We start from the raw sequence: 67,496 nt of genomic DNA on the forward strand, positions 1-67,496 counted from the left end.
AGCTCAGTGATGACCACTTCAAATTATCAGTGTCCTTGACAATCAGAAACCTTATGGGACCCAGATGTCGTACCTGCAGGACGCCTTTCTCCGAGCGTGTGAAGAGTGTGTTGCGAGTATCATCTATTGCAATCTGTACAATCGGATCTGCAGAGAAGAGACGAGAAAAAAATGTTCTGGAGTGGTTCAAAAAGATGAATGGCATTTGTTACTTAACATGTGTACCGGTACTTGCTCCTCACCATCTTCAGAAAAGGAGAACGTGAGCGCAGATGGAATGAGGAAGGACAGAGAGCTTTTGGAGTGGTTGATTTTTCTGCAGCGCTGGCTGAGCCAACCTGCCTCGGCCTGGTACGCTACTTCATAGAGGCAGCCATCCTTTCCTGCCATGAAGATTCGTCCCAGGTCTGTGGAGGTGATGGACTGGATGTAGGTGTTATCAGTGGGGATGGAGAACAGAGGATCTGGTAGCAGCTGCATCCCTCCAGACATGCTGTCATTCAATCCTAAAATAAAAGAGAAAAAAAAAATAGGACCATTATTCCCACTTCTTATCCTGATATGAAAGAAGCCATACACTCATTTGCAACAGCCACTGTCTCCATGCATCAACACGTCTGATTTAACTTAATGGTTCTTCTTAGCTTGTCATCAAGGTCTACACACATCTGTTAATGACACAAATGTTTGTATCACGGTGTGCTGAAACAGGGAAACATCTAAAACCTGTAGGAAAGCAGCCCTTAAGGATCAGGGTTCCCAGCCACTGCAATAGGTTAAAATATTTACAGAAAGAATATGCAGTAATTAAGCTGCTTGTATCAAAACTTTCAGTACTGGGCTGCTGGCCTGGATTATTGCCCAAAGACACCATATTCTGTCACTTTGTAAAGAATTTAGAGACTTATGTTACAGTCACTTGTAAGAAAGTCTAAATGCCAAAAAAGAAATGGATGTACAATTTGTATTGGAGACTATAGAAATTGTTTGCTTGCTGTTGCTGCTCTTCTCTTCTGTTTTTTGGAAATCTTAACAACAAAAAAGTATATTAAGAATATAAAAAGGATCTGCAGCAATTATGACCTAAAAGTTTTCTTGGTTGCAACAGAAAGAAAATTAGCAACAAAGAAAGTGAGTGCAATTAAAGACTCGATATGTAACTTGAGGTTGAAACAGTAATGTGCTGCTGGCACTGACAAGCAGTCACCCGCATGCTTTTGGCGCAGTAATTTAACTATGACTAATGTGTTACATGTGCATTAAAGCTTGGAAGACTATATTACAATTCTGTTAATGCTAAAATGTATTTCGTTTTTATTTTCTGACCACTATGGAGTTTTTCCAAAACAACTAAAATGCAACAACAGCAGAGGAAATACTCACCGGCTTGGCTCTTGGGGAAACTGAGCCCGAGGATAACTACATCCACAGAAGTGGCCAACACTAACAGGTACCGAATGTGTGGTTGTAAAATCCCTGAGAGGACAAAAACAACTCATAAACATTGAATTAATTCAAAAGCAAATAAAGTCAATGCTGCACAAATGTGTAATTATACCTTCTTTTGGTTTAACAAGACCCACTGCCAAAATTGTTTCTATCAGGCCATCAAAGTAGGCCACGTCCCCGCTGCAAGAAATATCGCAGAAAAGAAGAATTCAATAAAACTATCTTTACTAATTGTTGAATTAATTAAGTGAAGGTAATTTGTACATTTATTGGACAATGTGGGTTTCTACTGTTATTCAGCGCCACTTGATTTAAAAGTTACACACCCATCTTCGTAATTCCACATGAATATGTCATTGTCGATTGTAAGCCACGCACGGCAGATCTCAGGAAAAACTCCCATCATGCAGTTAAACTGCATATCTATAGAATGGTTAAGAATAAACTCAAATGTCTTAGGCAACAAAATAAAAAACAGTGATAAAAAAAAAAAAATCTGACTGAAAACTGAAAACTCTGGTTTGGTTTTACTATTTCCTTATTGAGCAAAAGGATACGACTGAACTGCTCCACTAGCTCAGCTGGCAGGGGGACTCGTCGAACTGGGCTGAGCTCTGGGAGGTTTGGTACACCGAGCAAACCAGGTCCCTGAAGAGGGTAGTCCATATCTGACACTCCAGAGAGGGACGGTATGTCTGTCAACACACATCAGCAAAGTCTTATTAGGTCATTTCATTTTTCTCACAGCAATCATACTTCACTGCCCTTGTTTGCAAACATACTGTTGACTAAACTGTGTGGAATTTAAAATTAAAGGAGAGGACATTCGTATTACCTTTCTATAATGTTTCTCTAATCACAGCCTATTCTTAAATATTTTGATTGAAATCACAGATGCCGCTATACACCATGCTCCTCTTTTCATCTCCTAAACTTTTTCAGTGCTTTTAAGTAATGTTTGTATTATTGCTCCAAACTGATTTACTAATCCCAATCTGACCAATAATGATATGTTTAGCCGCATGTCATCGTTCCATCACTGGTTGTCTCGGTGGTGTTCAGAAAACAGAGTTGCCTTTATTGACAATTGGAAGACGAGACCAGGAGTGATGTTTTCTGTTTAACAGAAACGTGGCTACAGGATTAGTCTCTCACACCATTGGCTTCCCATAAAACTTAGAATCCAATCCAAAATTGTATTACTTGCTCCGCAATATTTACAAGACCTAATAGTTCCTTATGTTCCTAACAGAGCTCTCTGTTCTCTGAGCGCAGGTTTACCCATAGTTCCTAGAAGATCCAAATGTAGATTTGGAGGATGGGCCTAAAATGGAACCAACTTCCAGTTTGGGTTAAGGAGGCTGACACCACCTCCACCTTTAAAACCAAACTTAAAAGATTAGTTTTTATTAAAGTCTATAGTGTAAACTCTAGAGTATTAGGGCCAGTAGTCATAGCTGCAGCTACAGGAGCAGCTGGTCTTAAACAGGGATTCAACTTAGATAAGCTACTATAGCTGCTATAGACCTACGCTGCAGGGGGACACCAACATGATCCACTGAGCGGTGCCCATCACCCCTCCTTTTCTCCTCTTCCCTTTCTTCAGATCAACCCTCAGTTATTAATTAGAAGTATCTCATAAGCAGCATTGTTCTTTATTGTTTCTGTGGTTGTTCTGCTGGTCTGCCCCCTCCTTTTCTCTTCTGTTCATGTTTGCAGTCCAGAGCTTCAGGAGCTGCATGCTGACCTGCAGTCCAACTCTCTGATCATCCCACTGCTTGTGTCTGTATAGATGTCTGTTGGATAACTGCTGATATCCTATCCTGATAGACGCTATATAAATAAAATTGAATTGAAATTAATGTGTTGTGGATCAGTCAGGTGTCACATGGAGCCTCCTCAGTTGGAGGACTATAAAAAAGTATAACTTGTATTTTTTTCTTGAATTTCTTTTGAACTAAGAGTTCATAGAACTCCACATTGTGTACTAGGGCTGCAACGATTCGTCGACGTTGTCGACAAAAATCGATAATCAAAATTGTCGACAATGAATTCCATTGTCGACAATTGTCGCCAGACATGTTTTTCCAACGGAGCGAGGCATCTCACTTCAATACAATCTCTGTCGAGAGTAGCACATGCACGACTGCGTCTCAGCGCAGCTGCGGGTAATAAAACTTCAAAAGTTTGGGAGCATTTTAGCCTCGATACGGCGAATAAAAAGAGCAAGGTTTGCAAAGCCGACGTTGCTCTTCACGGGAGCACGTCGGTAATGCATTTGAAGAGAAAGCACGTCGGAGTGCTGAACAAAACGGACTTGCCTAGGTAAGTTATTAAGCCTATTTTCATTTGTTAAATTAATTTGTTTTATTCGTTAACTTTGTTTATTTCATGTTATTTATTAGTATTATTTGAGCCACTCACAGCTACTCTCGTTGCTATAACCTCAATCATAATTGATGCGGCGCGAAAGCCGAAAAGGCTTGTGTGATGGTGACAATGATGAATTTGCATCTAACTTTCAGTCAGGTGCCTATGAACTGTAAATTATCCATCAAAGTCCTCAATGATCATGTTAACATTAAATCAGATAGATTTGTCTGGACATTTCTCTTGCGGGACGGGAGAAGACACTAAATCAATGCATCTCTATTATTGTGCGCCGTGCGGCATGAATTCTCAGAGTTTTGCGGATGCGGGCGAGAGCAGGAGGACGAAAACAGTCCCGCAGGGCTCTAGTACCATCTTTCTTGTGTTTATTATCATTTGCCACATAATTAAAGCAACCTCATACTAAATTTAAAAAAAATTACTAATTATCCGATTAGTCGACTAATCGTTTCAATAGTCGGTGACTAGTCGACTATTAAAATAGTCGTTAGTTGCAGCCCTATTGTGTACAATTTTACAAGCATGCTGTACAAGTGCATAATTCCACAGGTGTCAAACTGAATCCCAGAAGGGCCGGTGTCCTGCATGTTTTAGATGTTTCACTGCTTTAACACACCTGATTCTAATTAATCATCGTCACCAAAGTCTGGATAGTTCTGTTAATGAGACAGACAGTCACTTGTATCATGGTGCAATGAAGCAGGGAAACATCTAAAACCTGCAGGGACACCGGCCCTCGAGGACTGGAGTCCGACACCCCTTAAACGAATGCAGATGCTCAAATTTTACAGAACAAAATATTAGTAAATGACACTTGAGATCTGATAATAATAAGTTCCAGCATTTCCAGAAGTGAAGTTGTACATATCAATATTCAGAGTATCTGACAATGCAAAATGTAGTTGTAGCTCAGGAATCAAGGGTTGGATATTTCTCCAAGCTCATTTAATCCGACTGATTTTCACTTCATTTGTAAACAAACCGGTCAGACGGTCATCTGTGGTGGTTTTCTGATATGACTCACTGTGTGAGGGGACGCTGAGCAGCTCGGACAGGTCGGGGAAGAAGCGGTCGTCCTGCAGGTGTCGGTCGATCAGCCGGACGGAGTTGTCCAGCGCCTCGGCCAGCTGAGCCGCGGGGCTGCTGGGACCCACGCTGGACGGCATGACTGCGGTCTGCAGGCACAAAGAGCTGCACCAAACCACCAAGACGGAAAAAATGACAAGACACACCTGAATACAGTTCACACGTCAATATAAAAGACATGTGAAAGTAACGCCTCAACTTTGATGACTGTGTGTGTTCAACACAAGCCGGTTTGTTATAACTATTATAACTATTATCTAGCACGCAGGCTAACAACTAGCTGTGGTGTAACATTAAGTGTTTTAAAAACGGAGTTGTTGTTGTTTTACCCGACTGAAAGGCTTCCGGTTGATGCTGACTAACTCGGTTGGCAAATTGTATTTGTCGCTTTAGCGGCAACTTTTATACAAAATAATCCTCAAGTCACTCAGCTCCAGCAGCGCGCCAACCTCATGCAGGAGTTACTTCCCGTGGACCTACGTCACTCTTCTTCTCAGACGTTTTTGTTTGAATTTCCCTCGATTGGCTCCAGCAGAGCTCTCTGCTGCCACCCCAGACTCTGGAACTCCCTTCCCCTGCACATCTTCTTCTTCTTCAAAAGAAAATCAGTCTATAAATGATTTATGTGAAACCATGTTAGAGTCTCTTGCTCTTTAAGATACAATCTTGCTACGCTTATACATTTTTGTTGAAATGTCAACCCCTGTGATTATTTTATTTTGTGATTATTTAAATTTATTTTATTTATTTTATTTTTTATTTAAATTTAGAAGTTTATCTTGGAAAAATGTATAGTTACATATTCGCTTGTGCAGGGCAGTTGCTAGGAATTCTGGGCCCCCTTAAAGAATATTGCCGTGGGCCCCTTTTTTTATTGCTGTAACAACAACAGATCTAACAAAACTTGTTTTGTTGTTTTTGGATACTCAAATGTCGCACTAACACATCTTTACAAGACCACATTGAACACATCATGATAACGTAACGGACGTTCGTTTGATGCTCATAATTACTGATTAGGCTAAAAAAATAATTACTGATTAGGCTTGAATGTGTCATAATACAATCCACTGCAGACAGAGACAGTCACTGTAGTAGCAACGTTATTAGTAACGTTCAGTTAGTGACTTTTTTTATTCATGACTGGTCCAGTCCTGAGTGTAGATATATATATATATATATATATATATATATATATATATATATATATATATATATATATATATATATATATATATATATATATATATATATATATAATTAAATCTCAGTTAAAGACCCACCTTTTTCCCTTGCTTTTAATTAGTGTCTTTTTATATTGTCTTATTCAGATTTTGTCTCTTAGCTCTTTTCTAGTCCCCCTTTTTATGTCTTCCCTTTTTTAAAGCACTTTCTGTGAAGCACTTTGGTTGCGGCTCAGCCGTTTGTTTATGTGCATAAATAAATAAAATTTGACTTGACTTGACTTGACTCTGCTGCCACCTTTCGGTCAGTGGGAATATGTTCCTAAGACTCGTTATCACACTTTGTATCACACTAACACACTTTTGCCAATAAATGCTACACTTTTCGAGAAAACAAAAAAAAAGTTAGATACATACATATAAAAAAAATGCAGTAATTCTTACATAGCCTATTCTGAGATGCATTGCACAGACAGAATGAACATAGGATATTTTTTTTTTTTTTTTTTTTGCATTGTTCAACCCACTTTGTTTTATTTGTTAGTGTGTCTTGTTCCTTTATGTCCAGCCTGAAACAAACTGAAAAGAAAAAAATGGTCGTATAGACAATGTGTCAATGAGAAAACAAATTACTCCATATATACATGTATAGTGAAGAGAAAATCCGAAGTGCTCAGGGAATTGTTCAGAAAAAATCTTGAAGGTGCTTTTTGGTGTTGGGGAAAAAAAACAATATCTTTTCAAAAAAGGTAGTCCAAGGCACTCTTCTTGTGGAAAAATATTAAAAAGCCGTACATGTATAGTCTTCGTTACTGTTTTTTACCGTGCAATACTTCTCCCGGACTATCTGTGCAATATTCCACTACATGTGTAACTATATACTATCATCTGTAAATAAAATCTCAGGTCTTCACTATTCAAATGCACCTTAACCTTTTTTATATTTTTTACATTATTTATATTTCTTATATTCTTATATTTCTTATTGTTTGCACTATTGTTTCTTATTTATCTTGCACAGGAGATGTGATGCTGCTTTCAATCTCACTGTACCCAGGTACATTGACAATAAAGTATTCTATTCTATTCTAGTAATTTAGAAAGTAATCTAATATTTTTTAAATTTTTTCCTTAACAAGCAGTATTTATGTAATCCCAGGCAATCTTTTCATTTACACACAAACAACAAGCAATGATCTTGTTGTATTTACCTTTCCTTTAACAATTTTAATCTATTGGGCAGATTGACCAACGTTTAGATGAAAAAGGCCTTATTTGTTTAAGTAGAACACCACAGTAAAAATATCTTGATCTACTTTAAAAAAAATTAAGGCAACTTTTTCGCATGAGATTTTTATGTAGATCAAGAAAAACTAGTCTTTGTATAAACTACTTCATTTTTAGTGTGCAACTAAAGTGAACTTAATTTTTGCAATTAAGTTGACTGTACTTGCTAAATGTATTATTTACATTAAAAAAATGTAATAGTTCATACAAAGACTAGTCTTTATTGATCTACATAATAATCTCATGCAAAAAGTTGACTTATTTTTTTCAAGTAGATCAAGCACAATATTTGTATCAGTGTAGCCACATACAAACACCCACACACCTATACAGAAATATACAGTCATACTCATGTCAACAATCCTATTTACACCGTTAGAGACACTGATTATACACAGATTATAATCCCTGTACTTGTTGAAAACAATCAGACACCCATCAGAACCTGCTCAAGACTGTGGAGATGACAGTGGACTTCAGCACACACACACACACACACACACACACACACACACACACACACACACACACACACACACAAGCAGTTTAAGGAGAGAAAAAACAAAAAACAGTAGATGGCAGAGACCCTGAGCAAAGATAGCGCATACACAGACCGGAGATCCTTACCCTCTCCACCCGTTGAGTGCCTGTTTTGGCTTTCCTCCTGAAGTCTATGTTCAGAACAAGTTTATTGTCTGAGCACCACATTGACAGCTACTCCAGTTATAGATAACTAATTAGTGTGGTCTTGGAAAACCTGCCTTATGAACCGTTATGATGGCTCTTTTCTGGAGTGTGCACAACGGTCAGAATGAGGATTTGTAGGTGTTGCCTCAAACTTCCACACAATTAACATATGGCAAAATAAGTGAGTAATATACAATATGTACTGCTTAGTTATTCAATAGATATTTAGCATTACTAAGGACTGAAATATTTCTGGATACTTTAGCTTGAACATGTTAAATGTGACGTTTCCAGCAGATCTTGTGGTCAATGACCACACCCAAAAACTTAATTTCATTAACTCCGTACATAGACACCCTCTATCCCAACTTCTACAGTAAATCACTGTTCCCCTTACAATTTCCAAAAAACATTAACTTTGTTTTGTCCACATTTAATGATAGTGTATTTATATCAAACCCATTTTTAAATGTGTTCAATTCTGCGCATTCCTCCACAAGCTTCTGTAAATTCTCCCCTGCACAGAAATATTTGTATCATCAGAAAAAAGAACAAATAGTAGTACATTTTAGACTTTCATGTCATTTATGTGTAGAATAAAAAGTTTAAGTAACCCCTGAGGGGTACCACAAACAATGTTCAAGCATGGTGACTGAAAGTCACATATTTTCACAAATGTATTAATATAAATAAAATGTTTAAAAACAAGACCCCTTGCATAAATGAAGGAAGGGATTTGAATATTTCCCCTTCCACAGAACATGAACATTTCAGGGAATCTGAAGGCATTTCCGTGTGTTAGTTACTGTTGGAGTTAGTGATTTCCAGTCCTTCAGTAGTCACCGCATCAAGAACAATTATTCAGTGGGTTTTTTTTTACCATATGGCTGACAGGACACTTTGGAAAACTTTTGTTGCACACTATTTTCTGGATTTATAACTTCATAGAACAAAAACAGAAGTTTGTGTTAACCTTGTTCATGTGTAGTGTCAGCAACTCTGGACTCAAGAGGAATCTGGGATGGATATGTTTCACATTGGAAACATGATTTGTGATCAATTGAATCAATAATCAAGGTGTTTTTTTGTGGCATTGTGTTGTTTGCACTCAAAAAGGACCCTTCAGATTGTTATCAGCAACAAATCTTAAAGCCAGGTACAAGGGTTAATCAGTGTCCTTAATAAAGGTTATTTTCATGTCTATAATGGCAGCAATGATGCAGAGGATGTCCATATCCACATATAGATTAGCAAACCCAGTTGACAGAAAGCATTAAGTATATTGCACTCATGCCATCACTCATGCCAGTGACGCTAAAGTGAAAAGTACTTTTATGAGTATTTATTAGGAATGGGCGATATTTTACCGTTCACGATATACCGTCAAAAAAATCCTCACGGTAAGAATTTGTCATCTCGCGGTAAAAACGATAAATTCCCGTTGATGACGTTTTTGTGTAAAGATGATTTATGGTTTTGTGTTAAATCCACGCACTACGTGAAGGAAGGAAGGAAGGAAGGAAGGAAGGAAGGAAGGAAGGAAGGGGGAGAAGGAAGGGAGAAAACAAGGAAAGGAGGAAGGAAGGGAGGGAGAAAAGAGGAAGGGAAGAAGGAAGGAGAGAGCAGGAAGAAAGAAGGAAGGAAGGGAAAAAGGAAGGAAGGAAATGAGCCAGAAAGAAAGAAAGAAAGAAAGAAAGAAAGAAAGAAAGAAAGAAAGAAAGAAAGAAAGAAAGAAAGAAAGAAAGAAAGAAAGAAAGAAAGAAAGAAAGAAAGGGGAGAAGGAAGGGAGAAAACAAGGAAAGGAGGAAGGAAGGGAGAAAAGAGGAAGGGAAGAAGGAAGGAGAGAGCAGGAGGAAAGAAGGAAGGAAGGGAAAAAGGAAGGAAGGAAGGAAATGAGCCAGAAAGAAAGAAAGAAAAAAGGACAAAATCCCGTTGATGACGTTTTTGTGTAACAAACATGGCAGATCTGAGAGCGAGATAGATTTATAGTTGAAAAGGTGGAGTTGAATTGGTATTTTTTTTTATCGTTATCGGGATAAATGCCAGAAATTATCGTGATACATTTTTTAGTCCATACCACCCATCCCTAGTATTTATAAATGTGCCCTATTTGAGGGTTGTATGTAAGACATCTGATGCAGGGGGAAAAAACACAAACAAGTAACAAAGACGTAAGAAAAATTTATTGCAGTATTTGTTCCACCAGAAGAGCAGGCGATAACTTTACTGTGGCCCTCTGTTGTATAACATCAAAATCTATATTTTCAACAATATAGGCACAGATACTGCACTGCTTTCAACATAAATAAATTATATCAAAGGTAGTCTATTACACAGTGAGGGTAAACAACAAAGTGTTTGAAACAAGGAGTTAAAAGTTGTTGAAGCTCAAGTTAAGTGAATAAATCCATCTGGTGCTAGTTATAATTCCAAAAACACTTTATTAAGAACATCATCAATACACTAATTTCCAACATTCAATTCAATTTTTACAGAATTATGTTCAGGTATAAACATGTTTTTAGTTAAACTATGATACAGTGGGAGTAAAAATCAAACAACCAAGTTGCTGCACAACAGCGAAGGAACTCCCGCAACAGTTTTCCCAAACATTTCCTTCTCTGCTTTTCTTGTGTTTACTTTACACATGTCTGTAGTCAAAAAGGTAAATGTTTGCGATATTCCTCCTCCACAAGGGCCTTAATTCTAAAGATGTTTACTTTCTCTGCTTGTAACATAGTACATCTACAGATTTGGGCTGTGAGGGCTGTTTGATAGAGTCATGTGATTACCTCTTAGTCCCCTCCTTGGCAGCGTATAGCGCCCGTAATGTCTGTGCCACTTTGTTCGTGAGCTTTTGTCCGCTTGTCAAGGAAATCTTCTTGTAAATAATGTCTGACTCCTTGATGCTGTCGACCCAAGGAACCTTTTTGCGACCGTCCCGTTTCTTGGCCACAGCCCATGGTCCAGAGTAGGTTCCTGTCATCCAGTGTATGCTGTAGCCACTTCGGGTCTTCTGGATGACCTTGGCAATTTGTGGCCTGTCTTTGTATTTGGGGCGGGAGATGGCCACAACGTCCATGACTTCCACTGTCTCGTTCCTGTGGCCTGAATCCTCGGCAGAATCCTCACCTTTTCTTGGTTTTCTCTGTGGACAGAAGTGACGACGTTAGTCCCCTTTCATACAAACAGCGCATGACAAAAACCTAGGGCTCCAGAGTGACTTTTATAGACGAGTAGCATCACTGGTCCAAACTAAAATGCAACTTTTTCATTCTTGATTGCACTGCCTATAAATAAATCAGTTAATTAAATACATTTTAATGAATAAACTTGTACACTTTTCTTAAAAATGAATATTCAAAAAGAGAGAAAAAAGAAAAAAATGTAATTGACTAAAATGATGCTTTGAGAAAAATGAGAAAGAAGAAAAAATAATTTTAAACTGGACAGCAATTTGGTGGTTCTGAAAGCTAAACTGTATTTGTTATCAAAGTATGTATCATTGATGTAGTTAAGATGCATGATTCTGAATGTGTTTAGTAGTATTCCAATGTAAATTAAATAATAATAATCGATTTTATTTATAGAGTGCTTTTAAAAGATCTCAAAGATGCTTAAAAATTAAAAGAATTACACAGCTGACACATCAGTGTCACTTGCATGTGTAATTTCTGAGTTAATTCTTTACTTTAAAAGGTAGGGTAAGTGAGTCTATGCTTTGTTGCTTTATTTACATTCAGAGATGAACACAAAGTAAACTCATTCTTGTGAGTACAGTGTAAAAGAAAAATCTGTCTTCATACATGTTCTGGATCTCTGGAAAGCGTCTAGAGACAACATCTGTTGTATAAGACGCTATATAAATAAAGTTGAATCGAATTGAATTGAATACACTGCCCTGGATGTCTAAACCAAAAACTAAGTGGGTACCCCAAATCATAATAAATATTTCTTCAATCAATAACAGGGAGAGGATTCATGCACATAAATATCCGTTTCAAATGTTAACAGAAATAACCTGTTCCAGACATCTCTCACCCTCATCTGTCTTCAGCTCTGCTTTTTCTAATGATTAAATGACAACCCACATAGCAACAACTACATGTAGACTCTTTAGACGACAGTTGTTAGTACTGAGTTTTATTGTCATTTCAGTCTCATTTGAGCTTGATTATTCAGAGTCCTGCCATTCAAATGCTGCTAGCACTCCAGTTTACAAGTACATCTCATTCTGGAGTAAATTTAAATGTTTTGTGCAGTTAAGGAAATGTTTGTCCACAAAGACAGCAGTACATTGAATAACGTGGTGGTGGTGTGTGGTTTCTGGTCAGCAGCATAGGCATAAGTGGCGGGTGAGATACTGGCCAGTTCTCAATACCAATTACTCCAAGTTTGGACATTTTCAAATCGGCTCTGTTGTGACAAATCGCCTCAAATTTGACGTTAGAAGGAATATATTCTCCTGCACAAATTTCTTCAAAGTTGTGAGCGTTCTCTTCTACCATTGTTGCCATTCAGTGATGTGAAATGCATTCTGGGATACGCTGTCTTAACAAATCTCATCTGGATGCGTCTTTGGAAAACAGGTGATGCAAGAACACACCAGGGTATTTTGATCATATTTGGGTATTTGTTGACATCAAATTACAATAATACTTGTGACTGACAGTATCTTGTGATGAATAATATTCATCTTTAATTTAAGTGTATTCACATTCAAATGGTAGGAAGTGTTTAGTAATTACAAAACATTAATATGTAAAGCCATCTTTTCCAGAGATTAGAACGTAATTGGGCAATTGATTGCACAGCATGCCACTGACAGACGTTGGATCTTCCTTCATTATTTCTTCATCAGTTATGCAGACAAAAGATCTGGTGTTTATTCCAAGAGTGGCATCATTTGCAACAGTCATAGATATTGCTTTGAATACCAACTTCTCAAATGCAGGTTGAACAAGTCAAAGCAGGCTACAAGAATCAAATAAATCCATCAGTGAGACAGCAAATATTGACTAAATGGCCAAATATGTAATTTAATCAATAAATCATTCTAAATTAATGAAAGCACTGAAACGTGATATTTTGTTATTAGTAATGGCAGGTTTCCAATTTAATCTGAGCCTTTGAAAAAGAGGGTTTTACATTTTACTCTAGGTAATTACTAAACCATTCCTCTAATATGCAGCAAAAATATTGATACTGTATGAAATATTTAAGACTTGTATCTAAAAGGAAGTGTTATAGATAGAATAGTTTAACTAAATTCATTTGGTAGAAGGAGAATCTGTTATGTGAAAAAAAAATCCCCCAAAATGACGGCAATGGCTGATATCTACATATTCATGAACAAAGGAAACCTTTTCTCCTCTGCTAAAGTGGTCCATCAAATAGCGTCTTCTGCTGCAAATATCTGCAAGTAAATGTGCTAAAATCATTACGTTTAAGGAGCCTTAAGGATGTGTCAAACTCTTACCGCAGGAGGATCTTCATCATCACTCTCCTCATTGTCCGTCTCCACTGGAACAGTGTGATTATGGTTCCGAGGTTTTGGGCACTTCAGCAGCGAAGTGATGGCTTTGTTTCTGGCATTGGCGTTTGCTTCACCCTCCTCATCCTCTTCATCGCGATCCAAGTGCTCCATCAGTACCTTGAACTACAGAAAAATACCCTTTTAAAGTGAAATGTCTATGAACCGGTGGAATTCAGGCCAAAGAAAATGTTATCTTCTGTCTTATACGAGTTTGTGTCTCACACAACAGTTACACCATGTGTCACAAAACTATTGCAGGAATTGAGATAATAATAATAATAATAATAATAATAATAATAATAATAATAATAATAATAATAATAATAATAATAATAATAATAATTAAGATACTATATATGTTAAAAAAGTCAGTGCTTACATCTAAATATTGTTTGACAATTTTCCTCTTAGTCTCATAGCTGAGATCGGTGTTGGCCAGGTCGCTCTTCAGGTACGCCAGTGTCTGACGAGGACTGAAGTGCACCTTAGATTTCCTGTTCACTGCTTTGTCGTAGACTTTGGCAGACTCTGTCGGTGAGTACTTCTGGATTTTGCTGGAACACAAACAAGCTACATGTTCACACACAAGAAGAAAGTGTAAAATACTAGGGTTGCAGCATTTTAAATGTTTCTTACCTGTCTGAGAAACCATAAAGGTTTTTCAGATGCTGTTTGAGCACCAGCAGCAGCAGAATTCCCTGTGAAGCGCTAGCAAACTCCTGCAGAGGGACAGTGTTTTCGGGCAGACGCTCCATCACTGCTTCTTCATCTTCCATGTCAGAATCTGAGACCGTGCCTGAGGTTTTCTTCCTGTGGACCACCTCCTCATCTTCATCACTGCTGCTGGAACTGCTGCTGCTGCTACTGCTGCTGCTGCTGCTGTCCTCGTCATCTTCATCCGAACTGTTTTTCCTCCTCCGAGAATGATGCTTCTTTTTCTTTTTTGTCTTCACCTTCTTTACAACCTTTACCGTCCCCTTCTGTAAACACTGCAAACCGAAGAAAATTAGTCACTGATCAAATGTACACTAAGAATCACAAACCAGGACAGCTTTTGATCTGCTAACAAAATATAACAATTATAATTGTTAAGAACTGAAGAGTCCAGTTGTAGTTTTTTTTCATTATTCCTTCAAACTTGATTTCAGGTGTTGCTTAATTGCTTCATCTTTCACTAAAAAGATCTCCATTCTAGATGGAAAGGCACCTGTTTACCACCCAGACTCTTTAACCATAGAGCCTTTTTTTATATAATTTGTTATTATTTTGCTTAAAAGGACATCAACTGGATGCCATTGCGTTATTCCAAAAAGTCTGCATATTTTTTTCAACATTACCCCACCAACAGATATGCATATCTGACATTTTTAAAGGGGGTGAAAATGGTCCATCTTTTGTTTGAAAAAACACAGCAACCATGATTTCCAAATCAAGCTTCAAATTTCAGTTTGTCAGAGCAAAGGATGGTTTTTAACTTCTCCTGGTTAGATTTAGTTAAGTATTTTCAACTTTGCATATTATATTTTTAGCATGCAGTAGATGAGAGATCTTTAATCAGTTAAAGCGATAAACAAACATTCTTACCTCTTTGAACGACTGGAGAAGGTTGCTACCAGAAACAGACAGAGTAATGTCTATGTGGTGCATGATGAAAAGAGGCTCCTCCTGGGTCTGGTAAGGGAAACAGGCCAGGTTGTCTGCGATGAACAGCAGCTTATTCACCTCTGTTTTCTGTAAATATCAAAGCGAAAAAAACATAAATGATCCGTGCAAGTCCAAACTTAATTCGACAAGAACATGTATCTTCATGGACACAAACATCTAAATATCTCTACATAAAAGCCAGTCTAAATCAACGAAATTAACGTACAGAGCTCTCGTCAAACAGGTTGAGCAGGGAGATGAGGAAAGCCCGTCTATGTTGTCGGTTCCCTCGGACCAAAGTGTAGAGATGAGAACAGAGAGCCGAGTCTGCGTCATCCTGTCGGAAACCTCGGATCACGGCCACTTTGGATCCATGTATGGCCTGCTGCACCTGGTAAGACATCTTCAACCCTGCAACTGCCTTCATCTTTGAATACAAAGAAAGAGCTTCATTATTCATCAGATATGCGGATTTAACGAAAACATTTGAAATCATTCCAGATAAATGCATTTGTTTAAAGCCTTTAAAGAGTCACATGAAACATTTCGGATTTGAAATGATGATATGAATGGTCCAATTATAACTTTGTGCTTGTTGCATTTGCAATGGAGAGTTTTGAACACAGCATTCGAATCATGTAATAACTAGTTACGACAAGAAAGGCTGCTGTTTCATCAGGTCTGCATATGCTGCATACTTCAACTTTGATTGATTTTCCAGAAGTCAAAATATTTATGCACCATTTACCGTAACTACTTTTAAGCCCGACCCCCAGAAAAGAAAAACCCTTTCAGAGAACAATTCATGAGCAACCACTCACATGGATGAAGCCTATATATTTTTTGTCAATCTCCACCAGTTGTTGGTCTGCCTTGTTCTTCATGGTTGGCTCTGGATCTGTTCCCATGGCGATCAAATAAGGAACACACTAAACACAAATGGCAAAGAAAGTAAAAATCCCATTCAGATCTTTCTTGTATTATATAATTACTATTTAAGTCTCAGGGGATCTTCTTCCTTGTGTAAGACTGTAAACACACCTGCACCGGATGGATGAGGCCCTGGTTGAGAGTTAGTGAAATAACACTCAAAGCAAAATGCCGAACAGTGGACTGTGAGTGGAAGAAGGACTCCAGGACCTGCTTCAGGTAAATCTGCATTATGGAGCTGCTCATGCCTGATGAGATGTCCCCCATTTCCTTCAGATCCTCCTCCTTGGCTTGTTTCTTCCCTGAACAGAAGAGCACATTACCCTGAGCAGATTGTTGATGACCCACTGAACACGAGACTAATCGATATGCATCAATATAATTGTTAACGGTAAAGTAGGAACAAAGAGAGATTTGTTTTTTTTTTGCTCACATTCACGGTCAGCCTCTTGCATTCGAGAGTCCTCCTCCTGCAGGTACGTCTGCAGGTTTTTGAGCACTTGGATCTTCAGACCAACCACACTGTTGTCATCTGCCATGGTGTTGTTATACAGAACTTTTACATCTTGCACAAACATGAGCTCTGGGTGCATGATGAACTGGAATCCTTTAAAGAGCGGAAATTATATTAAAAAAAAAAACATAGAAATAATTAGAAAACCAAAGCTAAAGTCCCAGACAAAAATCAATTCGTAAATATGTCAGCAGTTAGCGCATTCAAAACAAGTAACTCCATTTATGAGAGTTATGGAAGGACAACAAACTTTCCTGGGCTTTGGTCTATCCATTCATCTCTGTTTTCTTTACCCTTGCAAGGCACTAAGGCTCAGGTCTCAGGTCTTGCAAGGGTTAACGCTTTTAGAAACTAATGTAGAGAACAGCTGTTTATATCTTTTGTTTTTTCTAGTGATAAATTGGAATGTCCAGTTTTATATGTTCAACAAGTCTCTACACACTGTCATAGATTTTATATCTCAAATTTAAAGCTAATACTCTGAAGTAGGAGATTAAAAAAAGGAAAATACATCTTTCAACTGTTTAAAACAGGCGGCATTTTCTGTGATGTGGATTCAAAAAAAAAGAATGCAATGTTCCTCCAGCAGTTATCAGGATTATGAAAGGTCCCTGCGTTCAGGATTATATTCTACGCAAGCATAGATTGAGGTACAACATACCTAGACCTATGATGGCCTTGATCTGGACCTCCTCATCCTCATGTGTAGTGAAATACAGGAGGAGTTCCAATACTTTTTCCTTTATGACAATCTAAGAGACAAAAAGAGTCAGACAGAGACGAAAAGGTTCAGAGTCAAAACAGGTTCTACAGCAGTTCTGAAAACAGCATTTACAAAGAGTACCAGGGTTTACCTTGTTAGCACCCTTGAACTCTTCTTGGTCAAAATCAAAGTGTCGACAGAGAGCCCCCACAGTAAAGAGAGAGCGCAGCAGCGTAGGTTTGTTGGCAGCCAGAGTGGAGCTGCTGGGGTCTTCCTGGTGCTGTGTCTTGAGTTTAGACAGAGCTCCTGTCCCATAAATGAAGTGGAAATAAAATGAAACAATTACTGTTATAACTCTTAAATGTTCATCAATATTTGTTCTGTTGTGATTAAGCACAATGTGTTGTAGATTAAGGCTGCGTCCCAATACTCCCCCTCGCCCTCGTTTTCTTCACTAACCCTAACTTTTGCGCGTTCCCGTGAAGGTAGTGGTGTCCCAATTCCGAGGCATAACGAGGGCTAGGGGCTGAGAATAGCCCCTTCAAATCGAGGGATTTCAGATGCTGACTTGGCGAGCGAGGGGGTAAGAAAATTTCCCAGAATGCTTTTGCCGTAGGCTCTGCGTCGATTTGACTCGCCGACCGGAGCCAAACAGGCAGACTCGTCTCAGAGAAATAGAGAGAAATAATCCTGTGACTCGTCAGATTTGTTTTGGATGTTTCTGATATAATAGTTTTCAGAAACCACAAAGTAATCCAGCTGTTATCTGGGCAATTTACACACTTTCAGATAAAGTTGCGGAAGATCACGGCAGAATAAAGGGATTTATGGTCCGCGTTACACCAACGCAGATCCTACGGCGTAGGTTACGTAATCTACGCCGTAAGGTCTGCGTCGATGTACGCGGCGACGCGCACCGTACGCCGTACCCTACGCCGTAGCTCTGCGTCGATTTAACACGGACCCAAACTCCGGAGCCGGCAGACAGAAATCTCTAAATTTCTGAGCAAATTTCTTAACAGGCGTAGCTACAACTGTTAGATTTCATCTATTAAACCAACATCTTCCTAAATGATTTATTTCAGCCAGCATAATTCTCAACAGAGCTGCGTCCCGGGAGAGAAACTCTCTCCCGGGACGACGGAGCAGCTTGACCCGGCGGACACGTCTCTTCTCGGGCTGTGAGCTGAGGCTGCTCCCCGGGGCCGGCGGCTCTTCTCATCTCCGAAAACATCTGAGTTATTTGGATAAACTGAGCCCCGGTTGCGGATCTTAAGGTTACCTTTATGCCTGAAAAAATATTAAAACTTAATAAAGTGGCATATTAACAGCGCTACAGCTGAAATTAAAACAGCTTTTGGCTCTCTGCTTCCTGATCAGGGATGAAAACGAGGGGGAGTAGGAGAAATGGGACAGGCAACTGGGCCAAGTGCCCTAGATCTCAATTGCCCTAAAATCTCCCCCTTCTTTTTTAGGAGTTAGGGAAGAAAAGAAGTGCGAGTGGAGAAAAGAAGGGCGAGTGAAGGAGAATTGGGATTGGCCCTTAATCTGCAGTTTGAAAGTGAATAAACAACCAAACATGCTGGTACATTTTAGATCTTTTCCTGAGGTTTGCCCTTCTAAGTATGTGACAATTACCTTATACCTAAGTTCTTGGTATTAACTGTAACACAAAGGGAATGACTACAGATGACTTGAATTACAATACATAAACATAATCCTTACCGTAGAACCGATTGAAACAAGCCCAAACAAACTTGTAGTTGTGTGTGACCTTGTTCACAATAGCACCCAGACAGCTCACACAATGTTGTACGACCTGAGATGCAGACATGACAAAGGATGTTACAATTGTCAAATTCTTATGATAATGCTGTTTATGATTTGACCGTTGCCTCTGAAACCTGTGAGCTGTAAATGAAACTAACCGTCATGCCGTATTTGATTATAAGCTTCATCAGGTCTTCCTCTGTGGTTGTCAGGAAAGTCTCACTTGGTTCTTCCATCAGAGGAACAACGAGCTCCAGGATCTTGGCCACATTGCAAATCACCATGAAGTCACTCTGAGTCTAAAATGACATAATGAAAAAAAGAAAAACGGTAACATGTAGCACCTCAACTGAGTTTACCGTATTTTGTGGACCATTAGGCGCACCGCATTATAAGGTACAATATCAATGAACGGATCTATTTTCATACATAAGGCACACTGGGTTATAAGCGCATGATAAAACATATATAAATTGAAACAAAAAAGTCTGCTGAGTTGAACTTTATTCAACTCATTCACAGTAACTCAGAATATCGTTCAGTTGTGACCTATACAGAAAAATACAGTCACAATTTAAATTATTAGTCTTCCACGAATCCAAAAAATAAAAAGTGGAGGAGGTAAGCAACGTCCTGTTCTCTGATTGGTTAATTGTTGCCTGTGATAGCGGACACCGTTAGTGTGAGGTTGGAACAACAACATTTGATTATAATTGGATTATGATACAGATTTGAGAATTGGGTTTGCGCCAAAAACCTAACGTTGGCCTGACATCTAATTACAGTAAGGTAACATGGACTAGATGTTAGATGACGGCTGCTTGTCAGCACTACTGTTGTGGAAAAACCTGCTAAACCTCTTCAACACATGCTTTCCAACTAGGTGAATAACTGGACTGAAAACTGAGTCTCTATGTTACCAGGAATAAGACCTGAGAGATGATTCAGATTTTGGTCCAGTTTTATATGTTCAACAAGTCTCTACACACTTACTGTATGTCATAGATTTTATATCTCAAATTTAAAGCTAATACTCTGAAGTAGGAGATTAAAAAAAGGAAAATACATCTTTCAACTGTTTAAAACAGGCTGCATTTTCTGTGATGTGGATTCAAAAAAAAAGAATGCAATGTTCCTCCAGCAGTTAGCAGTAGATATAAATAAACAGTTGAATGTAAAAGGGTCAGAACATACACCTGGCGTTTCGATGCAAAATGACGATGAAACAGAGGAGTGTACTGATATTAAAGCGCAGAGGATGATACATTCTAATAGACAAAACATTGGTGCTCCCACCGCTAATCTTTGTTTGGACAGAGCACTAGTCTGCCCCTGTAGTCACAAGGCCCATCACAACTACATAATTAGTTATTTAACGTTGCAACTAGGGCTGTTCGATTTTGCCCAAAAATAAAATCTCGATTTTTTTCTTTCAAAATCCGATTTTCGATTACGATTACGATTATTTTGTGAATTGACAAAAGGCAAAGAAATTATTTCAAATATATTGTTTTTTTATTGAACATTTGCCCCATTGGGTTTTAAGTGCAAACTTTGCTCTTATTAAACCAAAAATGAATGAATAAAGTGCAAAGCTCTGTAAAATAAGTTGAAAAAAAGTTTTAAAAAATATAATAAAATATAAAGTTTTATCTCTGAAAAAAAAAATCAGCAAATCAGCACTTGCAAACATACAGTAAGTTATACTTCCAATTAAATAAAACAAGACATTTTCTAATTAAACTAAACTGGGTCTTTGCATGCTAAATAATAATGCAACCCATGAAGGAGGTAGAGGTGTGTAATGTCAGTCATTACATTTGCTGTTCACATTTGCAAGTTTTTTGCAAGGAACACGAGCCGGTCTACCGCATCTGGCTTGAGGGATGCCCGGTGGCATGTTACAACGCCCTCCTACACTAAAGAGCCTCTCCGATGGGGCACTTGTCGCAGGTATTGAGAGGTATTTCCATGAATCATTAATATGGTATCAATCATTAATATGTGTGCAGACAAGGTAAAAAAAAAAAAAGTAAAAAATCGATTTTACGATTTTCACATTTTAACATCGTTCTAATTACATAATCGCGATTACGATTTAAAATAGATTAATCGAACAGCCCTAGTTGCAACCCGTATCCAACCAAGGACTGACTTAAATACAACATCCCTGTTTCAGCTGGGAATGGTCCGACAATCAACCAAGTGGAGCAGCTTTTCACTTACTAAAGTTGCACTAAAACATTTTGACAGATTTTTGAGTGCAGTGTACCATATAAAACTGGCTTGAGGTCAGTAAGCACAACAAAATTCATACATAAGGAACCCCGGATTATAAGGTGCACTGCAGATATTTGAGAAAATGTAAGGCCAAGGACATACCAACCCGACGGCCGACCGTCAGCAGAAAAGGAGTTGGACTGAGAAGTATCTTCATTTTTAAAAAGTATTTAAAAAAAAACAACAAATTAAACAAAATGACATGGTACTTACATTGCACTTGGTGGTCAGGTAGGGCTGCATGGTCATTGCATGTTTGACCATTAACTGTGCTCTGATTTTAGTGAAAAGGTAGAGCGTAGTGATGCTTGCAACTAGACGGCCTGAGTTTACACCTTTATCTTCACACTCTGAAAAATAGACGGAAAAAACGATTTAGCACAACAGTATTATCTCAGTGTGTGTTTTTTTTATATCTTGAATTAATATAATTCAATCATTTACCTGTAAGGGACTCTTCAAATGTTTGTATATGCTCCATCAAATTGTCCACCAGCTGGACACAGGCTTTCTTGGCAGGTTTGTAGGAAGCCTTCTCCTCAGACTTCAGCAGCTTCACAATCACAGCCATAAATATTCATTAGACAAGATCAGAGAGCACATATGGATGTAAACATCTGCTGAGGTATAAAACAATAGGAGAACTCACATTTTGAAGAAGCTGCTCAAACCAGTCATAACCTGAATCCTTACATGCCAGCACCTGGGTTAAAATGATGAGTTAGTTTATGACAATATTCAATTTAAATTAACATGTCTTATTTGAACTATGGTACAATATTTGTTTTAAGTGGTACTCACCACATCTGTGATGTTCAGGATCTTTCTGGTCATAGCATCTTTGTCATGACTGGGCGTGGGAGAGAACCAGAGCTTCTGGAAAGTCTCGTTCACTAGTTTCTACAAAATAAAAAGACATTCAAGTATAAAACTGTGCATAAACAACTAAAAATTGACTCTTTACAAATTACATACACATAAATAAACTCAAACCTTGATCCCTTCTTCATCGTTGACTCTCCGGATCATCTTCACACACATCTCAGTGATCTTGTGGAAGTCTGGCAGCTCCAGGCAAATGTCCCTGAGGATCTTGATGACTCTTTTTCTCACACTGATACCTGTGTCCTATATAAACACGAAAGTAAAGTTGAACATGGCAGGGTGTCTACAGGTTTGACCAAGTTAAATCTAAGACTTTTTAATACAATTTTCAAAGAAAATTTGAGACCAAAAAAACAATCACACACTTTGAACCCAATGTAACAGTGTAATAATGTGAATGCACTTGAAACGTAAGCTCACTTATGTTACTTGACGCACTTGACACAAAATTCTCACACACACACACACACGCACGCACGTACGTACGCACATGCAGAAAATACAATACTCTCACTCACACTTTCCCTCACACATACACAATACTATCTCACTCACAATACAATACTCCGCTTCTCCGTTAGCGGTGTCGGTGCAAAAGATGTTGATTTGAGGCTGGCATAGGCGGCATGTAGCGAAGGCTAATTGTTTACCGCTCTGCATACGAGACTCCAGCGCTCTGATCCCCATTGTGCCCGACTTAAAACATTTACAGCAAACCACACAAACAAAACAAAACAAAACAAACAAAACACAGTAAGCCTCGCTGTCATCTTTGGGCACAACTTTCAGTCACCACGAGAAACTGGAATTTTCAAGCCATTTGTCGCCAAATCTACATTTACTCATATTTGCTTGCCTTGTCTCGAGACTACACCGACTAAGAAATCCAGCGCTGAGGTCAAGGTTGCCAGATCTGGCTGACAGATTCCAGCCCAAGCCCGATATAAAACCGGAAATAATGAAAAACCAGCCCAAATCATACATTCTCTATGTTAAAACGTAAATTATTAAATGCATAATAAACTTCAAGTCAAAAGCAAATGAAGCTTCACAACACCGGTAAATAGCCAAAAAAAGTTCAGGCTCCAAACAAAGACTAAAATTAAATTGAGTAGATTAAAGCAAATAAAATATCAGTGAGTTTATTGTATAAGTTTCTACTTTTTTCTGCCATAATGCCAACTTTTTTGTTCATAATTTCTCCTAAATATTGTGTAAAAACCAGGAAAAGTAGCCCAAATGTTATCAACCCGCCCAGTCCTATATTTTAAATGAAGCCTAATTGGGCAGAAATCCCCTCAATCTGGCTACAGTGACTGAGGTGTTGTCAAGCAAGCCAGTTTCTAACAACTGGTAAACAGATTTAGAACCTCTGCAAGAGATTCTCCTCAAAACTCTTAAATAAACTTTTCCTTTTCAAAGTGTAAGAAAACTTTTTTCTAATTTTTGACAATTTTCTTTAAATGGGGAAAATATAAAATATCCAGAAGAAATGTAAAAAATATAAAACAAAAACAAAGACCAAGGTTGTCAATCAGCAAATGGAAACATGATTAAATGTATATATTTTTTCCATTTCTTCACTTCAACTGCCAAATTCCTGCAGTATTTCATTCAGTATTTAGGTGGCAGTGTTGGAGAACCATGTAACCTCAAGACAAACTTCTGCACTTCAAAATTAACTCTGGTCACAACTAAAGGCTGAATTATTGTTCTGCGTTAAATCAACACAGAGCCTACGTCGTAGGGTATGCGGCTACGCGGCAGTCTCTCCGTAGCCTACACCGTAGCCTGACGTGTACCTCCCAAAGAAATTAACTACGTGTCGAGGCGACGCAGACCCAACGCAGACCGAGAGGGCTGTGATTGGTTCGCTTGGTAGCAACGCATTTCCGCTTCCGGTTCATGAAGCAGTAGTGAACTTTCAGCGCTCTTTTCTTTGTGTGTGTGTGATTTTTTATTTTTTTTGGGTTGTTTTGGTTTTTTGCACAATAGCTGTCCTTATCTCTTTGATTCACTGTGAACGGAAAAGCCGCAAGCTAAACAAAGTATCAACAAGCGCTCTGGGGGGGTACTGCACCGCGGCGAAATGGAGTGACGGAGAAGTCCGAAGGGTTCACTACGGCGTCACGGCGTAGGCTCTGCGTTGGTTTAACGCAGAACCTTAAATCAGGCTTAATTCACGGCAGTGTTCCACTTAAAACTGTGAGATTGGTTTCCCATTACTTTACATACAATTATGTTGAAAAGGAAAATGCAGAGAAGACAACTGTAAAAATTACCAATATCCTTTCAATGAGCATGTCATAGTACTGCTCAATGAGCTCGGGCCGACACAGCACGAAACGTCCAAGGAGCTCAACGGCTGCCTCTCGAACACTGGTGGAGTTATCCATAAGACGACAATGAACCCCACGCTGCATATCCAACTGAAAAATAAATGAGAAGGTTGTTAGATATAGATTAATGCTGAAAAAAGGCCTAGAGCATGTTATGCATGAACCCCACAGCTTCGATAAAACGCAAGCCTTACACTGCCTGTATAGATAGGCACATTGATTAATATAGGAGTGTCTCCTCTGACAAGTATGCATGATACTGACTGCTTAAAAAATGCAGATATGTAGGATCCAAAACAGCAGCGAGTTTCAAACTATGGATCAAACAAAACACATTTCAAAGGTGCTCAGACAGAAAGAGGCAGAAAAACAGAGTAAGAAACAGAGAGAGAAATGGAGGAAGAGCGTCAACTCACCAGGTAGAGGGCTGATTATTTTTCTAACCAAAGACATTTTCTGCCTCTGTGACTTTTTTTTTTTTGCTGTTCCTTTTCTAAACACAAAGTACAGATCCAAACTGAACCTTATTTTGAAAATGTAATATGTCCGGTGGAAAAAGAGCCTCAAAGCAGCTGCAACTGCTGTGATACAGTGAATTGAGTTCCAACAAGGAAACTAATACTGATACTTCTAAATACCAGCACGTGGTTGTTAATTTTGTCGTTTGCAAAGTTTGCACTTCATCGTTTGTATTTTGAAGAGATGCGCAAAGGAAAACAGCGTCATTTCTATCACATTCCTATGATGCTTTTTTTTTTTTTTTGCTAGATTGAACTTTAATGATATTCTTCTAGAACACTGATTGCACCTTTTTCTTGCTATAAGGGATGCGTGGCAGAAAAAGTGAGAACCACGTCAATTTGGATGACTTACCCTTCCCAGAATACTTGGGTCCACAGCCACCACCTCAGACAAACACTTCATGGCTTTAGTTCTGACTGCGATGGCACTCTCACCCAGCACTCTCAGGATCTATATTTTTAAAAGAATGATGAAAGCAAGTGATTTACTACTATTTTTGGGATATTTAGTATGAAGTAGTTATCAGTAGGCAGTGTCTCACCCGCAGCAGAAAGTGGTCATTGTACTCTCGGTTTGATGATTAAAATAAACTTTAGGAAAGCCAGGCTAAGCACTGCTTAGCTCAGGGCCAGGTTTTTTCTATATCTATAACAACTCAGGTCTCAAAAATCTCACTGGGTTTTTGCACCGCCTCTCTTTTACATCATACAGCAATGGCGCTTTTACACTGGTACCTTCTCAGCGCGACTCGCCCCGCCCCGTCCCGGTTTTGCGCTTCTCCACTATGGGTGGAGGCGGTTGGAGGCGTGCCGAGTACCGTAGATGACCATTTAGTAGCCCGGGCGTTTAATATGCTAAATCCACTTGGAACCCAGGCGTTTATAAGAACCAGGCGGGTATTTGCACCAGGCTACAATTTATTTTTGCAATGAGCAGCACCAGACCATTACTTACAAAGAACATATGAGATCACCATAGTACCACTGGAACAAAAATTGTACACACTGTACACAACACAACACCTCACGACGAGCTCCCGATCACGAATCGTGAGGTCGCAAGAAAATCAAGCGTGTTGTAAATCCTGGTTGCTCCTCGTGAAGGAATCACAGTTGAAGCAGCTATGACCCGATTTGCCTCATCCTTTCACAGAGAGCATGCACAATCTCTGATGTTACGTCAAAAACTATTATTTGTAGTTTAAGTTTTGCAAATTCACATTACAAATCATGTTTTAATAGCAAAAAAAAAGAGCGCATTTCCACGTACGGTGCGGGTCGCCGCGTAACATGCGCCGTAGGCTCTGCGTTGGTGTAACGCGGAACCATAAATCAGCCTTCAGTTGTGCGCTGTCTGCTCTTCAGAAAACCTTTTTTCTCTTCTCACTTTGCTGGGACGCCGGGTTCCTCCGCCGAGACACAACTTTTGCAGTACGCGTTCTTTGTTGTGTCTAAAAATGATTCGCAGTGCCCACCCAATCAGAAACGGTACAGATATTTTGGGATTTTAATATATAAAAAAATAAAATGATAAATAATAAAGAATCTCCATAACCTTATTATAACCTAAATTCTCGCCGCTTCACTCCGCTCACATGCTCTGATATACAAAGACAGTTTGTCTGTGTAACGGCGACACACGGAGCTGATCAGAGCAGTATGAACGATACTGTACACAATACAATGCAAATACAGTGTTATTACCAGGTTATTACCGGTAGTCGCCCGGGCGTTTAATTGAACCGGCGTTTATTATGCCAAATTAGAGGCTATTAGAGCACAGGCACGTATTTGCGCGCGGGCGACTATTTGGTCATCTACGGTAGATACTTTTTCTGTATCTACTCTGCCGAGGTTCTAAGCGGGCTAAGTCGGCCCTGGATCTGACGTCATCACACTACAGGCCACCGACTGGTCGGGGGGCCCGTCAGACGTTTGAGTCAGGAGGCGGAAATCAGCGAAAGAGCGACTCGCGGCTTCTTCATTTTATTCAACTGGCAATGGCAGCGCAAAAGTCTGTTTCGTGATCCAACTCTGAGGTGCAGATGTTCATAAACCTGGTGGCTGAGGAGAGAATTAAAAAGGGATGTAGACGGGCGATAAGGAACGACAAGATCCACCAGGAGCTCCAGCGCAGAGACAAAAAAAAAAAGCGTTGCCGCTTGAAGCTTCTTTCACTCTCATTTTTTAACTTGATATCGAACACTAGTCACAGACCCAGCAGCACATATATATCATCTCCTCCAGGTTCTACATCTTTAGTGTTGTTGTCTTCTCCATTTAGATCACACAATTAAATACATCACAGCAGCTTCGCTCCAACCCTCCTACTTCTCATCTGGGTGAAATAAACGAGGACAAGGCGAGTGGAGGTGAAACGAGTCGCGCTGAGTCGAGTCGCGCTGAGTAGGTACTAGTATAAATGCGCCATAACATTGGGAGGTGTGGACACTTTGCAAGTGGAAATTATGGCGTTGAAAGTAAACAGCTGTCTGAAGAGTGGACCTCCTCTAAGCATTCATCAAGTAAAACTCTAACAACTCACAGGTGTTTCACATAACCCCCCTCCAAAGAAAAAAAAGAATATCCTTTTAAATAATCCTCTTACCTGTGACAAATAAATATCAAAGCTCTGTGCCAATGGCCTCATAGAGGCCAAATATCTGACAATCAGACAGGAGTCCTCATAGTCTACGATGTCCGAGTTTATCCTGAAAAAAAGTAATGAGTGCAGTTTAATATCACAATAAATAAAACAGCGCAGCAATATGGTTCGGTTATCCAAAGTGAAGCAGTACTTACCTCTGAGAGATTAAATTTGATGGTGAAGTCTTGATGACCTTGCGGAGAAATTTCTTCCGTGCCTCAGCTCTCTGCATAATCTCCCCTGTTGAGTCAACATTCTTGGAATGATGGTGGCCCTTAGAGTCCTCGTCGCTGTCATTTTGAGACTTCATTGCTTTTTCTGCTTCTGTTGTTGTGTCCCTGAACCACTGTGCAATATAAAATTTCCTGGCAAACTGGATGACACAAATACATGCATATGTGATCGCAGATTTTGAAAAATTACATCATAAGTCACAGTCTACAGAGCAAGAAACCAAGTAGCATAAGTATGAGCAATCAATTTTTGTCTAAAACAATGTGAATTAATGTGTCCATAAATATTAATGAATGACAATTAAACAATCACCACTAAAGCTGGATCTGTATCAATGTTCTCATCTAGGAAGTCCAACAAAGCCTTCTGTAGTGGTTGTATCTCATCACTGCCTGGAGTCTGACAAGAAAAAATACACAGAGAGCACATCAAAAGCAGTTCAACCCAGCCGGTAGTTTCTATGTTTAACTCTAATGTGTAATTCACCTCTTTAAGAATGCGATCAACAGCCCTTTTGTCCGTCTTTGTAGAGACGGCATCTTTACGCAGACGAGAGGCAACAGTCCCGAGGTAGTCCAGCGATGCCACCCTGAGTGCCATTTCTGTCTGCTTATTACTGAACTGGTGCACCTGCATCACAGACATGGTGGAGTGTCACAATGAAAAAGACCTTAACAGTAGCAGACATATAATGGAGAGAAAAATACTACTAACCAGCAGTCGGCCCAGTAAACTGAGCAGCAGTTCAGCTGCAGGCCACTCAGGCTTATTGACTGCAGACAGCAGGTCCTGAACAAAGTTCTCAAACAGAGGCCTGTAGTCCTCCTCGCCCTGCTTACTGCCACATCTGAAACACGCCATATTATGTTGAGACATGTCTTTGAGCTTAGACGTTGTTAATACGGCGGCTCATGTAGTAGCAACAGATTTGTTGTACAAAGAAAATCTGACTCACAATCAACTGATAAAATCAACAGAGGAACAGATTATACTTTCAGGTTAACAAACAAAAAAAATGACAACAGACATACATGTCATTTTATAGTGACTACAAAAATAATAACGTACTTCTTGAGAAACACTGAGAGAAAGTTCTGAGCTGTCCTCATGGCAGTTTCATAAGAGTTCGTAATGAAGACGTCTTTATCCACCTAGGAAGAAGTACCCAATATATCAAGCAGTTTCTGAATCAGAACTTTTTTTCCTGATACATATGACATAAAAATCTGATCATTCCATCTTGGTTACCTTCTTATTCCGTTCCTCTCCTGTCTCTTTCTCAGATGGAAGGTTAACCACACATTGGATGAGCTGAAAAACCAGGGCTGAGACCATCTGGATATACAAAGGCCGTCCATCTGAATCACTGCTGTTGAGCCTGAGGAGTATCAAGTAAGGGTATCCTTGGGTTTACTAAGCCACACAGGTGAGCGACATAATGATTTAACCTAATTTATGTAATCTGACTAAGACAACTTGTACACAGAACAGTTACCTGAAATTCCTGAGGTTTCGTTTATTAGCAGCCATTCTAGCCAGAGAGTTAAAAATCTCCTCAAGAATGAGCTGCCTGTGCTTCTCGTAACGAGCGAACACCTAACAAAAGAGGAAAATGCAAAAGAGTGAATCAAAATTCACCAACAGAATTGTCACACATAATTAGGGTTGCCACCCGTCCCGTAAAATACGGAATTGTCCTTTATTTGAGAAAAAAATGTTGCGTCCCATATTGAACTAATACGGGACACGATTTGTACCGTATTTTCATTAACTTTTACACCATATTCTAGTTGAATTATTGAAATAAATTCACTTTTACACCATATTCTAGTTGAATTATTGAAATAAATTAACTTTTACACCATATTCTAGTTGAATTATTGAAATAAGTTAACTTTTACACCATATTCTAGTTGAATTATTGAAATAAATTAACTTTTACACCATACTCTAGTTGAATTATTGAAATAAATTAACTTTTACACCATATTCTTCACCTGTAGGCTATATTATACATCTGGGCTGATGTGGACGTACACAGCATAGGAGGATATTTCAGTTGCTAGTATGGTTGTCTGTCTCTACAGTCATGCAAGTTCAATGCTATTAAAGCACTTTAAACTTTAAATCAAAGCATTTAGTTTTTTCATATAAAATAAACACATTTTTATTCAGTTTAGAAGTTTTGGGGCTTTTTTTTGGCTCCTGCGCTGCTGAAATCAGGGCGTCCCTTATTTCTATTTCTGAAAGGTGGCAACCCTACACATAATATTAAAAAACCCAATATGGATAAAAAAGAATTGAAGCAACAACAGATAAGCTGACTTACTGCTGTCACTAGTGTGATGGCACATAACTGAAGGTCCCTGATATTCTCCACAAAAAAGGGTGTAATACCAAGGTTGGACACCTAAAGTTTTTATGAAAGAAATAGAAAAAAAAATCAGATACGGCAGAGGCAAACAGTCAGAGCTGATAAGAGCTCAAAAGTTTGAACGACAAAAATTCTAAATTGCACCTGGAGAATTGTGGTGTCAGTTAGCAGCTGTAATTCGAGGAGCTCTGAGATGTTACTGATGATATCACATACTTTGTTGTAGAGAACGACTACCACTTTCTGTTTGTGGGTGGAAAATTTTGCTCTCTTGGACTTTGAACTGCCACCTGGGTTGGGAAGATAAATTGGAAGTAATAACACATTGATCAAAAAACAACAACATTGAAACAGCAATGAAATGTCTTTGCATGCTTGAGACATTCAGTAAACAAGGTATCACAAATATATTTAACCGTCTCTCATTTAAAAAAGTGAAACAGATTTATATGTACTGTCTTTGAGAGCATTCAGGGTTAAGGTCTTTGGTTTTGACTGTGTTTTCTTAAGGTTAGTCCATACTTGTCTTAAGTTAATTGTAGGTATCATCATGAAACATAGTCTTATAATGGCCGTCTGGAGCTACATTTGGAACACCATGAAACAACAAGAGAGCAACTGCCTTGCAGTCTGCTTTTGCTTTCTCAGGAGAAACACTCCAAATTATGTTTGTTGATGGCAGCAAATATAAACACACAAATATTTTTATTGTCCTGTCCACAAGACTAGAACTATGCTGAAATGCTGGGGGACATTGTGGAAATTTTGAATTTTGTGTTTTCCAGTGCAACCATAAAATTATTCAATGTACATCTGAAAAATAAATGGTTGCAATACCAGTGATTTTAAAAAAGATAACACCAACACATGATAAGATTTCTGTTCCTAATGCTTCAAAACACTGTAGCTCTCTTGTCCATGCGCCTCTCGTGCTCATGCACTCTTACACACACAGAGCTCAGTCTGTGTGTCAGAGCTCAACCATGGCACTCTCTTTTTTTGGGGGCTCTAGTGGCCCCTTTATTCAAGTTGCAGACAGGAAGGGGGTAGAGAGAGAATGGGGATGACATGCAGCAAAGGTGCGCAGGCCGAGATTCGAACCTGCGACCGCTGCAGGAAGACTGTAGCCCAGAGGTGGACAGAGTACTCGACCCCAGTACTTGAGTAAGAGTACAAATACTACTGGTCAAAATGTACTCCGTTACAAGTAAAAGTAGCTCAGTCAAAATATTACTCGAGTAAGAGTAGAAAAGTACTTGCTTTTAAAGGTACTTAAGTATCCAAAAGTAAATGCTTTTAAATTTACTTTAAGTAAAAGTAAGAGTAAGAGTAAGAGTAAATTTCTTATTTTCCACATCAGTAAATTACTATCTTTTTTCTAAATTAATTTAAGGATCTTTTAACTCTTGTTTCTGAGAATTAACTCTTTGAAACCAGCTGCACTGATGTGCTGCTTTTAGAACCACAATGTTATATAAAACTTGCAGAAACACCAAAAACAAATCAAATGAATGGGATCATAAGCGGACAGCAGATGATGCAGAGTTTATTAACAATCATGAACTGAAACCAAATGAACCTGCACCATCCAACTAAGTCTGGATCCCCCTCAAAGACCACTGCTTTACAAAAAACTGTGCCCTCGTTTTTTACTCGGTCGAACTCAAACATTGAGTTAAGATACGGCCAAGGATTTTGTGAAAGTCCCTGCTCCGAGTCCGGCTCATTATCAGACTCAGACGACTCAGCGGATTGTCTTTCTTCTCCTGACGCAGGCGTAGCCATTGTTGCGGCTCTGTCTTGACAAACGCAGGCTACTTTGGCGGTATCGTTTTGAGGAGGCTTGACGTATTTCCGCTTTACGTACATCCCAGTGGAGAGCGTGCACTGTGATAGGTCTCCTCCTTTGACAAAAACAGCTTGTGTCCAATAGGATTTTAGGGAAGAAGAAAAAAGAGCAGACCTGAAAGTAACGAGTACTTTTTCAGCCTTCCTAGAAATTTACTCGAGTAAAAGTAAAAATATTTGTCTTGGAAATGTATTCAAGTAAGAGTAATAAGTAGAAAAGAAATCTAATACTCAAGTAAAGTACAAATCCTCTGGATATGTACTTAAGTACAGTACTCAAGTAAATTTACTCCGTTACTGTCCACCACTGCTGTAGCCTCAGTATATTAGCCGCTTGCTCAACCCACTTTCCACTTTCCAACCCACAACCCATATTGTTTTGATTTACCGGTGCGTACATCAAACAAATTCACGTAATCACATAAAACGCACACGCGTTTCACGCAGACGTCAAGTTGCGCTTTGTTTCTGGAATACTGGTGTTGTGTGTGTACGGTCATGCGTTTGTGGGATTTTTCTGCCTTGTTTGGCTCAGTATATAAAGGCAATTAAGTAAAATTCGTGGGTCCCTTTACCGTCAATGTTAAAGAATGCCAGTATGTAAGTGCCAAAAGACAGAATAATACTGTTGCTGACCTCCGTGGCGATCCAGTCTGTATGCAGGATCATACTGAGGGTACAAAGTATTTTGCAGATGAAACTTGGTGAACTGCAACACTCTCTCAATCACATCCTCGATATAAACTGCCTTGGGCATATGTGGAGATGTCATTATGTTGAGTGCAGTCAAACAGGCATCCGCAGACTTATTCACACGCTCCATTATGAGGTCGCGCCACAAACGCTCCTCATCCTTGGATTCATTATCCTACAAAGTCAATAAAAATTAAATAAATAAATGAATAAAGGAAACTGCTATGACACCTCACACTTCAACAGCTTCATTAATATCGGTCTGACAACTTACATGGCTCATTAGGGTGGAGAGTTTGACACTATCCAAAATGTTCTTCTCCAGTATGTTCATAAATTTCCCCAGTTTACTTGATGACAACTGTGGACAGAAATATGACAATGAATTAAACAATAATGCCGGTGTGAACTGATGGCTTTCGAATAGCTTATATCCATCTGTGAGGCTGAGTATAATAATGACAAAAAACTAAACAACTCTATTTTACCTTGTTTAAGATGCCCATAGCTTTAATTTTTGTAGAATCGCTGCCTAGCTCACTCAACTGCTGCTTCCCAAGCAAGAACTCTTCAGGTATTTCATCATCATCTGTTTGAAGGAAAAGAGGATACGTCTTAACACACCACTCCAACAAATGCCAGTAAAGTCGAGACTCCCACTATTCTTCATATTTACCTGTAGCAGTGAGATCAACGTCCTCAAGGCCCTCAAGGATGTTGTCCACACTGGATGAAAATCTCTTGAACGTGGAGGAATCTAGCATTTCTTGCAAATTAATATAAAGCAAGTTGTTTAATATCAATGTATAAAGTTTTACATTTCACTGTGATAAAATACATTAGTAGCACACAAGAAGCCAGATCAATACCCTCCAGTGTCATCTTAGGATCGTGCGACATCCTTTTTTTCAGTTTCTCCTTTTTCTTCATTTTCTTGGACACTAAGCAAAAAAAAAAAACAACCAAGGAATGAGTTTCAAATGACAGTAAATCTAAATGACAGCTGTCAGAAACTCACATAACAATTGCCACTGTTCATTGTTTTAAGTTTATTTTAGGTTCCTACTTCACTCATTAGGGCATGTTTACAGCAGAGAGGAAAAGAGCCACAATATGTAGGAAAAATCAAGTCAAAGTCTTTACTAAGTCAATTTGAATTTTCACTAACTTAATGTCCCAAATAAAATCAGGGCAGACACAGGGAATCCATGCAAACAGTATTTACCACTACATCAGCATAGTGCCTACACTGATCTATGTATTTTAAAAGACGTAGAAGAGTGCCTCTAAATTTTTTTTTTTCATTTCCAAAATTAAAAATCAGATCACATAAGGTCGTCATTTAGGTTTTTCTTGTTGGTTGTGACTCTTGATCTGCTCCTGGGGTTTGGACCGATCTGCCAAAGCAAATTCTACTTTTATGAGGAGAAAGTAATTAAGAAAAAAAAAATGTCAGAAGCTCGCAACTTTCATCATAATCCTTTGAATGTCGAGGAAAGAATCAAATGGAATCTTTAAAATAAAGGTTATAATTTACCTCATAACCTATTTTTCTAAGTTGAGTCTATGAAAAAAGTCTCACCTTCACTTAGGGAGGGAGGCAAGTTATCATCTGAATCATCTTCGCTGCATTCCTGGTGACGGCCACCTGAACGAGAGTTATGAATACTTCCACTTCGACGGTGATCCCTCGAACCTCTCTTGTCTATAGTTTTCCATGTCTTGTCATGATCTTTCTTGGACTTTTTCTTTGCAGCTGAAAGAAGAACAACAGAGAATAATAATGAAGAGGTTACAAAACTTTAATCTTAAATGAGTACACTGGGCTAACTTTCAGGTGTTGCTGTTGGGGGCCCTGGTGCTGGTGTTGGTGCTGTGCCTTGTACTGGCCAATCAGAACGGGGGACTTCCTGGTCCTGTATATTCTGTCACGGGGGGTGCTGGGTGAGGGTTGGTGGGGGACTGGGCTTGTATGATTGTGAGTGTATATATGTGTATATATGTACGAGGAAACGCGTGTATCAAAACCTCAACCATCATTCCAATCCAAAAAAGACTTCCATCAGCAGCCTTAATGACTACCGTCCAGTATCACTCAGTCATCATGAAATGCTTTGAGAAACTGGTACGTACACAGATCATTCAAAAGAACAGTAATGTACAGGGCAGTTACTTACTGGAATAGACTTCCAGAAAATCTTATTTCAACTAGTGGCAGAGTTGGCTTCAAGAGGAAACTAAGAAAGGAAGTTCAAAAGAAACTGGTTGTTTTAGATCGTGTCTAATGGTTTTAGCCGTTTTTTTGTTTTTGTATTTGCCTCATTTAGTATGCACTTATTTATCTTTAGTTGTACTTGGATTTATCTTTAATCTATCTGTTTTTGGTTGTTATTTGTTTTTTTCATTTTCGTTTTTTCATTTAGGAAAATTCATTTTCTTTTTTTCATTGTTTTCTGCTTCTTATTATCTTTAGTTTTTATTAGTTTTTGTTTTTTGTCTTGTTTTTCTTTTTAGTTGTTGTTCTTTGTACTTGTTATCTACTTTGTTTTATTCTGTTTAACTAACATTTTATATTGTACTGTAAAAGTTTTTTAGAAATGTATATTTGTACTGTTGGACCCCAGGAAGAATAGTTGCTGCTGAGGCAGCAACTAATGGGGATCTGAAATAAATAAATAAAATAAATTTCAAATCTCCCACCCAGGTTTGACCCACACCAGTTTCCTTACAGAACCAACAGGTGCACAGACGATGCTATCGCCACAGCTCTCCTTGCTGCTTTGTCCCACCTGGAGCAGCAGGGGAGCTATGCGTGGCTTCTATTTATGGACTTCAGCTCAGCATTTAACACTATTCTCCCCAACAGACTAATGGCCACACTATTAGAACTGGGAATATCCAACTCCATCTACCTTTGGATCAAGGACTTCCTGTCGGACTGCTCCCAGAGGGTGAAGTAGGCCCCCATATCTCCACAGCCCTTAGCCTAAACATCGGCTCGGCTCAGGGCTGTGTGCTGAGCCCCCTACTCTACACCCTCTACACGCATGACTGCACCCTCACACACTCCTGCAATGCCATCATAAAGTTTGTTGATGAAACCACAGATTCATCTCTGGGGGAGATGAGTCAGCTTACCGGGATGAGGTGGAGCAGCTGTCAATGTGGTGCTCAGACATAACCTTGTTATGAACACCTCCAAGACCAAGGAGCTGGTCATAGACTTGAGGAGGGAAGCCAAAACAGACACTCAACCCCTATTCATCGGGGGAAAACAGGTGGAGAGGGTAGCGGATTTCCAGTTTCTCGTGTGCACATACAGGAGGACTTAACTTGGAACATTAACACCACAACCACCATCAAGAAAGCACAACAGAGACTGTACTTTCTGAGTGTTCTCAGGAATAGCAATCTGACTCAGAAATGTTTGGTGTCATTCTATCATTGCTCCACAGAAAGCATCCTGACTTGCTGCATGTGTGTGTGGTTTGCCCGCTGCACAGTGGCTGACCGGAAATCTCTACAAAGGGTTGTTAACACAGCCCAAATGATCATTGGTTGCTCACTACCCACCCTGGAAAAACTGTACAACTCTTGCTGTCTTAGTAGGGCTAAAAACATTCTACGGGATTTGTCCCATCCAGGTCACCAGCACTTTGAATTATTGCCCTCGGGCAGACGTTTCAGGTCTCTGAATGCTCGGACTAATAGACTTAAAAACTGTTTTTATCCAAAGGCTATAACAGTGCTTAACATGCACTCAACACCACCTTTTTCTTATAATCCCCAAATGTGTTGCTGAATTTCATGTATGTACTATCTTTGCTCAGGGTCTCTGGAAACTAATGTTTTTTGTTTAGTCTCCTTAAGCTGCTACGGTGTGTGTGCGTGCGTGCGTGGGTGTGTGTGCGTAATCGTGTCATTTTAAAGGTGTAGCCTATTCTTTTTTATGCTTTTAATGTTAAATTATTCTGCACTTTAAGGGTGAGTCCTGCCAATTTCGTTGTACTAGTACAATGACAATAAAGACTATTCTATTCTATAAATATATGAACAGAAACAAGTACATGTGTGAAGAAATATCTCAGATTAAGAATGTTTGTAATGAATACACGGGTGTATATAAATTCACATTGTAAATAATAATAATAATAATAATAATAATTGTAATTGTAAATAATGTATGCTTTCATGTATAGATGAATACAGGGACTCAGGGTAAATAACTCAGGTGATTAATACTCGGGTATACCAAAATCTATATTTATAAAATTATACCGATTAATTTGTGCAACCTTTAACACTGTCACGTTTTTTTCTTTTCTTTCATATTTAATAACGAGGGTACAACTAAAAAAAATAGTATTGAGTTCAAGGGGTAGGAGTTCATAGGTTTTTTACTTCTTCTTACTCCTTCGAGCATAACACATTCGCTATTACTGTATATTTATTAATTCTCGTCTACTCTGTTTACGATGGTACATTTATTATTTAGTGATTATTATTGTTCTTTTTTTATTTTATTGATTTAGTGTTCTGCTGTTTTATAATTTTTTTGTGCTTACCAGTTTAACCACTTTTTCAACAGGTTTGACTGTAAGATTATTGTATAATACTCACATCCTTTGTCAGAGTCAGAGTCAGATCCATCATCATCATCATCATCACCACCATCATCATCATCATCATCATCTTCCTCATCTGAGTCCACCTCAGCATATTTGGATCCCTTACTAATCACACTGTGCCTTCGCTTATTAGTCCTTTCACAAAATGTCTCTGTAAGAGCAATAAGAGAGAAGCTTTGAGCACAGGATAAACATAAACAGTTACATTCTTTTAAGATTTGATAACAATCAGCATCATTTTCCAATATTTTTCTAGATGTTTCTTCCATTTCTTTTAGGAAAGGTGTTAAAACAAATATATGTCAGATTAATGGTATTTTTCTGAAACCACAAAACTGTTCAAACCTTGCTCTAATGGTGAATGTTCTCATAAATTACCAGCATGTGGCAGTAGTTCCTAAGTAGTATACCGGTAGGTAACGACCCTGCCAAGCCCCATAAAGTCACAAGACTGTAGGGCTGGTTAATAGCAAGCCATTAGAGAGAGAGGAGTACCCAAATATAACTCTAAACACAGTGTCAACACTGACTGCAGTCAAATTAATTCACTGTAATTAGTTGTATATAATCATGCTGTAAACATCCTTTTGATTCTAGCATAATAAAATAAATCATCTATAGAAAGCCCAAGTTGCTGGAATTGATAATAACTTAAAGATGTAAAACCAATGACTCATGAGGTTTCAGCGTTTCAAGGCATATACCAAAGTTCTTTTGCAAAGGCAGGTTTATTGAGCATCTCCTTGGCCATAAGAGGTCACATTGTCTTGGTTATACAATTATAGAGTGGTGTATCTGATATGAAGACCTAATGTGCACAGCAAACAAGGGAAAATCAAGAGAAATGTTTACCATGCTGGTTATGGTGGAAGAATTTACACAGTACAAACAGACTTTTCTGGTACTGTGTGTGTAAATGTGCTCTATTTTGAAAATCAATATCAAGATCAGCATGGAGAAAGAAAGTCACTTTAACAGGCTGACAGCTGCACCGTGTCAGCCGCTGTGAATCGTGTCCATTCTAGTCAATGACCGTGGTCGCACCAAAGGAGCTGTGGAGCAGTTTAGAAGCGACTGTCTTCTCTGCTAAACTAAAAATGCGTGTTGAGTCCATGTTTGTGCTGAACCATGGCTACGTCGTGTCAATTTGTAAACAGAAGATGAGTTGGCAGGAGGTCAGGCATAAGAATAGCATAAAGAATCTGACAAATTTTCAAAATAAAATAAAATTAGTGGTATCTGATTTGTCCATAGACATTGCATTAACTTGTAGAAGTCGAAAGCCGATATTTTTATTTATCGACGGAACAAGACATAGCAAGACATTCATCTTAAAGAGTGAAAACAGGCAGCAATCCCTGCCTGAAATAATCTTTGTTTCAGATTGCGCTTACAAACTGCGAGTGTAGTTAGTTGGGAGTATTATTAACCACTTCCTAAATATGGCTGTTTTTGAGCATAGTTTCTGTCGTGGGTACCGAAGAAGCTTACAAATGAAAGCATTTCTCTCAGAATAAGAGAAATGGTCTGACAGCAAAAGATGAGTTTGAGTTGTCATAGAAACTCTGGATAATATGAATCGGTTGCTGGCTCAGTGAGGTTTTGTCGTAGAGGGGTTATCTCTACACTGTTGCAGTCTGTTGTCTTAGCTTTATTGTGTACTCACACTGGGTAATTTCTACCATGCCATGCCCTGGCATGATTGATTCCCTCTGCCAAGTCTCACGCATACTTGAGAACGAAATGTAGCCTTCACACTACCGGACTAACGGACCAGACTTTAAGGGTCAATCATGCTTGGTATCATTGTCATTAGAGGCGTAAATTTGAGTTTTTTTCATATGTTGGCCTTGTTGTATGTGTGTTGCATCAAATGGGTTGAATTATCTCCGTGCCATCTAAACCCGGAACCGAAATTGATTGTGAGCAACATGTTTACCGTAAATGCATACTAGGACAACAGAGTGAGCAGTGCATGTCGTTTCGCCCTCACTTTTTTGTATACAGTCAGTTTTTTTACGATGTTCGTGTTATCTTTCACAAAAGTAAATCGAGCTAATTTGTGCATCACATCATCATTTATGAAAGCTTTGCCCATCTACATGAGAATGTAAGCCAAGGTTTTGAAAGCATAAATGGGAATCAAACTTTTGTTTTCAAGGGTTGATCCTGCCAGAGAAGAGTGGATGCCAGATGCCTTGAAATGAAAACACACTAGTGTGGATGCAGACAGAAAAAAGCAATGTCAACAAAATGGCTTGCAGCTACCACAAATTTAAACCAATAAAAGAAGTAGCTCATACCTCCTGCTGATTTGCCTGAGGAGGACCAGTTCTTGGGTCTGGAGTTGTGTGCATTCCTGCTTTCCTTAATCATCCTTTTTACATCCTCAATGCTGAGTCTCTGTAGCACAACAACAGGTTTAGCTCTTTTGTTTAAGTTCTCTACCAGTGACACTCGCTCCAATCTTACCATCGGTTCACTCCAGCCCTCTAATATTTTGTTTTTAAGTTGGAGATCTTTATTTGTTCCGTCTCTTTTCAATTTAGGGATCACAAAGTTCTTAAGACTTCCTGACTTTACCCCCAGCAGGTATGAGGGGAACTCGTTAGCTTTTGTCTCAGAGGCCTGCTGTTTGTTTCCAGGGTGACACCTAATGGTCCCATCCCCACTTGTCTTTTGTTCCTTATTTGGGGAGATTTGAAAGCTGGAACAGCTTGTCTTTTGTCGACCATTGAGCTCCAATGATTTTTTGCTTCCATCTTGCTTTGTTGAAGAATTTTCCGTCTTAGTGTGCTGGTCAGGCGACCTTCTTTTGCAATTTTCCCTTGACAGTATCTTGTGCTTCCTGTTCCCATCTCTGTCTCTTTCTTTTTCTTTGTCTTTCTGGTCGACCATGTCTTTCTCCGTGTCTCTATTACTGGTTCTGTCTCTATCTCTGGGCTTGTCTTTACCTCGGTCTTTGTCGCTTTCCACACCGTTGTCTTTAACTCTGGGTTTGTCTTTACCCCTGTCTTTGTCATTTTCTTTGACTTTCTCTCTATTCTTTTCTCTGTCTTTAGTTTTAAGTCTATCTCTGGGTTTGTCTTTGTCATTTTCCACATCATTGTCTGTATCTCTGGGTTTGTCTTCACCTTTGTCTTTGTCATTTTCTTTGACTTTCTCCTTGTTCTTTTCTCTGTCTTTAATTTTAGCTCTATTTCTGGGTTCGTCTTTGTCGCTTTCCATGTCGTCTCTATCTCTGGGTTTGTCTTTACCTCTGTCTTTGTCATTTTCTTTGACTTTCTCTCTATTCTTGTCTCTGTTTCTGGTTTTATCTCTATCTCTGGGTTTGTCTTTGTCACTTTCCATGTCGTTGTCTCTATCTCTAGGTTTGTCTTTACCTCTGTCTTTGTTTCTTTCTTTGAGTTTGTTTTTACATCTGTCTTTGTCGCTCTCAAGGTCTTTGTCTCTGTCCATGTCTCTATCACTGAGCTTGTCTTTACATCTGTCTTTGTCGCTCTCAAGGTCTTTGTCTCTGTCCATGTCTCTATCACCGAGCTTGTCTTTACACCTGTCTTTATCACTCTCAATGTCTTTGTCTCTGTTCATGTCTCTATCTCTGGTTTTGTCTTTACATCTGTCTTTGTCACTCCCAATGCTTTTTTCTTTCTCTCCATCTGCGAGTGTGTCTTTACCTCTGACTTTGTCCCTCTCAGTGTTTTTGTCTCGGTTCTTGTTTCTATCTCTGAGTTTATGCCGATCTCTGGGCTTCTCTTTGTCACCATCCATGTCAATGTCTCTGTCTTTGAGTTTGTCTTTATCCCCATCTTTGTCTTTGCCTCTCTCTCTATCTCTGGGTTTTTCCCTATCTCTGGTTTTGTCTCTGCTTACCGCAATGTCTTTGTCTTTGTCACCTTCCCTATTTTGGGGTTTTTCTTTTTCCCTAACTTTGTCTCTGAGTCTGTCCCTGTCTGTTTCTCTGTCCCTCTGTTTGTCTCTGTCCTTATTTCTTTCTTTATCTCTGTCTTTGTCTTCTTCGTCTCTGCAGTCCCCCTTGCTAGTAGTTTTTGGGGTCTCTGGCCTGCTGACCAAAGACCTGTGATTGAGGTTCTTTTCTTCTTTGTGGCGTGAGTCTAAATGCCTGTCATGTTTCTGCTGCATTGTGTCTGCATGTTTATCATTTGCATGCCCCCTGTCACTGTCAGTTTTACTGTCATGTTTCTGTTTTGATTCATGGCGGCTTTCCTGCTTCTGTTTATGGGTTTCGAGCTGTCCATCTGAGCCAGACTTCTGGGGGGTGTCAGGAAACTGTTTGATGATCCCAGGTCTGTTTTCAACATTTTTATTGACCTTTCCATCAGTATTTGTCTTGAAGTGACGTAAATGATTCACGTTCAGCTGGGGGTCCAAGACAACTACAGGCTGTCCTATTACTCTCCCAGCTTGTTGCAGATCAATACTGACCATCAAAGCTGGCCGACCGGCACCGTTACTTGCAGCATTCGACTTTTTGGGTGTCAGATTGCTGATGTTGTTGCTCCCGTGTGAAGTTGGTCCCTCGCTTGCCTCAACTCCGGGTTCCTGAGGATAAGTTTCTTGCTTCCGTTTTTTCAGTGGCTTGTCTGCAATAAAGAACAATGGTAGTGAGTCTTTTAAAAATAACCTCAGGAAATGGAAAGATGCAAGACACAGGGAAAAATCACGTAAACACATAAAAATTCACCTTTATCCTGGACTTCTTTAGAGCATCGTTCTCTATCATTGGTTGACTCGCGGTCTATTCTCTCAAGTGCGTCCATCTCAGAATCATCAAACACAACTCCACTGATGACTTCAGTCTCCTTCGTACTTAGCTGCACAGCAACTTGCTGACAGTTTGTCTGCTCCTCCGTTTCTACCTTGTGTGAAGAGTCCTGGAGTGTACTTGGTAATTGATTATTGTTTGTGTTCATCATATCCGTTACTTGGTCTGTGCCCATGTATGACCTGGTGCAAGGTTCTTCAGATTTGTCCAAATCTGGAATCTTCACTCGGGACAGTTTTAATGTCAGCTTGGTGGAGTCCTTTTGCGGAGAACTAACGATGTCATACAAAGCATTTTTGTTCATAGTTTCTTCTCTAGCCTTCTCCTTCTGCTTCTTTCTGCGATCAGCCGTGGAGAGAAGCATCTCAGGTGATCCACCTTGTGGCACATCAGGCGGGGGTGACTGCATGATAAGAGAAGGTCTGGATCCTGCAGAAACATAGATAAAATGAAATTAATGTGAGGATTAGAGAATAAGCCCCTGCAAAGACTGAATTGAACAGTGGTGTATTATTTTGGTTCCACTGATGGGATATGAACTTGTTGCTAAGGCAGCATACGTTTGATAGCTCCTCCACTTCCAGCAGGGGAACATGCAGTCTGAGATGATTTAACAGAAAATGTGGCAGCCTTCATGGAAGAGTCCTTCTCCTGTTGAAACACAAGACATTTCTAATTATATTTAACTGTATGCATCTGCTACAGTCCAGCTCAGGATAACTTGATTCTCTCCTTTACCTCATTTCCGGATCTGTGAGCCACGTTCACGTAGTCCTCATCAGAGCCTAGTCTTGTATTATGATTTGATGAATTACTTGATAGCTCTCCAGAGACTTTGTTGTCATGGATATTACTCACACCAGTAGAAACTAAAACAAAGGGGAACATGAAATCACCAATTAATCTCCTCTTTTCTTCTATAAGAGGCAAGTCCTCTCATTTTCTTGTCAGACTGTACATTGTCTTTCAACTAACCAAACAGCTGTAGTTTTACTGTGCCACATAAAGATTATGTCAACTCATGAAATTTTTCCTTGCCACTGGAGGGTATATAAGAAAATGAATGATGTTAAGTCCGAGCTGCATCACCATTTGAGTATGGGTCGCTTCAAACAGAATATAAATACACTGAAAGTGAAGATTTAAAAAGCTTTCTTCGAAATAAACGCAATGATATTTGCTGCCCTAGCAATAGCTAAGACAAAAGGCTAATAGCTGCACTTTTAGAAAAACAAGGGACTTTCAGTGCCTCTTAGTTCCTGGCCTGCTGCATTTGCACTACAAGTTTCAGGGACTAAAGTAAGTAGTGTAAAATTATTTCATACGCTCCCCACCCCCTCAACAAGGGCGGGCAGTTATACTTTTGAGAGTCCCTGGTATTTCTGGGGTGGGGCTCGCAGCACTGAAAATTTCTGATTGCTGGAGTTCACCCACCGTCTTACTTCTGCCTTTCTGTCTCTGTCATCACACAGTCTCCACCATAGCTTGTAAAATCTGAAAAAATTAAGCAGCACAGGGGGAATTGTTTGGGCTCGTAAACACAGCATTCAGTCTTAGACAGTCATGCCTAAGATTGAATGCTGTGAGTTGGAAGAGATAGCACAACTCAACTTGCAATGGTCTAAAAGCCTAAATAATTAATAAGAATCAGAGGAATAAAAGACATTATGTTCTGACTGTTTCAATGCAGTTATGATCTAAAGTACTGTACTTCAGCACAGTGGTGTGGAAAGGTGGCACAATGCAGATTTGGGTGAACTTGGTGCTTCTACCTGCTGCTTCACTCATACTTATCATAGATACATTACTGTTTTAAATCTGAGCGCACAAATTCTTCTAATCTTTGCAGATCATTAAGTCATATAAGAAATACAGAAAAGGTACAAGTAATTCTTGGAAAAAAGGCACCACCGATATTTTATCACTTGAATTATCTTTGTACTCACATTGTTGAGACTGTTGATGATGAGAATAACTGGGTGGATTGTACTGAATGTAGTCTGCAGGACTCTGAGGAGTATAGGGGCTAGGTATAGGACTGTCCTGCTGGGGCACAAACTGAGTAGCTGATCCAGACTGTGTTGACGTAAAGCATCTGTGAAAGAGTAAGAGGTAGTCTTAGTAGAAGAACAGAGGCCTCTGCATCTTCATCGTCTGAGTGCAAGGTGGCACTGTTTTACCCAGAGGGGCTTTGAGGGACTGTGGTTTGCTGATAGTTCAGTTCTGGACTCCTGTGAACCTGGTTCTGAGAAATCTTATACTGCTGTATCAGTGGCTGGTGCAATACACCTAAGAAATGTGGATAAAATAAAAGACATTTATTACATGAATGACATGTAAACACAGACCTACACAGTGCATGCAAAACAAACACTTCTACTACTATACTTGATTACTATAAACAATATCCAAGTAGGTTTGTTAAGAAATTAAAAATATACTGAGGAGAACTTAATACAATCTCTTAAATCATGTTTAATTTTTTAATTGGGCGTCAGAAAGGCGTGGATTCAAGTCAAAGTTCACTTCTGCAGTCATAGATAATGGTGACTGTAAAAAAAAAAAAAAGAAAAACAACCCTGATGTGCAAAACTAAAGTCTCATATTACTGTACAGCTGTTCACAATTGCCACAGCATTGCAAGACTGGCCTTGTATACTTTCTAAAAATATCACAATTACTATTAGGGGTTTAATGTAAATCCAGTTATTCCAAACCCTGGATTAAAGAGGGGCAGTGATAAAATAAAAAATGTTACTCACGGCTTTAACAGGTTAGTTATTCTAAAATATTCTCTTTTGATGAAAGAGCTGTTAATTGCCACAAACATTTGATTTACTTTTTCCAGCATGTATCTATCTATTACCTGTGTCTGCAGCTCTTTAAGACATACAAGCTTTTCTCTCTTGTTCACTCTATTGCGCAAGATAATGTGTAATTCCTACCTTATATTTATTATTAGTGCTATAATTATATGTAATAGCAGAGTTTTTGAGATTATAGCTAAACTAATACGTTTTCCTGAACAAAAACTTAAAATAAAAATATGAATATGACTGGGAAATCGGTTACATTATTGTTCATGACACTAACAAGGCTTCTTTTCAAGCTCCATGTAAATATATGTTTCTGTGATCCAGGGCCCAGGCCATTAAAAGTGCATGTTGGGGTCCTTAAGGTTCATTCATGTTCCACGCAAAAGACGGATACACAGACTGGACCCTTTCGTCCGTCTCCTCCTTTGTTTTGGCACATAATTTGGTCTGTTTTCACAGATTTGACACAGCAAACAGAGCAACACTAACAGAAAGCATGGGGGCAGTGTTGATCAGTATAGCTAACATGCGACGATCAAAAGTAACAAACCAGAGAATAAGAAGAGGAACAGTAGGAATAAGAGGAGGAGCAGGAGGAGGAAGAAAACGATGACAACAACAACTATAAACTAAAAGCTTTTGTAGAGAGGTTGTGTATATGTGTCCACAACTGCAGCCATCGCTACGACATCACGTCGTCTGGGCACAGGGACAAGTAGGTATTGAATAATAGTGGATTGGATTGGATAAAAGCTGGAAGGAGATAGCTCGTGATTTGAGACTTAGTCCAAAGATGGCGAAATACAAAATTATACGTGCACACAACAGAGCGATGAGCAAAAGGAGTGGTGATACAGCTGATCATCAGAGCTGTCTATCCTTCATCATCTATTTTGTTTTGTTTTATATATATGTATTTATTTGTTTGCATATAATATTTATTTTTTGCTGTACACTGTTAATAAAAACATTTAGAAAAATCTTATACTCATTTTCATTATCTGCTACACTCTAGAAGTAGAATATCTGACACGAAGAACTCTCAAAAACACCTACTTACAAAAAATTATCATATGGAATTGTACAGCTAAACTTTCTGGGAAATTCAACTGAAAGGACTAAAGTCCCTGATTACTTGCAAGGATTAAAAGTCATCTTTCTGTATTGTGAGAGGAGGATAACCAAGACATTTGATGGTTCTGAAATGAATTTTATAATGTCAAAAGAAAAAAGAAAATATATTTTTTTTTTTATGTTATCGGTTTGGAAAATACTTAGTCAATGATGATATATTGTATATTAAACTCTGAACTCAGCACTCCCCACTAGTGGATGAATTGACTTAACAACCACGGCAACGTAAAAGACGCATGGAAGTATGAGGTGGGTGATGTATAACAAAGCTTGAAATGGACGTGCCTACAGTACGTATGAAAGGTAGCATGAATGAGTCCAAAGGACAGAAAAATCTCTCCACTGATACTTTTTTTTCTTCCTAACAACTATCTGCATACATATTAAAGGTTAGAACCAATTTTGGCAAAACAAAGTCACATACAGTATATATGTATAATTTTCCAACAGATATTGCAATAATTACTTTGTTTCTCAACGTGAAAAAATCACTAAAAAAGTCACTATACACAAACAGATAGTGTATAATCGCATGCATCTAATGATTTATAAGCAAGCAGGTTTCCCACTTTGCTAAAACTGCTTAGTACTGAAATTTGCAAATATAGCAGACTACTTGCACAGCTCTGACATATCTAAAATCTAATAACTGGATAAGTGTAGGGAACTTTTTGACATTTTTTTTTCAAAAGGTGTGGGCTTATACAATACCATAATTTATTTACATGTCAACTATCTCAGCTAGCACGTTAGCCACCAATGCATCCAAAAATAACTGCACCTTATTGATTTACAACGCAGCAAAATTCTGACAACTCCACTTAGAAGACAGAACTATTACAAAATGCCTATTTGCTGAAGTCATCAACTTCAACTACTATTCAACTAGTATTTGAAGTCAGATACTCAACTAATTCAAAATTCTTAGTGAGCATTTCTCCCATAATCTTTTTAAGACAATGCAAATGACTGCTGCCCTTTTTTTTCTCTAACACCTGAACAGAAATGTATCTGTGTTGTTAGCTTGCCCCTCTCCACTTGTGATAAAAAAACTAACAGGTTAAGATTGGTAATTCTTCATCTTTTCCACTAGTCTTTCTTTGTCATTTTCACGCCAGGTAGAATGATGCTCAACATCTATCAACTCACATTTATATACAATTTGCTTTATTTGCCCTCTTGCTATAACTGAGCTACATATGGCAAGTAATCAAAGGGAAACTCATCACTTCAAGCCACAAGGCTGCTGGAAAAACATTTGCAACGCCAGCTAGTGTTTGGTGATGTAATAACAGAGTGATGCAAACAAAAACAGACAAGCACAAATACCAACTAAGATGTACGTCCTACATGTAGTATACATGTGTAACTGCTTGTGTAGAAGCCTGTTATGTCTCAGTGTCCCCTTCTTACTACCCCAAACCTTATACTGGTCCAGCTTACTTTTGTCCCTGAAGATTCTGGGGTTCCTGGACAGTAAAGTTTGTAGAAGTAATGGCATGTCACCTTCGGGTTCATCATTTCCAAGGTTGTCTTTCAGCTCTCTGCATAAAAAAACAAACAAAAAAAAACAAGGGGAGAGTGTCCTGTCATGTACAGGCTATGGATTTCCATGTAGAGTTTTACAACTCCTTCTGACAAACCAAAGCATGAGTGGACAAACCTGGAGAAACTATGTCTAAAAGTAGAACATTCATGAATAACTTCACTGCAGAAGTGAGTTATAACCCCTAGTGACAATTACTGTGTTTTAACAAATGTTTTTTGGGGTGGTTTTTCTTTCAATCTCAAAATAATTTTACAGTCTGCACATCTGAGAAAACATTCGGTAGTAATTCCTTTCATGCATTGTTCATTTAAATCACCATGCATTTGAATTTAAAAAAATGATTGAATGGTGCTTACATGTGTTCAGTGGAGACCTGGTTAAGACTATGTGCCAGCTGAGTCACCAGATTCTCGTCTCGACACACCAACAGGTTGCTGACCTCTTCAGAGATCCTTCCATTGTAGAGCAGACTCTTAGCAGTAGTGGCAGGAAGAGGAGAAGGCAAGGGCAGCTGGTTCAACACTAAAGGTGATAAAAAGATAAGTTAGATGAACTATAAAAGAAGAGAGAACACAGGAAGATATCACAAACCAGAACTACTTAACTTTAATAATTTATAAACATTTTTGCTTGAAGATTTAATGTGACACAAGCAACTGCCCCATGGTATGTCAGAATATGTTAACTGATACTTGATTTATTTTTTTGCCTATTTTCTTTAAAATATGTGCAATGTTTCTGATAAACCATATATTTTGAATGCTATAATAGTGTAAAAAACATGCAATTGTTTTATTTAAAAAAAACTTTACTACAAGGAAAAACCCTGTAATCAAAGCAGTAATGAACTTTACAGTTATTATCTGTCTTCATGTGTAACTATATCCCAGATCACAGCTGATCTACTTGACTAACGAGTAAAAAAAATAAGCCACATCTTGGTCTGAGTGTTAGTTACTGCTGGCTGGGTAGTTTAAAATGAGCGATATTGTTAAAGTTATTGTACTTACAGTCTGTTAGGCTAGCAATTCCAGCAAGAGTCGTGATGGGAACATGAGGCATATCACCATTCATGCTGAAGATGAGGTCAACAGGTCGTGTCAATAGACAGGCAGCTCAGATCACCAATCTCCCCCTATTCGTCACATCTCTTAAATTCTGAAAAAAAAAATACAAAAAAAAAAAACAAGTGGGCATTTAATGCTCATAATAAACTTTGTTCCTTGCTGGATTACTAATAATAGGATATGTTCATGTCTAGATTAATTTGACTGTGCGTATTCTGGGATGAGGTTTCAAGATGAACTTATGATTGGCCATTATTACAGTGTATTAGTATTATAGTGTTATAACCACATCACTAAAAAACACAACTTACACAGGCCCTACAGCAAGCCTGCACACGTCTTTGTGTTATTGATTGAAGATTATGAGAAAAGCATCTTAATTGCTGCTCTTTTTTATTTATCCTTTTCCTTATAAATGCACACATCCAGAGTCTCAGAGTAATCAATCACTGTGCAATAATAATAATAATAACCACAATCATATTCTGTAACAATGCACCTTTCAATAACCATGTCTACCTCATACTGCTACACCTTTCACTTTTTTTTTTTTTTTAATTGTATATATGTTAATAACAGCTGTCATTTCTCTATTTACTGTACAGTGAGCGAAAATAACCGGAGTCAAATTTCCTGTCTTGTTGGACCTGACCTGGCCATTAAACCTGATTCTGATACAAATGCCCTATATATCTTATAGCTTAGTGGTTTGCACTGTTGCCTCACAGCAAGAAGGTCCCCGGTTCGACTCCCAGGCCCAGCAGGGTCTTTCTGTGTGGAGTTTGCATGTTCTCCCCCGTGCTTGCATTGGTTTCCTCCGGGTTCTCCGGTTTCCTCCCACAGTCCAAAAACATGCATGCTAGGTTAATTGGTTATTCTAAATTGCCCGTAAGTGTGAGTGTGTCTGGTTGTTTGTCTGTGTTTTTTTGTGAGTGAAACTATTTTTTAACTATTTGACTCGAACCTGCGATGGACTGGCGACCTGTACAGGGTGTAACCCCTGCCTCTTGCCTGAAAATAGCTGGGATAGGCTCCAGCAGACCCCCGTGACCCTGCAAAGGATAAAGCGGGTATAGATAATGGATGGATAATCTCAATAACTTTAAACATCTATTTTACCCATCCTACATTTTTATCACAGTAAAAGAAGAGTCGTTGTAGCCTTAAAGCTTTCCAAGCTTCCCCCAAGCTGTTACTTTGATGAACTCTCAATACTTATAGTCTCAGAGTAATCAATCACTGTGCAATAATAATAATAATAATAATAATAATCACAATCATATGCTGTAACAATGGACCTTTGACTTTTTTTTTTTTTATTGTATATATATTCATAAGAGCTGTCATTTGTCTATTTACTGTACAGTGAGCGAAAATAACCAGTCAAATTTCCTGTCTTGTTGGACCTGACCTGGCCAATAAACCTGATTCTGATACAAATGTCCTTCTTCTCGCTACAAATATATATCTTATACTGATAATGTCAATAACTTTAAACACCTATTTTACCCATCCTACGTTTTTATCACAGTAAAAGAAGAGACGTTGTAGCCTTAAAGCTTTCCAAGCTTCCCCCAAGCTGTTGCTCTGATGAACTCTCAACACTCATAGAGTCTCAGTGTAATCAATCACTGTGCAATAATAATAATAATAATAATAATAATAATAACCACAATGTTGTAACAATGGACCTTTCACTTTTCTCTTTTTTTATTGTATATATGTTCATAAGAGCTGTCATTTCTCTATTTACTGTACAGTGAGCGAAACAACCTGAGTCAAATTCCCTGTCTTGTTTGACTGACTTGGCCAATAAACCTGATTCTGATTCTCCAGTGTAAATATCCTGAAACTTTGCCCTGCTTACTCTGTGTGGACTGGTTGAGGAAAACCTGCAGGGTTTTCCTACATCATGGGTGTCGTGCAAATGCAGTTAAGTCGTGCATTGTGAGTACATACCTATGGTGACTAAATTAACCCCTAATTAGTGATAAAAAAGAAAAGTTCAGACGATTCAGTTTGTGTATCTCCAAACATCAAACCTCTGCTCATGCAGGGGAGGGGAGGGGGTTTACGTGCATTTTCGTAACAAAAACATCCTCCAAACAAAACAAAAACACCTAAAGACCTTTCAAGTGTTAGCTAGATCTCCCCTTTTTCCTCTTTTGTTGTCGTCTCGGTGTTGAACGCTGGCACTGACCCTGCAACCGCGACGCTACGGAGCCTCGACGACGACGACGTTACGACTGTGTTATGATCGTTTAGCAGGGTTTTAGTAGCATGTTGTCGGGGAGAAAAGAAAAGAAAAGAAAAGCAGCAGCAGCACCAGAGGCTGCAGCTAGCCGGCTAGCAGCCCTGGGCAGCTAGCGGGGCTAGCTTTAATTGTAACTTGTCGGAGCTAACACCGCGGCCAGCAGCCAGGCTATCCTACAATCACACCATTCAGGGAGATTCTCCCATCACAAAGGCCGTCTAGTTCCCCCCGCCCCCCCCGGCCTTCATCGACGCATCTGTGGCTCACAAAGTGGACCTGGGACTCGCCTGGAGGCAGCAGGGGCAGATACAAAGCGAAGGACCCCATCACAAATCTGAATTACCCCTACCCCCCCTCCCGTCCTCTTCTTGGTCGGCTCAGCCCGTGTTTTCACCCACCTACTCGGCTCTCTGTCGAGGCTGACACAAGCGGAAACATGCGTGCAGAAGAACGGCCAGGTGTGGAGACGGAGCCGTGCTGCTGGGTGGTATTTACCTCTGGATGTGATGAGAAAGAGAAGTGGTTTCTGCTGGTGGAGGAGGAGGAGGAGGAGGAGGAGGAGGAGGAGGAGGAGGAGCAGCAGGATGGCAGCTGGAGTCTCTAGCTCCCTCTCCGTCCCTCCACTCAAACAGCTCCTCTGAGTAGTAATCAGAATCAGAATCAGAAAGGGGGACAGAGTACTCGACCCCAGTACTTGAGTAAGAGTACAAATACTACTGGTCAAAATTTACTCCGTTACAAGTAAAAGTAGCTCAGTCAAAATATTACTCGAGTAAGAGTAGAAAAGTACTTGCTTTTAAAAGGTACTTAAGTATCCAAAAGTAAATGCTTTTAAATTTACTTTAAGTAAAAGTAAGAGTAAGAGTACATTTCTTATTTTCCACATCAGTAAATTACTATATTTTTTCTAAATTAATTTAAGCATCTTTTAACTCTTGTTTCTGAGAATTAACTCTTTGAAACCAGCTGCACTGATGTGCTGCTTTTAGAACCACAATGTTATATAAAACCTGCAGAAACACTAAAAACAAGTCAAATGAATGGGATCATAAGAGGACAGCAGATGATGCAGTTTATTAACAATCATGAACTGAAACCAAATGAACCTGCACCATCCAACTAAGTCTGGATCCCCCTCAAAGACCACTGCTTTACAAAAAACTACATCTCTGCTTTCAATAACTCAATGTTGAAGTCACTTAACTTTACAGGAAGTACATGTACCAGTACAATATAGCAATATAGAGCATAACAAACTGTCTCCCCATGTCTGTCTGAGAGCGTGCACTGTGATAGGTCTCCTCCTTTGACAAAAACAGCTTGTGTCCAATAGGATTTTAGGGAAGAAGAAAAAAGAGCAGACCTGAAAGTAACGAGTACTTTTCAGCCTTCCTAGAAATTTACTCGAGTAAAAGTAAAAATATTTGTCTTGGAAATGTATTCAAGTAAGAGTAATAAGTACCAAAGAAATCTAATACTCAAGTAAAGTACAAATCCTCTGGATATGTACTTAAGTACAGTACTCAAGTAAATTTACTCCGTTACTGTCCACCACTGCATACGACCCCTACCCCCCACCCCCCACGCGTACACACACACTCACTCACTCACACTCATACACATGTGCACACACTCACACACCCACACACACACACACACACACACACACACACACACACACACAGTAAATGGACTGGTGACATGGCTTAGCACTAACGATCCAGGTGAGGAAAACACTACCTATGGGTGGCCGTCCACACCGAGAGGCTCCACCGACCACGACCACAAGGAGCATCGCCACAGAGACCCCCCCAACCCGGACAGACCAGGACAGACCCCACACAGACGGTGGAGCCCCACCCCCAGCCACCCAGGCCTGAGGGACCCCCATGACGACACCCCCATGGGCGGAGCAGGCACACCTCCCAGTGTGGACGACCCCCCTGAGGAAACACTGGAGCTAAAAACTTATTGCCAAGTTTGTTAACACACACAAGGAATTTGTTGTGTGGTGATTGGTGCAATACAGTAAAAATAAAAATAAAAATATAAAAGCAAACAAATATAACCGCGGTTGAATTGGTTTGATATTGGATATTCGATATTCGACATTTATTAACACCCATAAAACTTGTGATACATACCACTGATTTTGGTCAAACCACTTGTGATGTGTTCATGGTCATCTAGACTATATATCACAAAACAGTAATTATTAAAATAAAACTTGTGATACATAACACCAATTGTTTTATGGGTGTTGAATTCATTAAACCTCATTAAATCAGCCCATAATATGATTTTATAATAATTACTCTCTTGTGATATATAGTCTAGATGACCATGAACACATCACAAGCAATATGACCAAAATCAGTGGTATGTATCACAAGTTTTATGGGTGTTGAATTCATTAAACCACATTAAATCAGCCCATATATATGATTTTTAAATCAGCCCATATATATGATTTTTAAATCAGCCCATATATATGATTTTTTAATAATTACTGTTTTGTGATATATAGTCTGGATGACATGAACACATCACAAGTGGTTTGATCAAAATCAGTGGTATGTATCACAAGTTTTATGGGTGTTGAATTAATAATATCCAATATCCAATATTAAACCAATTCAACCGCGGTTCCTCTGAGTAGTAATGGCCACACGCCGACTGAGTATTATTTTTTTTTCTCCTTTTCTTTGTCTCTGTCAGTCTCAGGATTGTGGGCCACCTACTGGGAGAAAGCCCCCGCACTGGTTTCACTTGCAGGTACTGTAGGGTTGCAAACTCCCTGGAAAATAAAGAAAGCCTCAATTATGGTTCTGCGTTAAATCGACGCAGAGCCTACGCCGTAGGTGGTGGTGTAACGCGGAACCATAAAGGAGCCTGAAGATTCAGATTCAGGTTCAGAAAAACTTTATTTATACCCGAGGTATAAAAACAACTAAGCCGCATGACGTTGAAAGTACAGAATAAAATAATAAAATAAAATGAATGCAGATAAATAAGGCATGTATCGTATGTACAAAGAATATATAAAATATCAAAATATCAAAAAATGTAAAATAGAGTGAAGGGACACCTCATCGGCAGCCTTCACCCTTCCTGGCGTGCTGAATATTTTTTTTTGCCCCTTTTTTTGTGAGTGAAACTATTTTTTAACTATTTGACTCGAACCTGAATTGAATTAGATGCATATTTTTTAATGCCATGAACACATAGAAAACAAATTATTATCCAGCAATTCACTTTAATACAAAATAACAACATGAACTGAATAAAATAAGTATCTTTCTTTTTTTTAAACTTTTTTTAATGGCTTTTTCTTTTAAAAATATAAAACATAACAGACATTCAACAATTTACAAGACACTTCAATTCAAAAGAAAGAAAAAAAAACTATACAGACTCAGACAGACAGGCAGTTCAGGGCTTTTCTCAACTTGATGGGCTAAAAAAGTTTAATTAGATATTGGGCCGTAGTCTCAAATTGCAGGCCTAATCCAGAGATGCGTACCGGAAAGTGGGAGACTTAAAGCTTGGTTTCAATGTAATCCATAAATGGTTTCCAGGTACTCTCAAAGTTATCTGGGGAGCCTCGCAACACAAATCTCAGTTTCACAAGTACAAGGTGCTGCCTCACATCACTCAGCCACTGAGTCCAGCTCGGTGGCTGAGGATTCTTCCAGTTGAGGAGGATCAGTCTCCGTGCCAACAGGGTGACAAATTTGGTTATTTTGAGTTTATTTCCAGAGAGATTCTCATTCATCCCTCCAGCTATGCCAAAGATAGCTATCAGAGGATCCGGCTGAATTACAGTTTTGAAGACCTCTGACAGTGTTGTAAAGATCGAACTCCAATAGGTGTGCCGGTTGGGACAGAGCCAGAATGTGTGTGATAGGGAGGCAGGAGAGGCTAGGAGGGAAATAAGTATCTTTCTTAAACATAAACCTGTCCTGCTTAACTTAGAATTTTATAAATGTATACAAAACAATAGAAATAAAGCAGAACATAAATTCTGTAGCAGTGCACATTTTTAGTGCAATAACAAAAGTGCAAACAGAAAGTCTGAAGAAAACTTGTAAACATATTTGTGCCTCAAAGGTCATGACTGTAGGCTACAGTTGTAGTAAAACAGAAAAAAGAGGCAAGGCAAGGCAAGTTTATTTGTATAGCACAATTCAACATAAGGTAATTCAAAGTGTTTTACATCAACATTAAAAGCAGCAAGACACAATTAAACAGTAAATAACAAATTAAATGAAATAAAATGATAAGAAAAGAGGTAAAATAATAAAAAAGCACAAGTTATTAAAAAGTAAGGGCAGTAGAGTACAGCAGGTAATAGAATAGAATAGAATAGAATAGAAGACTTTATTGATCTCCCAGAGGAGAAATTCAGTCGTGCAGCAGCCAAAACACACACACCTTTTATACAAAAAATTTAAAATAGAAATAACCAATACATAGTTAAATAATAAAAAAGAGCAATATAAAAGTAGAAACGGATGTGCAAGAGAGCAAGAGTGCGAGAGAAAAAAAAATAGTAAACACCAAAAAAACAGATAATATTTAAAAAATATTTACAAATATTTTCAAAAATACGTGAGGTATTTAGTGGTTATTGCACTTACAAGGAGACAGGTTTATTGCACACGGGTGGCTACAGTTTCTTGTTATAGAGTCTGATGGCTGTGGGGATGAAGGACCTGCGGTAGCGTTCCTTCTTGCAGCGGGTGGAGCAGTCTTTGGCTGAAGGAGCTGCTGAGGGCTCCCACAGTGTCATGTAGGGGGTGAGAGGGGTTGTCCATGATGGAGTTCAGCTTGACCAGCATCCTCCTCTCACCCACCTCCTTGGCAGCTCCAGCAGACCACTGCAAAGAATATGGCAGACGCTACCACAGAGTCATAGAAAGTCCTTAGGAGCTCCCTGCACACACTGAAGGACCTCAGTCTCCTCAGCAGGTGGAGTCAGCTCTGGCCCTTCTTGTACAGGGCGTCGGTGTTGTGTGACCAGTCCAGTTTGTTGTTGAGGTGAACACCCAGGTACTTATACTCCACCACCGTCCCAATGTCCAGCCCCTGGATGTTCACCGGTGCAATTCAATTCAATTCAATTCAATTTTATTTATATAGCGTCTAATACAACAGAGTTGTCTCTAGACGCTTTACAGAGACCCATACCCAGAACATGACCCCCGAGCAGTTATTACATAAACAATGGCAGGTAAAAACTCCCCTAGTGGGAGAAAAACCTTAAGCCAAACAGTGGCAAGGAAAAACTCCCCTTTAGGAGGGAAGAAACCTTGAGCAGGACCAGGCTCATCAGGGGGGACCCTCCTGCCGAGGGCCAGACTGGTGGGTCAGGGACGGCAACAGCACAGCAGGCAGGTGGAAGCAGCAACGGGATGACCGGGGGTGGGGACCGCAGGCCAGCACACAGCTCCCGAAGCTCCGGCCCAATCAGCAAGTCCCAGGTTGGGGTGCAGGGTCAGGAAAAGACTTGTGCTCCGTAATGCAAGCTACAAGCCACCCATGGCCACCTGCAGGACAAAAGAGAGAAAAGGGAGGAGAAGGGGGGGGCAGCAACGGGATGACCAGGGGTGGGGACCGCAGGCCAGCACGCAGCTCCCGAAGCTCCGGCCCAATCAGCAAGTCCCAGGTTGGGGTGCAGGGTCGGGGAAAGACTTGTGCTCCGTAATGCAAGCTACAAGCCACCCACGACCACCTGCAGGTTCCGGTGTCCGGCAAAGGATGCTGCAACATGGACAAAAGAGAGAAAAGGGAGGAGAAGGGGGGGGCCAGCACAAGAAACCACAGGAGCGACTCTGACACACTAAAGTTTACACTACCTAGAGATTTACCAACACCAGCTAGAGGTTTACTAAACACTAACTATAGGCTTTACTAAACAGAAATGTTTTAAGTTTAGTTTTAAAGGTGGAGGTGGTGTCAGCCCCCTTAACCCAGATTGGAAGTTGGTTCCATAGTAGTGGCGCCTGATAGCAGAACGCCCGCCCTCCAAATCTACATTTAGATACTCTAGGAACTACAAGTAAACCTGCACTCTGAGAACGGAGAGCTCTGACAGGAACATAAGGCACTATCAGGTCTTGCAAATAATGCGGAGCTAAGCCGTTTTGGGCTTTATACGCAAGTAATACAATTTTAAATTGGATTCTGAATTTTACGGGTAACCAATGGAGCGACGCTAACACTGGAGAGACGTGGTCTCTCCTGCTAATTCCTGTCAGTACTCGTGCTGCTGCATTTTGGATCAGCTGGAGCCTATTCAGCAAATTACTTGGACATCCTGCTAACAACACATTACAGTAATCTAGTCTAGAAGATACAAACGCATGAACTAGTTTTTCTGCATCACTCTGTGAGAGGATTTTCCTAATCTTTGCAATATTACGGAGATGGAAAAAGGCTATTTTACAAACCTGATTGACATATGGTTTAAACGACAAATCCTGATCGAAAATAACACCAAGATTTCTCACAGTTGCACTGGAAGCCATCGCAACACCATCTAATCCCTTCCTAAGATGCTCTGGACCAAGAATGATAACCTCTGTTTTATCTGAATTTAGAAGCAGGAAATTTCTGGACATCCAGTCCTTGATGTCCCTAAGACATGCCTGAAGTTTAACTAACGGTTCTGTTTCATCCGGCTTCATAGACAAATAGAGCTGCGTATCATCAGCATAACAATGAAAGTGTATGCCGTGATTCTGGATTATACTTCCCAACGGCTGCATGTATAAACTGAACAAGATTGGCCCTAGCACTGAACCCTGCGGAACACCATAACAGACCCTTGACTGTTCTGAAGAAACCTCATGTACATGAACAAACTGGAACCTGTCAGATAGGTATGATTTAAACCAACATAGAGCTGTCCCTTTAATCCCAACAACATGCTCTAACCTGTGCAGTAAAATGCCATGATCTATAGTGTCAAAAGCAGCACTGAGGTCCAGTAGAACCAGTATGGACACTAATCCCTTATCTGAGGCCATAAGGAGGTCATTCGTGACTCGAACAAGTGCTGTCTCTGTGCTATGATGCATTCTGAACCCTGACTGAAAGACTTCAAACAGATCATTTCTATACAAATAGTCACATAACTGGCTTGAAACTGCCTTTTCCAGAATTTTAGACACAAATGGAAGGTTGGAAATTGGTCTATAATTAGCTAAGGTGTCTGGGTCAAGAGAAGGTTTTTTAAGTAAAGGTTTAATTACTGCGACTTTGAAAACCTGTGGTACATACCCTAAACTTAGGGATAAGTTAATTTGGTCCAGTATTGTCGTACCAATAAGAGAAAAAATATGTTTGAATAGACGAGTCGGGATGGGGTCTAACATACATGTGGTTGACTTAGCTCTATTAACGAGTGAAGTCAGCTCAGGGAGGTCTATAGGATCAAAACAGTCTAGAGACAAGTCAGAGCCTAGGGAAGTCGCTAAAGCTGAAGAAACACCTACAACCGGCTGGTTGATTTCTTCTCTAATTCTCGCGATTTTACTGTTGAAGAAGCTCATAAAGTCCTCACTACTGAGAGCTGCAGGAATGCACGGCTCAACAGAGTTGTGACTCTTTGTCAGCCTGGCTACAGTGCTGAACAGAAAACGTGGGTTACTTTTGTTATCCTCTATCAACGTTGAATAATAAGCTGTTCTGGCTTTGCGAATGGCTTTTTTATATACTATTAGAATATCTTTCCATTCACGATGAGAGTCTACAGACCTACAAGAGTACCACTTCCTTTCCATTTTACGCACGTTTTGTTTCAACATGCGGATATCTGAATTATACCAGGGAGTTAAGCTCCTGTGGCTAGAAACCCTCCTTTTCAAAGGAGCAACTTCATCTAAAGCTGAATGCAACAAATCAGCAGTGTTACTAGCAAGGAAATCAACATCTGCAGAGGTAGAACCCAGGTCACTGGCCTCGACTACATCACTATTTCGCACTGTCGTAAGATAAGCAATGGCCTCCCTAAATTTAACAATAACTTCATCAGACAAACATCTGCTAAAATAATACCTCCTATTTTGCACTTCAACATCAACAAAATTAAATTCAAACGTTATTAAGTAATGGTCGGATAAAAGGGAGTTTACAGGTGACACCAACAGACCATCAGTTTCAACACCGTAGGTGAGAACGAGATCGAGAGTATGATTAAAACAGTGCGTCGGTTTATCCACTTTTTGTGAGATACCCATTGATTCTAGAAGAGAATCGAAGGCTAATTTAAGATTATCGCTTTCAACATCCATATGAATGTTAAAATCACCCACTATGATGAATTTATCTGTGCTGATCAATAATCCAGAAAGGAAATCTGAAAATTCAGACAAAAACTCCAGATACGCACCAGCAGGGGGCCGGTACACTACCACTAACACAACTGGCTTCTCTGATTTCCGGCTCGGAAATTTCAGACCAAGCATGAGGCTTTCAAATGTATTATAGTTGCACTTGGGTTCAATTTTTGTTTGGAGACCGGAGTTATAAATTGCTGCGACTCCTCCGCCTCGGCCCGTGCTTCTAGGAATGTGATGATTAAAGTAGCCGGGCGGAGTTGATTCATTCAAACTAACATACTCTTCCTCCTGTAACCATGTTTCTGTTAAGCAGAAAATATCACTCCTGCTCTCTGTAATTATATCATTTACTAACAGAGACTTAGAGCTTAATGATCGTATATTTAGTAGTCCGCATCTAATTTTTCGGTCTGTAATTGGTACCAAATGTGCATTGGTTTTAATTTTTACAAGGTTATCTTGGTTAACGCCTCTATAACGCTGCACCTGGTGAACTTTTGGAGGGCGGGGAACTGCAACCACTTCTATTTTGCTAGGCACCTGGCCAGAGTCGCCAATATCATGTAATCCTACAGTTTTAGAGTCGCTAATTACATAATGCAATCCTACAGTTTTGTTGGCAGGCGTTGGTCCTTGAGAAGCAACAGATGTGTCGCTGAGCCCTTTAAGACTACCCTTCCTCCGAACCGTCACCCAGCTGCCCTGCCTGGCCGGCTGCCGGGGAGCTGCAGGGGAGCGGTTACGCTCAGCTGCTACGGGCCGGTCCGCAGAGGATTCTATCGGACTATGGTCTAGTTGGCCAAACCGGACCTCTAACTGACTAAGCCTCGCCTCCAGCCCTGTTAAACTACAGCTCTGCATCCTGGCCTGGACCCTGCATTGTCAGGGGGAGTGTCTAATAACATTGGCCAGATTTCTAGACATAAGAGCTGCACCATCCCGGGTGGGATGAATGCCGTCCCTTCTAATCAGACCGGGCTTTCCCCAGAATGTCTCCCAGTTGTCAATAAAGTCCACGTCGTTTTCTGAACACCACTGAGACAACCAGCGGCGGAGCGAGAGCATGCGACTAAACATGTCATCGCTGGTCAGATTGGGGAGGGGACCAGAAAAACCTACGGAGTCCGACATACTTGCAAGAGGCAGAGGGTTCCTGCCGAAGTCACCGAATCACCACCTCCTTCGTCTTGCTGGTGTTGATGCGCAGATGGTTCCGTTCGCACCATGAGACGAAGTCGGCGATGACCCCCCTGTACTAGTATTTAATTTAGGAGTATGTTTCAGTAAACAGTAATGTTTTTAGCCCTGATTTAAAGGAGCTGACAGTTTGGGCAGACCTCAGGTCTACAGGAAGTTTGTTCCACCGGTGAGGAGCAGAATAACTGAACGCTGCCTCACCTTGTTTGGTTCTTGTTCTTGGGACACACAACAATCCAGATCCAGATGAACCTCAGGGGTCTGGGAGCTTCATAGGGAACTAACAGATCAAGCATGTATTTTGGTCCAATACTATTCAGTGCTTTGTAGACCAGCAGGAAGATTTTAAACTCTATCCTTTGACTCACTGGAAGCCAGTGTAGCGATTTCATGACCGGTGTAATATGGAGGCTACTTATTAGATTTAAAATGTTGTAATTTTAGCTATGAAAAACATAAAAAGTGCAGGTGCAATCACTTATTCTCAAGGGTATGTATGTCCAAGTTCTCTTTAATATGTGTAAACTCTCTTTTCCCTAGGATGGTGTCTCAAAAATGCTTCACTGTAAAATGTTGGCGACACCCGTGTTTAAACATGTAGAGCGGATTCCCAATAATGGATTTACATTTGGGAGCTGCATGTACCTATAATTAAATAAAGAATTTAAAAAATAAGTGACTAAAAGCTACGTGCCTTAATGAAACTAAAATTAACCTTTGCGTACTCTTAAATTAAATACTTACCTGCTGTACTCTACTGCCCTTACTTTTTAACAACTTGTGCTTTTTATTATTTTAATGATTTTCTTATCTATATTTTATTTCATTTTATTTGTTATTTACTGTTTAATTGTGTCTTGCTGCTTTTAATGTTGATGTAAACCACTTTGAATTACCTTGTGTTGAATTGTGCTATACAAATAAACTTGTCTTGCCTTGCCTTGCCTTTGCCAGAAAGACAAGAAGAAATGAAAGCTGCAAGCAGCGATGAACGGGCCCTCGCACCCTTGTGCACGTTCAGGCGTGCTGTAGTGGAAGCGCTTGTATGACTTGCATGTAGATTCTTCAGGGCTGGACATTTAGCGGATGACACCACCCACGACTCTGTGTATCAAACCATTCAAAAGATATGGCAGAAAGTAGGAACTATCAGATATCGACCAATCAGAAGAAGTGGCGGGGCTAATTCAGGCCAATGAAGGTCAAGTACTTAAATCCGAGTCAGATGACACCAGCCACGACTCTCTATGTCAAACCATTCAAAAGTTATGGCAGAAAATAGGGACTATCAAATATCGACCAATCAGAAGAAGGGGCGGGCCTAATTTGCACCAATTATGTTCAAGGACTCAAAACCGAGTCCGATGACACGACCCACGAGTCGTCATGGCAAACCATTCAAAAGTTATAGCAGAAGATAGGCACTATCAAATATTGACCAATCAGAAGAAGGGGCGGGGCTACTTTGCACCAATTTTGTTCAAGGACTCAAAACCGAGTCCGATGACACCACCCATGACTCTTTATATCAAACCATTCAAAAGTTATGGCAGAAAGTAGGAACTATCAAAAACTGACCAATCAGATGAAGGGTGGGCGCGCTTTTTGCCGTCTTGCGTCGTCACGGTAACGCTTTTGACTGAGACGCATACTTCCACCCTAATGAGTATGCAAAATGAGTGTGCGAGATTTTTTAGTGCGTCCGAAACATTAGAACGTACTCAATAGTGTACTCTATCCATACTCAATCTGGAGAAATTTTTGAGTTTGGATTGATGGACACTAGCCAAGCAGAAACTTCCCACAATACAATGCAGTGGCGTTTGGTTGCTAAGTGATACGTATATGCCATAAGTATAATATTAAGTATAATAATATTATTACATAACATTAATATTATAATATTCGTATATAATAATATTATATAATGTACGGTAATCTTGTTTAGGCCAGTATGAATGGGAAATAGCGGAGGGGTGCTGCTACTGCTGCTGTGACACGTCACTTCCTCCCTACGGCAGGAAGTGACGTGTGCGCTCTTAATAGTACGTCCAAATTAATGCACACTACTGATATTTACTCAAAAGTGTGCCGAAATTAAGTATACTTTTTAGTATATACTTTTTAGTACTGGATTTCGGACACACCATGAGTCGTCGCAGAATGGAGACGCACATTTTGATGTATAACACACCTGGGTGCACGTTACGGTTCGGGCCGTATTAACTGGCGAAGGAATAGCATAAATTGCGCCAAAATTACATGATTAATTGAAAATGGCCGACTTCCTGTTTGGTTTCGGCCATGGCGCCAAGAGACTTTTCTTTAAGTTGCGACATGATACAGGTGTGTATCGATTTTCGTGCATGTACGTCAAACCGTATTGTGGGGCTTGAGGCACGAAGTTTTCTAGGGGGCGCTGTTGAGCCATTTTGCCACGCCCATTAATGCAAACCATTAAATTTTTCGCAAGGCCTGGCTTGCGTGCAAAATTTGGTGACTTTTGGGGCACGTTTAGGGGGGCAAAAAGGCCCTCCTTTCGTCGGAAAAATAAAGAAAGAAGAAAGAAAGAAAGAAAGAAAAATTATTATAGATACAATAGGGCCTTCGCACTGTAAGTGCTCGGGCCCTAAAAATATTGATAAAGCTTGAAACGACACACCAGTCAAAACATACTGAATGATATCATTAGTAAATACATGGAGGTAAATGTGGATGCCTGGGTATGAGCAGCTTCCAGTGGTGTAGGCTCACTAGCGTTTATTGATGATGTGATAGAAGACAGAGCCAATCTGGTTAACTTTATGTCAACAGGAATATACTGTATATTCATATTTACACAAATCCATCAATGACCCAAAACATTGCAAATGAATATCAGGGGCCGAGGTAATCCAACAATGTTGACACAAAAAGATGTGAGGGCCTAGCTTGGAAAGGATCAATCTCATGCTCACTCCATCTGCCAGCCACGCCCACCTCGTCACTCACTCCTTTCACCTGCTCTCCCAGCTGCAGCCCCTCAGCAATCAGGACAGCATAAAAGCTCCTCACTCCTGCACTCTCACTGCCAGATCGTCATTCTGTTTGTAGATGCAAGTCCTTCCAGCATTCCCTGTCTTGACCTCCTGTTGCCGACCCTGCCTGTTCCTGGATCCTGCCTAGTCTCCTGCTCTCCGTTGCATGACCTTGTCTTCCGAACCTGACACTGATTGCTGCCTGATCCTTGTCTTGTATTCCTGCCTGCTCTTCGTCCCTGTTGAGGGTAATAAAGCAAACCAGACAAACTACCTCTGTGTGCTGCATTTGAGTCCAAAACCTCACCCGTAACACTAGTACATGTGTTAAAATTCTGAATAACTGAGGTGTATAAGGGTGCTTTCACACCTGTGGCCTGTTTGTTTTGTTCCGATTCAGGGGCTAAATCGATACAGTTGTTCCATTTTCTTGTTTGTGGAGTTTGTGTTCACAAGGCAAACGTCTGTACCGTTTCAAAGCTGTTAACAAATGCCATGCGCGAACCAGCTGCTCTCTGATTGGTCAAATGAACGCGGAAGGAGTTTCCTCTTCTGTACCCCGGGATAAACAACACGCCCCTTTCAGCGCAGACCGCAGCCGCCGGCTTTAGGCTGATTTATGGTTCCGCGTTACACCAACGCAGAGCCTACGGCATAGGGTACGGCGTAGGCTCTGCGTCGATTTAACGCAGAACCATAAATCAGGCTTTACCCATTAATTTATGTGCTACCGCCGCGGAGCTCAGCGGCGGACGAGAGGCCGCCTGCCGCAGCTGCCCGAATTGAACATTGTTTAATTTCACCGTGCCGCGCTGGGAAGACATCTCGGCACGTCCAATAGGAGAAAAGGTGGTGGAGGCTGCACCGACTCCTCTCCTTGCGCCGCGGTCGCACATACACAATGAATGGAGTTGTATCGGTTGCTGTGTCGATTATGTTCGACAAATAAAAAAAATGAACCGTTTCAGATCTCGAATGGAATCGGGCCGAGACCACCTCTCCGAACAACTGCTCCAGACGGGCAGGTGTGAAAGCACCCTAAAACACAATCAGCCATACATTTAAGTTTAAAGGAGCCGTCTGTAAGAAATGGCCAAAACTGGTACTGAAGTCACTTTCAAAATATTGTTGAGCAGCGTGTACCCTCCCCCTCCTCCCCCCGACCAGAGGTTGCCAGGTAGGCTGCAGAATGCAGCAGGAACGTAGGCTGCCATGGCTGCGATAATTAGAGCCGAGCTGGCAACCCGGAAGCCGAAACAATACTGATTTGGTGATTGGGAGATAGGTGGAGGGTGGAGCTTCAGGCCAAAACAAAAAATGACAACATAAACATCAGTTGAGGGCTGCAACTCCTCTTTTTAAACTGGAATATCCTGGCTTGAGTGCTGTTGTCAGTGACATAAGTATTTGAAAGGAACATGATTTTTAAATGTCTGTTGACATATCGGGGTCATTTTATGATTCGTTTTATTATTGCTCTTACATACAGCTCCTTTAAGACATCAAGTGAAAAGATTGCCAGATTTCTTTCTTCTGCCTTTATAGGTAAACAGTATTACTCATGAAACTACATGTGATTTTATGTTTATGACCTCAGAAAGGCAAAGACTGATCAACTGATCAAATGCCCCTTCATTATGGAATTAGTTGCAAGATAAAATCAATCTACCGGCCCTCCCTACTGTAAATGTGTAGATTTCAAAATCAGCACTTCAGGAAACATGTTGCTGTTTTTAAATCAATGTTCAGTTAAGATTGTCTTTTACTGTTGATTTTATGCCTTCATCGTATATCGTATGTTTTATTGTCTTATATTTGAAACTTATGTGTGGTGTGTTGACCAGGACTCCCTGGAAGAAGAGATCTTGTATCTCAATGGGTCATTTCCTGGATAAATAAAGGCTTAATAAAAATAAATTAAAAAAAATAGCAGAGAAATCCTCAAACAAGCAGCGGGGACGCCGAGGCAGCGTCCAATCACAGACCGGGATTCCCAAAACAATAGACATTGTACTTTCGTGTAGCTACACACAAACTTACACTCATTCACATGCATAGCCTACATGAGCATAGCTTTGCACATACAAACTTATTTTATGGAATCAATAAATATGGAATCAATCTATTACATCTAGAAAACTGACATTTTTTGCTGATTTGACTGCTATTTTTACCTGAACTTTGCTTATGTGAAACACCTAACTGATGGTTGAGGAGCTGTATCTGAACAATTTTATTTTGCTTCATCGATCCAACACAAACTCATTAAAAACAGTGCTTATTTGTTAATCACAAAACACAGTTTAAATAATATGACCAAATTCTCTACTACCCGGTGTGTCAGTGGTGTTCACCGCAGACAGACTGCCAGCCCTCACCTGGACCAATGGTTCAACGATAGTTGATGTCCCTCCTGTGATCCGGGACCAACCTTTTTAAGGACAACATCAAACTCACTCTTTTCTTTGCAAAAAATATTACTCGTATAATTATTTGTTTATAATTGAATTTGTATGCGCTGGGCCATTAATAAAGTGCTGACCCCAAGCTTGATGCATAATAGCACAGTCTTAGTTAAAGTCTTAGAAATATGTTGTTGTCTCCCTCTGGTGGAAGAAAAAGCATTATGCAAACTGCTTTTTCCCCATCTCTGGACTGTATTGAGTGTATAATTTCCCCACCTCGGTTATTTCTTTGTTTTTACTTTCTTGTATTTAAATAATTGAATAATTGAAATAGAACAATAATTATAGAATCAAGTGTCATGCTGTTGCAGTTGCTCTTTGTCAAATTGTGTCTTAGTTTGTTTCTTCTCGATCATTTTTGCTGAAGTTTTTTCTTTATGGTTTTTGAGGGTTTTTTTTGTGGTGCTTTGTATGCTTTTATGATTCATAGACTTTTGCTGGTAATTCAATAGTTATGAGTTGCCATGACAACGTAAAGATGTTTACATGTGGGATAAGCTGATTGAACATAAATAAAACAACCCAAATAAAACATCTGATGACGTTAATGATTCCAAACGGAGACGTTGAGGATGTAGAACATTAGAAAAGCGCTACAAAGAAGAGGTTTCATTTTCTTTCCCCTATTGATCATCAAGGGCAGTGTGAGATTCCTGTAATAACATGTCTGACTGAATCGTTAGAGCATGTTCTAGACTCCAACGTCTCTTTACATCAATTTTGGATAATGCAGAGAGACCAACATATTTATTAGAAGGACATAGAAAGGGATGTTTATTTTTTATTTATATTTTTGACAGAGTTACTTTCACTCCCGTGGACATTGTGCAATCATTTTGCAACCTTATGAGAAATAGGTCAAACTATATTTTCTCTGTCAAATATATTTTTTTCTCTTGATAGAACTGAAAAGTTTAACTGTTGTTTAACATTCCCTTTAACACTGACATTTTCATTTTCACCACCAGGTGGTGATCAGTTCACAGCTCAGCCCCTCTCTTCACCCAAGTGTCCAAGACATGCGGCCGAAGGTCAAATGAAACGACAACAAAGTTGATCATTGACCTCCGGCCTAGGGTGTCCTGGTGCCACGTGCACTGATGGACACCCTTATGTTTGAACCGCTCAGGTTCAGATCGGGGAGGCCGTTCCTCCCAATCACGCCTCTCCAGGTATCACTGTCATTGCCCACGTGAGCATTGAAGTCCCCCAGTAGAACAATGGAGTCCCCAGTTG

At 39.7% G+C, this 67,496-nt stretch overlaps 2 protein-coding genes across 7 annotated transcripts in view; both read right to left on the minus strand.

Annotated features, from left to right (window-relative positions):
* nup155 (nucleoporin 155) overlaps positions 1 to 5,391 on the minus strand; it is a 17,509-nt gene extending 12,118 nt beyond the window's left edge. For 2 of the 3 annotated variants that reach the window (XM_061734088.1, XM_061734086.1), the window contains exons 1-8: positions 5,256 to 5,391; positions 4,865 to 5,015; positions 2,007 to 2,144; positions 1,776 to 1,872; positions 1,559 to 1,629; positions 1,384 to 1,476; positions 243 to 506; positions 74 to 147 (exon numbers count right to left, since the gene is read on the minus strand). In XM_061734088.1, the coding sequence (XP_061590072.1) occupies positions 74 to 147; positions 243 to 506; positions 1,384 to 1,476; positions 1,559 to 1,629; positions 1,776 to 1,872; positions 2,007 to 2,144; positions 4,865 to 5,006 (879 nt within the window). In that variant the 5' untranslated portion in view covers positions 5,007 to 5,015; positions 5,256 to 5,391. Of the gene's footprint in view, positions 1 to 73; positions 148 to 242; positions 507 to 1,383; positions 1,477 to 1,558; positions 1,630 to 1,775; positions 1,873 to 2,006; positions 2,145 to 4,864; positions 5,032 to 5,255 lie in introns of all 3 variants that reach the window. The other variant, XM_061734087.1, reaches the window with a different exon arrangement.
* Positions 5,392 to 10,249: 4,858 nt separating this feature from the next.
* LOC133455171 (nipped-B-like protein B) lies at positions 10,250 to 51,767 on the minus strand. Of its 4 annotated transcripts, XM_061734085.1 has the most exons (48): positions 51,635 to 51,766; positions 48,926 to 49,073; positions 48,272 to 48,437; positions 47,810 to 47,910; positions 44,597 to 44,705; positions 44,363 to 44,511; positions 43,155 to 43,285; positions 42,977 to 43,067; positions 42,336 to 42,845; positions 40,103 to 42,234; positions 39,934 to 40,033; positions 37,623 to 37,781; positions 34,585 to 34,758; positions 33,872 to 33,943; positions 33,679 to 33,768; positions 33,491 to 33,591; positions 33,277 to 33,363; positions 32,946 to 33,177; positions 30,606 to 30,751; positions 30,417 to 30,497; positions 29,583 to 29,683; positions 29,336 to 29,465; positions 29,156 to 29,238; positions 28,802 to 28,934; positions 28,574 to 28,717; positions 28,400 to 28,486; positions 28,009 to 28,226; positions 27,815 to 27,917; positions 25,559 to 25,657; positions 24,629 to 24,775; positions 22,455 to 22,589; positions 22,263 to 22,361; positions 22,111 to 22,164; positions 21,906 to 22,014; positions 21,675 to 21,811; positions 19,340 to 19,480; positions 19,137 to 19,230; positions 17,563 to 17,717; positions 17,370 to 17,460; positions 16,628 to 16,801; positions 16,306 to 16,496; positions 16,086 to 16,193; positions 15,491 to 15,691; positions 15,205 to 15,351; positions 14,257 to 14,609; positions 14,000 to 14,174; positions 13,564 to 13,743; positions 10,250 to 11,232 (listed from the first exon to the last, which is right to left on the minus strand). In XM_061734085.1, exons 2-48 carry the CDS (start codon positions 48,987 to 48,989, stop codon positions 10,873 to 10,875), a joined length of 8,844 nt encoding a protein of 2,947 aa, XP_061590069.1. In that variant the 5' UTR covers positions 48,990 to 49,073; positions 51,635 to 51,766; the 3' UTR covers positions 10,250 to 10,872. The 4 variants fall into 4 exon arrangements, with proteins under 4 accessions (XP_061590069.1, XP_061590067.1, XP_061590066.1 ...); XM_061734083.1 differs by having other exon boundaries at positions 39,934 to 42,234; positions 51,732 to 51,767; XM_061734082.1 differs by having other exon boundaries at positions 39,934 to 42,234.
* Between the last annotated feature and the right edge of the window lie 15,729 nt (positions 51,768 to 67,496).

The sequence above is a fragment of the Cololabis saira genome, chromosome 11, assembly GCF_033807715.1.
Source record: "Cololabis saira isolate AMF1-May2022 chromosome 11, fColSai1.1, whole genome shotgun sequence".
In the NCBI taxonomy this organism is placed as follows: Eukaryota; Metazoa; Chordata; class Actinopteri; order Beloniformes; family Belonidae; genus Cololabis; species Cololabis saira.

Bases quoted from the DNA above. Each gene is read 5' to 3' on its own strand.
- LOC133455171 (XM_061734083.1), bottom strand. From the start codon at position 48,989: ATGAATGGTGATATGCCTCATGTTCCCATCACGACTCTTGCTGGAATT. The intron at 43,068-43,154 runs GTAAAGGAGAGA...GTGTTTCAACAG, and splicing joins CTCACAGATCCGGAAATGAG to GAGAAGGACTCTTCCATGAA. The intron at 34,759-37,622 runs GTGAGTATTATA...TTCTTCTTTCAG, and splicing joins CTCTGACTCTGACAAAGGAT to CTGCAAAGAAAAAGTCCAAG.